Source organism: Ahaetulla prasina, chromosome 3, assembly GCF_028640845.1.
Source record: "Ahaetulla prasina isolate Xishuangbanna chromosome 3, ASM2864084v1, whole genome shotgun sequence".
Taxonomy (NCBI): Eukaryota; Metazoa; Chordata; class Lepidosauria; order Squamata; family Colubridae; genus Ahaetulla; species Ahaetulla prasina.
In genome coordinates, this window is record NC_080541.1 from 227778075 (window position 1) to 227850163 (window position 72089).

Here is a 72089-nt window from a genome sequence, read left to right on the forward strand (position 1 = left end):
GTGCCCCTTAGATGGGTGGACTTCAACTCCCAGAATTCCCCAGCCATCCATGCAATATGCCCACTTGAAGATAGCTGGACTTCAACTCCCAGAATTCCTCAGCGAGCCAGTCATGGTTCTACACATCAGCAAGTTCCCAAGGGAGAGAAACAGTTTGTGCCTACAAAGAAAAAAGTGTTTGCACATAATAGTCTCTGCATCCAGTTCAACAAGTTGCCCTTCATTTTCCAAACAAAAGGCAGAAGAATTGGATTCCTCCTCTTATGTCTGTATATGTGATGGACACATAAGAGCATCCAGATATTTTATTTACAAAATAAAATTACTTGCCAATTTGAGCGAGGTAAATTGCAATTTTAAATGTGTGAACCTGCAAGCAGCAAGTTGTGTATGTATATTTGTCTGTGTCTGTGTCGTGTCCCTCTCCTCCGCTGACGGCCGGGTCAGGGAAATCCGAATCAGGCGTGCCTCTGCAGCTCTGCCCAAAGTCCTAGCAAAGTCCTCAGAGCAGGCAGGAGACCAGAAAGTGACTTCAGCAAGATAAGTTCGACTTTGCCTGACTCAGAGACTGCCAGAAAGCAGATCCTTTATATAGGCCATGGGGTGTGGCTCCATGACTCAGCACTCATTAAGGCCTGCCCCTCCCTTCCTTGCGTTGCCTCCGCCTATCCAATCTTCTGATGCGAGGGTCACTCCAATCAGCTGTTGATAATAAACCCTCCTCAGGCTCACATGCTGTGGAGGAGGGGGAGGGGTCTAGCTGCTCCGTTTGCCTGGGCATGGAGTCAGGGCTGGGGCCGGGACGTGCTCCTTCTTCTGCAGTTTGTCTGGGCATGGAGCCAGGACTGGGGCCGGGAGGCATACATTCCTCCGTGTTCGGGAGCAGATAAGAAGGCCCCGGCTGCTCTGAGGGCGGGCAAGACACAATAGTCTGTCTGACAATTCCTAATGCACAGGCTCAGGTGTTTTTAAAAGACAGCTGTACTCCAAAAAGGTGAAGGAAGGAAGGAAGGAAGGAAGGTAGAAGAGAGAGGGAGGGAGGGAAAGAGGGAGGGAAGGAAGGAAGAAAGGGAGGGAGGGAGGTAGAAGAGGGAGGGAGGGAAGGAAGGAAGATAGAAGTGGGAGGGAGGGAAAGAGTGAGGGAAGGAAGGAAGAAAGGGAGGAGGAGAGAGGAGGAAGGAGGAAGGAAGGAAGATAGAAGTGGGAGGAGGAAGGAAGGAAGGAAGGAAGGAAGGAAGGAAGAAGGAAGGAAGGAAGGAAGGAAGATAGAAGAGGAGGGAGGAAGGAAGGAGGAAGGAAGGAAGGAAGGAAGGAAGGAGGAGGAAGGAGGGAGGAGAGAGGGGAGAGGAAGGAGGAGGAAGATGGAGGGAGGAGGAAATTCTGGGAGGGAGGAAGGAGGAGGAAGATGGAGGGAGGAGGAAGTTCAGGAGGAGGAAGAGGAAGGGAGAGAGGAGGAAAATGGAGGAGGAGGAAATTCAGGAGGAGAGAGAGGAAGGGATGGGAATGAGAAGGAGGAGGATGGGAATGAGAAGGGAGGAGGAGGAAAATGGAGGAGGAGGAGGAAATTCAGGAGGGAGAGAGAGGAAGGATGGGAATGAGAAGGAAGGAAGGAGGGAAGATGGAGGAGGAAGTTTAGGAGGAGGAAGTTCAGGAGGAAGGGAGAGAGAGAGGGGGGAGAGGAAAGGAGGGAGGGAAGATGGAGGGAGGGAGGAAATTCAGGGAGGGAGAGAGAGGAAGGAAGGGATGGGAATGAGAAAGAAGGGAGGAGGAAGGAAGGAAGGAGGGAGGAGGAGGATGGAATGAGAAGGGAGAGAGGGAGGGAGGGATGGGAATGAGAAGGGAGAGAGGGAGGGAAAATGGAGGGAGGGAGGAAATTCAGGGAGGGAGGGAGAGGAAGGAAGGGATGGGAATGAGAAAGAAGGGAGGGAGGGATGGGAATGAGAAGGGAGGGAGGGAGGAAAGATGGAGGGAGGAAGTTTAGGGAGGGAGGAAGTTCAGGAGGAAGGGAGAGAGAGAGGGGAGAGGAAAGGAGGGAGGAAGATGGAGGAGGAGGAAATTCAGGAGGGAGAGAGAGGAGGAAGGAAGGATGGGAATGAGAAAGAAGGGAGGAAGGGATGGAATGAGAAGGGAGAGAGGAGGAGGAGGATGGGAATGAGAAGGGAGAGAGGGAGGGAAAATGGAGGGAGGGAGGAAATTCAGGGAGGGAGGGAGAGGAAGGAAGGGATGGGAATGAGAAAGAAGGGAGGGAGGGATGGGAATGAGAAGGGAGGGAGGGAGGAAAGATGGAGGGAGGAAGTTTAGGGAGGGAGGAAGTTCAGGGAGGGAGGGAAAGAGGAAGGAAGGAAGGGATGGGAATGAGAAATAAAGAAGGAAAGCTTTATCTAATTCAGAATAAAGGGGCCCTCAAAACAAATCTCTCCCAGGTTGAGCAATTTCTGTACAGCATCTCTATTTTATTACATCTAATTAATATCTTGCACTGGTATCTCTCCAAACCACTCACTTTATTTGAATAGATGACTCAGCTCACATTAAGCCTTCATAGCAGCTATGTAGAATAACGTTTGCCAGATTCACCCTAGATGCGTTGCATTACATATCCCGTCATTCTCGAATAGCTCGGCCAACGCAGGCTGGAAAATCATATCTGAGTGAGCCAGTTTGGGGCATTTGAGAAGAACCCTAGTGTTTAAACCATTTCATTGCCATTTTTTCATTTTGACCAAAGCCTCTTTCAAACGCAGGGAGAAATTTGATGCTCTGAATCAGAGGTCTCCAACCTTGGTCCCTTTAAGACTTGTGGACTTCAACTCCCAGAGTCCCTCAGCCAGCTAAAGGGACCAAGGTTGGAGACCCCTGCTCTGAATAGCAAAAGGCAACGCAAATACCTCTGAGAGGTCTCAGAAGAATAGCCATTGGTCTGGTCTTCCCCATTTACCCCTGGGTAGTGGACCCTGCGTGGCCTGAGATTTTGATAAAACAGGTAGCAGAGTAGCAGAGTTGGAAAGGGACCTTGGAGGTCTTCTAGTCCAACCTATTGCTCAAGGAAGAGACCCTACACCATCCTGGATAAATGGTTGTCCAATCAAATGGCACGTAAATGCAAGGCAAGAAGCGGATGGATGGAAACTGATCAAGGAGGGAAGCAACCAAGAACTAAGGAGGAATTTCCTGACAGTGAGAACAATTAATCAGTGGAACGACTTGCCACCAGAAGTTGTGAATGCTCCAACACTGGAAGTTTTTAAGAAGAGATTAGACAGCTAATTATCTGAAATAGTGTATGTAAGTGATGGCTAACCTTTTTTGCCATCATGTGCCAAAAGCACAGGGAGTTCTGAGGGGTTGTGCGTGCGCATGCCCACACCCATAATTCTATGCCCCCCACCCACTCCTGCACATGCCCGCATGACACACACCCTTGAGCTCCCCCCGCTTTTGGCACGCGATGGCACGGTGGACCCAGTAGGCCAGTTTTTCACTATCCCCAGGCTCTAGAGCCTTTCTGGGAGCCTGGGGAGGGCGAAAACAGCCTTCTCCACTCCCCTCGGATGCCCTCTGGAGGCCGGAAACAGCATGTATCCTGACTTCCGGTGGGTCCAGAATGCCCGAAAATCAGCTGGCTGGAGCTGAGCTCACATGCCCACCAATATGGCGGGTGGGGCTGGATGAAAGCAGTCTGCGCCTCTGGTGGCTCAGGCTGCTAAGACAGTCTGTTATTAACAGCAGCTGCTTGCAATTACTGCAGGTTCAAGCCCCACCAGGCCCAAGGTTGACTCAGCCTTCCATCTTTTATAAGGTAGGTAAAATGAGGACCCAGATTGTTGGGGGCAATAAGTTGACTTTGTATATAATATACAAATGGATGAAGACTATTGCTTGACATAGTGTAAGCCGCCCTGAGTCTTCGGAGAAGGGCGGGATATAAATGCAAATTTTAAAAAAAGAACGAATTAAGGAAAATAGAAGAGGTTGGAGGTAGTAACCTTGGGGGGAAAAAGACAATTTGGGAACCTAGGACAGCACCCTTGAATCTTGAAAGGATGGGATCTCGAAAGGAATCTTGAAAGGGTGGGATCATGAAATGATGCCTTTCTGGAAATTTCTGTGGAATCTTAAAAGGAAGGAATCTCGAGAGAACAAAATCTTGAAAGGAATTTTGAAAAGGATGGAGTCTCGAAAGAATCTTGAAAGGGTGACTTTCTGGAATCTTGGATAGTTTATTGAAGGGAAGGAATCTTGAAAGGAAGGAGTCTTGAAAGGAAGGAATCTAGAAAGGAAGGAATCTTGAAGGAATGAACTCTTGAAATAATCTTGAAAGGGTGACTTTCTGGAATCTTGGATAGTTTATTGAAGGGAAGGAATCTTGAAAGGAAGGAGTCTTGAAAGGAAGGAATCTAGAAAGGAAGGAATCTTGAAGGAATGAACTCTTGAAATAATCTTGAAAGGGTGACTTTCTGGAATCTTGGATAGATTATTGAAGGGAAGGAATCTTGAAAGGAAGGAGTCTTGAAAGGAAGGAACCTAGAAAGGAAGGAATCTTGAAAGAACGAAATCTTGAAAGAACGAAATCTTGAAATAATCTTGAAAGGATGATTTTCTGGAATCTTGGATAGATTAATGAAGGGAAGGAGTCTAGAAAGGAAGGAATCAAAAGGAAGGGATCTTGAAAGAATGAAATCTTGAAATAATCTTGAAAGGAATCTTGGATAGATTATTGAAGAGAAGGAATCTAGACAGGGTAGAATCTTGAAAGAAAGAGATCTTGAAAGAACGAAATCTTGAACGGAATTTTGAAAGGTTGGAATCTTGAAAGGACGCTTTCTGGAATCTTGGATGGACTCTTGAAAGGAAGGACTCTTGAAAGGAATCTTGAAAAGATATCTCCCCCACCCACCCAAAAGCGCGCAAAAGGTGTGTTTCTGGATGCAATTCAAGGTGTTGTGCTGCTTGTCATCTTTAAAGCCATCTTTGTGGTTTGGGATTAGATTACCTGAGGGACCAGCTTCTCCCAGCCATTTCTATCCATCCAGTCGGGCCCCAGGTTCGCTGTTGCTTTTCCTTCTGCAAAACAAAACCTCCGCCAAGGAGTGTCGTGTCCCACTCCTCCGCTGACGGCTGGGTCCGGGAAATCCAAATCAGGCGTGCCTCTGCAGCTCTGCCCAAAGTCCTAGCAAAGTCCTCAGAGCAGGCAGGAGACCAGTAAGTGACTTCAGCAAGATAAGTTTGACTTTTTGCCTGACTCAGAGACTGCCAGAAAGTAGCTCCTTTATATAGGCCCTGGGGTGTGGCTCCATGACTCAGCACTCATTAAGGCCTGCCCCTCCCTTCCCTCTGTAGCCTCCGCCTCTCCAATCTTCTGATGCGAGGGTCACTCCAATCAGCTGTTCTTGGGAGTAAACCCTCCTCAGGCTCACCTGCTGTGGAGGAGGGGGAGGGGTCTAGCTGCTCCGTTTGCCTGGGCATGGAGTCAGGGCTGGGGCAGGGAGATGCTCCTTCTTCTGCAGTTTGTGTGGGCATGGAGCCAGGACTGGGACCGGGAGGCATACATTCCTCAGTGTGCGGGAGCAGGTAAGAAGGCCCCGGCTGCTCTGAGGGCGGGCAAGACACAACAAGGAGCGCCTGGCAGGGCTGACCAAATGGAGATATAATAATAATAATAATAATAATAATATCAGAGTTGGAAGGGACCTTGGAGGTCTTCTAGTCCAACCCCCTGCCCAGGCAGGAAACCCTACACCATTTTATGGCTATCCAACATTTTCTTTAAAATTTCCAGTGTTGGAGCATTCATAACATAACATAACATAACATAACATAACATAACATAACATAACATAACATAACATAACATAACATAACATAACATAACATAACATAACAACAGAATTGGAAGGGACCTTGGAGGCCTTCTAGTCCAACCCCCTGCCTAAGCAGGAACCCTACACCATCTCAGTCAGATGGTTATCCAACATTTTCTTAAAAATTTCCAGTGTTGGAGCATTCACAACTTCTGCAGGCAAGTCGTTCCACTTATTGATTGTTCTGACTGTCAAGAAATTTCTCCTTAATTCTAAGTTGCTTCTCTCCTTGATTAGTTTCCACCCATTGCTTCTTGTTCTACCCTCAGGTGTTTTGGAGAATAGTTTGACTTCCTCTTCTTTGTGGCAACCCCTGAGATATTGGAAGACTGCTATCATGTCTCCCCTGGTCCTTCTTTTCATTAAACTAGACATACCCAGCCAGATGACCCAGAGCTCAGTCAGTCCCCCTGCTGCCCCCTAGCAGCCATCTGGACTCTGCCACGCCGGTAATTACATTGCTGGAGCGTCATACGGGCGATGCCAGCTCTCTGCCAGGAAAACGTCACCCGGCACTGAGCATCTGACTTTTCATGGCAGAGGCACCAGCTGCTCCGGGCTTTTTCCTCTCCTCTTCTGCTGACGCGGCTTCGAAGCCGCTGCTGCCTTTCCACTCGGCTGAACTGCCCTGACCTCATTCCTCAGTCTGCAGGATGGGATCCAGACTGCCAAGTCCGATGCCCAGCAGGGAGATTCCCATGAGTCAAGCAACCCGCAGAAACAGCCATAAAATGAACAGGGTACAATATGGAATGAGGCCAGGGACGGACTGGCTGGCTGGCTGTCTGGCTGGAGAAGGGAGCCCAAGTGAGAATCACAGAGTTGGAAGGGACCTTGGAGGTCTTCTAGTCCAACTCCCTGCACAAGCAGGAGACTCGTGATGGCAGATCTATGGCACACGTGTCAGAGGTGACATACAGAGCCCTCTTTGTGGGCACACACGCCATCACCAGCTGCTCTTTTGGTTTCCAGTGCATCAGCCAGCTGGTCTTCACGGGCACCGGGAAACCGGCCTGGAAACAGCTCCCAAAATGACCTGAAAACAACCTAAAAATGCCCCAAAACTGCCAAAAAACAGGCATATGTGCGCCAGCCAGCTGATCTGCAAGTTTCCAGCGCTGGGCTTGGGCACTCAGTGCTAAAAAGATTCGCCACCACTGCTCTATACCAGGGGTCTCCAACCTTGGCAACTTTAAGACTTGTGGACTTCAACTCCCAGAATCCCTCAGCCAGCTTTGTGAGGTGGGTTGGTCTGAAAGAGAGGGAGTGGCCCAAAGGCACCCAGCTGGCTTTCATGTCTAAGGCGGAACTAGAACTCACTGTCTCCTCGTGATTGGCCCAAAATCACCCAGCTGGCTTTCATGCCTAGGGCGGGACTAGAGCTCACCATCTCCTGGTGATTGGCCCAAAGTCACCCAGCCCGCTTTTGTTAGCCATAAAAGCCAACTGGTTAATTTTGGGACAATCCCCAGGAGATGATGAGTTCTAGTTCTGCCCTAGCCATGAAAGCCAGCTGGTAGCGGAAATTTTGAGTAGTTTGGAGAACCGGCAAATACCACCTCTGGCTGGCCCCAGAATGGGGTAGGTATGGAGATTTTGCAGCATCCAGGATTGGGGAGGCAATGGGGATTTTGCAGTATCCTTCCCCCAGGAGTGGGGAGAAAATGGGGATGTTGCAGTATCCTTCCCCTGGAGTGGGGAGGGAATGGAGATTTTGCAGTATCCTTCCCCTGGAGTAGGGAGGGAATGGGGATTTTGCAGTATCCTTCCCCCAGGAGTGGGGAGGGAATGGGGATTTTGCAATATCCTTCCCCTGGAGTAGGGAGGGAATGGGAATTTTGCAGTATCCTTCCCCCAGGAGTGGGGAGGGAATGGGGATTTTGCAATATCCTTCCCCTGGAGTAGGGAGGGAATGGGGATTTTGCAGTATTCTTCCCCCAGGAGTGGGGAGGGAATGGGGATTTTGCAGTATCCCTCCCGTGGAGTATGCCACACCCACCAAGCCACGCCCACAGAACCGGTGGTAAAAAAAATTGGATTTCACCACTGTCCACTCTACTCTTATTTCAGTCTTCCTAATTTGCATAACGAACGTCTCTTGATACGGGCATTTCTTAACAATTAGCCACAAAATAAACTATAGTATAATAAGATTGTAATACACTCGGAGTTGGGTGACGTCATTCAGGCCCCGCCCGCCCCGTTCGAATATTACAGCCCGAGGCTCCTCCTCCTCCTCCTGCCCCTCCCTCCTTCCTTTCATCCGGCCTCTTTCTCTCGACTCGCCTCAGCAATCATCTGCGCGTGCGCGTCGGGTCTCGGCAATATATTAAATCCAGCGCGGGGAGGCGCTCTTTGGCTTTTTAGAAACACGCATGCGCTCTTCGCTTGCGCTTTTGGGCGGGAAGATTCCGGAGGTGAGAGCTGGCTTGTAAAACGCCTGAGGAGAATTTTTTTTATGCTTAAAAGTCTATACAACTAATTAAATCCTGCTTGTTTGTTTGTTTGTTTTTCCCCCTCGCGTGCAAGTGACTTTCTCTGCCTTTTTGCTCCCTGAAGGACAGGATTTCGAAACGATTCACCTCAGCAAGTGCCTTTGCTTCCTTCGTTAATCCGATTTTTACCGCCGAGAGAGGAAATAATTGGGCAAATAAGGGAAGGAAGGAAGGGGGAAAAAAACAAAAAACCCCAAAACCGTCCCTCAGGCTTCCTTCCGCAGCTTTTCTATCTTCTTCCCTGGCTGAGGATGATGGGATATGGAGTCCCCTGGGGGAAGTTAATCTGGGTGGATTCCTCTCCCGAAATACACACATCCCGTGTTCTAATTTTTTTTTTTTTTTTTGGTAGAGCTTATTTTACTTTCTCGTCTTTCCTCACAAGCTGATCCCTTTTTTTTATGTGCCTCCATCACCAGAGATTGATTTTATAGTATAAAATTTATAAAACTGCCCAAAGAGTTGCTGTCCTGTGAGATGGCTGACAAATTTATAATTATAAAAATTATAAAAAAAAAGTCATCCTAGGGCTGGAAGGGACCTCAGAGGTCTTTATTATTATTTTTATTATTAAATTTCTATACCGCCCTTCTCCCGAAGGACTCAGGAGCCTTATTTAAAACACATAAATACACAGTATAAATCCCAAATTTAAAATACATTTAAAACGAAATATTTAATAGGCCTAATTAACTAAAACGGTCATAGACCGATATTTTATTTATTTATTTATTTATTTATTTATTTTATTTTGTCACAACAATATATGTAGGAATCATACAAAAGATTATATAGTATATAAACATATATGGGTAAATATAAGGAGGTATAAGCATATATATAGAAAGAAGAAAAGAAAAACAATAGGACAGGAACGGTAGGCACGTTTGTGCGCTTATGCACGCCCCTTATGGTCCTCAAAACCCTTAACATTTAAAATTATAAATAAATTAATACATTAAAATTGAATTAAAATTAAGTTAAAACACTTAGGCTAGTCTTCTAGTCTGACCCCCTGCCTCAAGGCAGGAATCTTTATTCCACCTGAAAACGAATGGTGGGACCGATCTTTCCTTGAAAACTTCCAACAAATGAACAGCTCATTTGTTAACCGTGTTTATACATAAGGAATGTTCTTTAGTTAGAATTATGGAATCTTAGTGGCTAGAAGGGAGCCTGGAGGTCTTCCAGTCCAGGGGTCACCAACTTTTCGGACCTCAGGGACCACTTTATTTATTTATTTATTTATTTGATTTCTATACCGCCCTTCTCCCAAAGGACTCAGGGCGGTTTCCAGCCAGATAAAACACAGTTATACATATAATATAAAATTAAAAATATATTTAAAAAACTAATTCAATTTGGCCAAATGTAAAACTTAAAAACAAAAATAAAACTATGATATACCCCAATTAAAATTACTAATGATTTCAAGCCAGCCCTAAATTCGTAATTTTAAATCCCGCGGACCACTAATATCATTTACTAATGACCAGCTGGGTAGGCGTGGCTAGGTGGTCATGTGACTGGGTGGACGTGGCCAATTTGATGTCACTCACGTTGACGGGCACCTCGCCAGCTTCTACTCGCCCCTCCCCTCCCAGTGACTCCTCACCTCTCCGCCTGGGCTCCTTAGGGCCCCAACAGGAAGCAGTTGTTGGAGCCTAAGCAGCCACCACGAGAAAGAGTTGGCAAAACAGCTCAGTTCAAATTGCGTCTGACCGAGAAGGAGGCTCAGCAGAAACACCTCATTGAGGACTCCGAACAAGCAGAGGGAAGACCTGCGGGAGTGCAAGGCCAGGTACCGGTGCCTGGAGGCTCAGCGGGCTCAGATGGTCAGCCAGTGCAAGGCCACGATACAGTCCCACTGGAACAAGGCCCTTTGGCTCTTTGCCACCAGCGGCGCTTCGCCCAAAGCCCTGCACCAGGAGGCTGACCCCAAGTTGGATTTTCTGCCCCCACTCCGACCCGCAATAAAAGACCCGGAAGTGGGGGAGACTCTGCAAAACACAAGCGTTCATTGCACGTATCCTGCCCAGGGGTCGTAGTTTCGGGACACCTGATTTAGTGCAACATAAAAAATGCAAATGATTTTTCTGCCGAGCACCAAAATTTTTGCGCAGCATGGCAAAGGAGGAGATGGTTAGATAGTGCCATGAATAAACATGAATTTAAACAAATGCCAGGAGACAGTGGAGGACAAGGGAGCCTGCCATGCTATGGTCCATGGGGTTGCAAGAGTTGGACACGACTTGGCGACCAAACAACAACTCACAAGGAGCAACTGTCCAGAGTAGAAATGGGCAATTTCATGATATCTCCTATTTCCAGAGAGAATTTGCTAGCCAAAATTCACCTATATCCACTGCAATGCTGTCTCCACTCCTCTGGGGATATCTAGTTTGCCTTGAAGCCTCACCAGAAGCTCACTGGAGGTTGTGGTCTTTTATGCAAATATATTTAAATTATTAACAAGGACCACAGACGAAGGAACAGGCCTGGTCTTTAAAAGACGTAATGGTGCTCCTATTCTGAAACCATCCCTTGATTCAGCCATCTTAAACAACTATCAACTAAGCTCCAACTTTTCCTGTTGAAAAGTGCTGGAGAAGCTTAATATGTTCAGAAATATGTGTCTTCTCTGGAAATTTCTTTAACTCTTTTCTTCTTTTTATCTTACCCCAAATAGGTAGCTCTTCGTTTTGAGTTTACTTGTATGTTATATAAAGTGACCTCATGAAAGCTTTGCTTGCATCCCAAACTATTCTTACATCTGTATCTTTAAGATTATTTTTTTTAAAAAACCTCTCCCAGAAGTCTCATCTTGTATTTCATTTCTTGTGTGTATTTTCTTCATGGTTTCTAAAAACAAATGTTTGCACACCATAATATGTTTGATTATTGTAGTTACTTACTTAAAGCCACATGAATAAAATTGGACTCACATTTCAAATAAACTGAAATTCATTGAGAAAACAACAATTTTCTTATTTTTGCGACAGAAGCAAGGAAAACATTGTTTCAATATATTCACTTTGCCAAAACTAATTATGTTTTTCAGTAACAATATTATTAGTTTGATTTGGAAACTGTTTCAATACATAAATGTTGCACGAAGACAGATTCATTATAACAATATAGATTATGTATCCTAAATGCAAGTAGCCAATAGTACTTTAAGCAGTTACCTAGACTGTACACAAGTCATGCATTTGATTAAAAGAACTTGAAGCATGAAAACATGAAAATACAAGTGAAAGGGTTTCCTCTTTTTTTGCAAATCATTTATTTCAAATTAAGATTGCCATTTTTTTATTTTAGCTTTGAAAAATTACAAAAAACCGATGTGTTCAACATTTAAAATATTTTCTTCCCTCTAGCTTGCCAAGTAAAGGAACAGATTTCTGGCAAAATGTTCTACATGCATCTGCTTATAAATAAGCGTGGGCCTTTGTCCAAGATATGGCTGGCTGCTCACTGGGATAAGAAAGTCACAAAGGCTCATATATTTGAATGCAATTTAGAAGCTACCATTGAAAAAATGCTCTCCCCTAAGGTATGGCTCTCATAAAATGTCACCAAAAGTAATGTCTCCTATTTTTATTCAGCACTGGGTGTGGCATTGTAAATGAAGTTCTATAGCAAGACCTTGAAGATCTGGATATGTTTAGTCTTTCAGAAAAAACAAAACTAAAAAGGATTGTTACACCAAAGAAAGTCAAGAACTCTTTATCACCTCAGTATGTAAGATATAGAATAATGTTTTTAAGTTACAGGAAGGCAGATTCTAGCTTACGATCAAGAAACAGTTCCTAACAATAGGAGCAGTTCTGTGGTAGAACCAATTATCCAGAGAGATATTTTCACTAGATATATATCCAGAGCAGACAGCCAACTGTTAGGGATGTGTTAAATTGGATTCCTGTACTAAAGAGCTTGGACTCATTGGTCTAAATTACCCCTTTCAGCCTCTGCAAATGGAGTCATTTTTAATTATTTCATTTTTATCCTGCCTTTATAAGTAATTCAAGGCAGCAAACATTCCTAATACTCCTATTTTCCCCACAACAACAACCCTGTGAGGTGGACTGAGAGTAATTGCCCTAAAGGTCACTCATCTGGTTTTCATGCCTAAAGCAAGACTAGAATTCACTGTCTTTTGATAATTGGCCCAAAGTCACCCAGCCAGCTTTCATGCCTAAGGTGGGGCTAGAACTCACTTTCCCTTGGTGATTGGCCCAAAGTCACCCAGCTGTCTTTCATGCCTAAAGTGGGACTAGAACTCCAAGTCTCCTGGTGAATGGCCCAAAATCATTCATTCATGCCTAAGCACAACAAGATTAACCCAGTATTTTCCAAAAGTGATGCCCTCTCTTCCCATTGGGATACCATTAGCTACTCTCTTGGACTGGTTTTAAGAAAAATGAGAACCAGGAAAATTCTATTGTGATCTTTCCCATAAATAATACCAACTTTCCCTCCCCCAGTTTAAAATTGCTCTTCGTACCTTGGGACACCTTTTGCTAGGAGTGGTGAGGATTTATCACAGAAAAACCAAGTATCTTTTGACAGACTGCAGTGAAGCCTTACTTAAAATGCAATCAACTTTTCAACCAGGTATGATTTTCCGCTACTTATTATTAACAAGCAGCTTATTAATGGTAAAAAAGGGCTTTAATTTTTGAAAACAAAACAAGTGGTTCACAAGGATTTGGGATTCATAAGATACTTGAAAGGCAGTCTCAAGATCAGAATCAGAATAAAGCTGGAACGGACCTTGGAGGTCTTCTAGTCTAACCCCCTGCTCAAGCAGGAGACTCTATACCAGTGGCAGTCAACCTGGTCCCTACCGCCCCCTAGTGGGCATTCCAGCTTTCATGGTGGGCGGTAGGGGTTTTGTCCGATACTGAAACACTTTCCTTTTTTTTAATTTAATTGACTTTAAAAAAAATCCATAGCATTATTTAAAAACATTTTCATTAGGTTTTCATAAAATTCTCCGTGACAATTTAAATTTCTGAAAATATACTATTTGTATCGCCCGCGCATAAGTTTAGTTCACATTACATAAGTGAAACTAAATGGCGCTATAGTGTGACCGAAAAACAAAAGAGCCTCATCCCAGAATAGCTCACACATCTCCCCTTACACCACCCAGCTGTAACAGACAAGCAGAGCTGGTAGCCAGTGCCCCCCCCCAAACCCAATCCATGATGTGCGAGAGGCATGTGCAGACAATGATACATGGCACATTACTGTAGAACCGGTGGGCGGTTAGAAAATTTTACTACTAACAGAGATACAAAAGTGGGTGGTAGGTATAAAAAGGTTGACTACCCCTGCTGTATATCATTTCAGACAAGTAGTGGATCATCATAAACTACTTCATTTAGAGATTGCAATTCTAAAAACCAAAGTAGAAGTAATTTCCAAAATCTACAATGGAGCGTATTTCTGAATATAATTGCCCTAGCAGCAGAATATTTTTGTAATTGTAATGGTCTTATTCAATTGACAAATGAAGTAATATTTTCTACCATATAATTAATGACTACAAGGTAAAAATTAAAAAAAATGTTAATACATTTGCTGGATGCCTTCAAATACCTGTCTATTTTTATCTTGCAGGATATATAAAGCTACATCATCTCACAGTTAATCTTCCATTATGTATTTTTTTAGGGCTTGTTGACCTTCCAAAAGGAAATTCTGAGGCTAATTATGATGCCATCACACTGCCTGAAGAGTTTTATGATTTTGACACCCAACTTCCAGACACGAAGTAAATATTTTCCAACGTTTGCTTATTGCTAAGAATAGAGCAAGTGAAAAGGGAGTGAATTCCTTCTGAATTCCCTTTTCTCAGGGATGGTGAATCACTCAAAACTTTATAGCAATAGCACTTAGACTCACGGCTGATGGGCCAGATGTGCCATGCACTGGCCACGCCCACCCTCAATTTAGCGAAGGGGTAGAAGTTGCGATACATCATGTGACAATGTGTCATCGTGAGTTTGACATCTCAGACTTACATACTGCTTCACAGTGCTTTACAGCCCTCCCTAAGCTGTTTACAGAGTCAGCATATTTCCCCCCAACAATCTGGGTCCTCATTTTACCAACCTCGGAAGGACGGAAGGCTGAGTCGACCTTGAACCTGGTGAGATTTGAACTGTCAAATGCAGTCAGCAGAAGTAGCCTGCAGTACTGCACTTTAACCATTGCGCCATCATGGCTCTTGCCTGCTTCTGCATAATACATGTGGAGGAACAAAAACACAATCCTCTTTCTCTGCTACAGGTAGTCATTTAGTGTCCGCTCAATGTTACAATGGCATTGAAAAAAGTGGTAATTTTTCTCACAATCATTGCAACATCCCCATTTTCATGTGATCCAATATTTGGCAACTGACTCGTGATGGTTGCAGTTTCCTGGGGTCGTGTGATCACCTTTGCCATCTTCTTGCAAGCAAAGTCAATGGGGAAGCCAGATTCACTTAATAACAGTGTTACTAATTTAACTACTGCAGAGATTTGCTTAACGATTGTGGCAAGAAAGTTTGTAAAATAGGCCAAAATTCACTTAACAATTGTCTCAGCAACAAAAATTTGGGGCTCAATTGTGGTTGTATGTTGAGAACTACCTGTACTTCAGGTCCTTCCCCATTATAAATTTTATTTTTATGGTGATGAATTTGAACTACTGTGTCTCCTTGCCTGGAAAATCCACAATTTTATATAGTTATACTGTAGTTCATCTAAGAAGAGATTGGACAACCATTTCTGGCTATAGTTGTTAAGAGAGATGAAGACAGATGAATGTAGTAACTGAAGCAGCCCTTGTTTATTTATTTATTTATTTATTTATTTGATTTTTATACCGCCCTTCTCCCGAAGGACTCAGGGCGGTGTACAGGCAAGATAAAACAATACAATATACAGATTAAAATACCGTTTTAAAAAAACTTATTTAAATTAGCCTGAAATTAAGAATTTCCATACTAAAAAACCCCGTTTAAAAAATTGATAAAATTTCACATTAAATCTAATTCAAGCCAGCCCCGCGCGAATAAAGAGATGTGTCTTCAGTTCGCGACGAAATGTCTGAAGGTCAGGTAATTGACGTAAACCCGGGGGAAGCTCGTTCCAGAGTGTGGGCGCCCCCACAGAGAAGGCCCTTCCCCTGGGGGCCGCCAGCCGGCATTGTTTGGCGGACGGCACCCTGAGAAGTCCCTCTCTATGGGAGCGTATGGGTCGGTGGGAGGCATGTGGTAGCAGAAGGCGGTCCCGTAAGTACCCAGGTCCTAAGCCATGGAGCACTTTAAAGGTCATAACCAACACCTTAAAGTGCACTCGGAAGGCCACAGGCAGCCAGTGCAGCCTGCGCAGGATCAGTGTTACATGGGAGCTATGTGTAGCTCCCTCTATCACCCGCGCAGCTGCATTCTGGACTAACTGAAGCCTCCGAGCGCACTTCAAGGGGAGCCCCATGTAGAGAGCATTACAGTAATCCAAGCGAGAGGTAACGAGCGCATGAGTGACTGTGCATAAGGCATCCCGATCAAGGAAGGGGCGCAACTGCCGAACCAGGCGAACCTGGTGGAAGGCCCTCCTGGAGACGGCCGTCAAATGATCTTCAAACGACAGCCGATCATCCAGGAGGACACCTAAGTTGCGCACCCTATCCTTTGGGGCCAGTAACTCGCCACCAACAGCCAGCCGCGGCTGCAGCTGACTGAATCGGGGTGCCGGCATCCATTGTTGCTAAATCTGTGCTACTAACCATTTCTTAATTCCTTTATGCAGTAGTAAGTGATAGGCTGTAGAAGTGCAATTTAATTAGGGCCAAATATATTAAAATATTATACGGATACGTTTTGTGAATTAGGACGTTATGGTCCAGTTATGTAGCATTTCCTAAAACTCTTCAGTTCATTTTCTTCTTTTCCAATAGTGCCATTGAGGTCGCCCAACATTTTACACTGCACCAGAGCAAAATTGAGGACATCACATTGACAGAATTTTATGGGCTGAATGTTCTCAGTGGGGGCAATTTTGGTGAGGCTGCAACTCTTTTTCCCTCATAAATCAAAATACAAAGGGTTTTTATTTCATTTTCAAAAGTTGCATTCTGGGTTCAGTTTTTATAAGCAATTGATTTTAACTCACTGCAAAGTATTTATATTGCCGAGATATATAAACGTAGCTGAGTTATTCATATGTGTTTCTCACAGATGAAGAAATTGAAATTCCAAGGCATGCTAGCTTTTTCAGTGACAGTTTAATAAACAGCTCCGTCAGTCTCCTGGCTGATCACAGTTCTTCGAATTTAACTGGAGACAAAATTGCATTAGAGTATGATGGATTTGGAGATGAAGGAGCTGGAAGAGATATGATTGGTAGGTATAAACAAAATCCAGTCTAACTATAGCTGACCAATAGATTTTCTAAGATGTGCATAAGTTACCAAAAAGTTTAGCAACCTTGTTACGTTCTAGTAAAGTTTTTGCTTTTCTCTACATAGTCCTCGACTTAGACTGCAACTGAGCCCACATTTCTATTGCTAAGCAAGGCAGTTGGTAAATGACTTGTGCTCCATTTTACGTCCTTTTGCCATGGTTGTTAAGCGAATCACTGCAGATGTTAAGTGAGTCATGTGGTCGTTAAGTGAATCTGGCTTTCTCCCATTGATTTTGCTTGTCAGAAGCCGACTGGGAAGGTCGCAAACATTGACCACATGACCTGGGATGGTGCACCTGTCGTAAATACATGCCAGTTGCCAAGTGCCCAAATTTTGATCATGTGACCATGGGAATGCTGCCACAGTCATAAAGTAAAAGTGTGAGAACTGGTCATAAATTGCTTTTTTTCAGTGCCATTGTAACTTCAAACAGTTAATAAACAAATGGTTGTAAGTCGAGGAGACTACCTGTATAAAATATGGCACTATGTACATAAAAATAGGGTTTTTTAAAATATATATATATATATACTATAATTATTTTTTTAAGATGATGTTCTTGGAACTGACCAGAATGGCCTCCTTGCAATATTTGACATGGAAGAGGAACTTCCTTTACCCTCCAAAGATCCAGCTGATAACAGAAAAGGTGAGTTTACTTTAAACTGTTTTACTAGTGTGAATAATGCTTCTAAAAATTACTCCTAACTCTGTGATTGTCTGAATCGGCAGAACCTACTTTGGATCCAAACCAGGATGTATCTAACCATGAAACAAGACATCACCAACTTAATGAAACAACGTTATTGCGCAGTGAGGAAGACGGCTTTGTTCTTCCTCCTATTGTTGATCCAGGTTAGAATTGTTTGTTTCTGTCTGGAATAAAAATGCAATGTAGAAGTGATGACACACCCAGAAAAGCATTTCACTGGAAACATTTTTTTCAACAGAAGTGGTCATCTCTTCTTAGTCTTCTTTATTTTCTAAAAAAGGATTGTCCTTGTTACATTCATTTGTTTATTTATTCATAGGATTTGTCTACTGCCTGAAACCAAATTCTAAGCAGCTTACAGAAATTACAAAACACAGTTCAAAATAAAATATAATTAATTACAATAGTAAATCTAAATCTAATTCGCCAGTTTTCAGCTCCTAAAGTAAGCCAGCTGAAGAAACAGACTTACTGGGAATCTGTTCTTTGTTAGAGCATATCAGAACCTTGAAAACCTAACAGACATTCTCTCTCCTTCACCAACCCCTAACACCTTATACCAAAGTGTCTGTGGAGATTCTCAGTCATCCAGGTCATGGTTGTCCCTAAGGTGCTTTTCTGGTTATTCTTTGGAGACGTTTCGCTCCTAATCCAAGAAGCTTCTTCAGTTCTGACTGGATGGTGGGGGATGGAAGGATACAGACCCCTCACATCCTGGACATAAACTGTTTCAACTCCTACCCTCAAAACGACGCTATAGAGCACTGCACACCAGAACAACTAGACACAAGGACAGTTTTTTCCCAAACGCCATCACTCTGCTAAACAAATAATTCCCTCAGCACTGTCAAACTATTTACTAAATCTGCACTACTATTAATCTTCTCATCGTTCCCATCACCCATCTCCTTCCACTTATGACTGTATGACTGTAACCTTGTTGCTTGTATCCTTACAATTTATATTGATACTGATTGTTTCCTGATTGCTTATTTGTAGCCTATGACTATCATTAAGTGATGTACCTTATGATTCTTGATGAACGTATCTTTTCTTTTATGTACACTGAGAGCGTATGCACCAAAGACAAATTCCTTGTGTGTCCAATCACACTTGGCCAATAAAAAATTATATTCTATTCTATTGAAAGGACCATGTTGTAGACTGGAGATAGATGATGTCATATTCCCCACCCCACCCCCGTTGAGGGAGGGCTGTTCAATTTGGACACAGATGGCCTCTTTGACCCCTCTTTCAAACCAACAGTCCTCTCTGTCCAAAATGTGGACTTTTGCTGTCTTCAAAAGAGGGACCTTTGTCTTTTAAATGCAGATGGACTGCTGAATCTTCTACTACATAAAAGAATGCAATTGTCCAGATTTATGTCCATAAATCCTTCCATTTCCTCCCCCACCCATCCAGTCAGAGCTGAAGAAGCTTCTTGGATGAGAAGTGAAACCTCTTCAAAAAGAAAAACAAGAAAGTCCAGTTGCCTCTGGAAAAAAAAAGCACCTTTGGGACCTTAGAGCAAAGAGAAATAAGGCAGAGCACTCTTGAGTTTCTTTCCTACTCCCTCTTCTCTTTAACAGCTCAGTGAAAATATTTGCAGATCTCTCGCATCCTGGACATAAACTGTTTCAACTCCTACCCTCAAAACGACGCTATAGAGCACTGCACACCAGAACAACTAGACACAAGGACAGTTTTTTCCCAAACGCCATCACTCTGCTAAACAAATAATTCCCTCAGCACTGTCAAACTATTTACTAAATCTGCACTACTATTAATCTTCTCATCGTTCCCATCACCAATCTCTTTCCACTTATGACTATATGACTGTAACCTTGTTGCTTGTATCCTTACGATTTATATTGATACTGATTGTTTCCTGATTGCTTATTTGTACCCTATGACTATCATTAAGTGATGTACCTTATGATTCTTGACGAACGTATCTTTTCTTTTATGTACACTGAGAGCGTATGCACCAAAGACAAATTCCTTGTGTGTCCAATCACACTTGGCCAATAAAAAATTCTATTCTATTCTATTGAAAGGACCATGTTGTAGACTGGAGATAGATGATGTCATATTCCCCACCCCACCCCACCCCCGTTGAGGGAGGGCTGTTCAATTTGGACACAGATGGCCTCTTTGACCCCTCTTTCAAACCAACAGTCCTCTCTGTCCAAAATGTGGACTTTTGCTGTCTTCAAAAGAGCGACCTTTGTCTTTTAAATGCAGATGGACTGCTGAATCTTCTACTACATAAAAGAATGCAATTGTCCAGATTTATGTCCATAAATCCTTCCATTTCCTCCCCCATCCATCCAATCAGAGCTGAAGAAGCTTCTTGGATGAGAAGCGAAACCTCTTCAAAAAGAAAAACAAGAAAGTCCAGTTGCCTCTGAAAAAAAAAAGCACCTTTGGGACCTTAGAGCAAAGAGAAATAAGGCAGAGCACTCTTGAGTTTCTTTCCTACTCCCTCTTCCCTTTAACAGCGCAGTGAAAATATTTGCAGATCTCTCGCATCCTGGACATAAACTGTTTCAACTCCTACCCTCAAAACGACACTATAGAGCACTGCACACCAGAACAACTAGACACAAGAACAGTTTTTTCCCGAAGGCCATCACTCTGCTAAACAAATAATTCCCTCAACACTGTCAGACTATTTACTGAATCTGCACTACTATTAATCGTTTCATAGTTCCCATCACCAATCTCTTTCCACTTATGACTGTATGACTATAACTTGTTGCTGGCAATCCTTATGATTTATATTGATATATTGACCATCAATTGTGTTGTAAATGTTGTACCTTGATGAACGTATCTTTTCTTTTATGTACACTGAGAGCATATGCACCAAGACAAATTCCTTGTGTGTCCAATCACACTTGTCCAATAAAATTCTATTCTATTCCTATTCAGTTGGTGTTTATGTAATGGGTGTTGAATTCCTGCTACAGGTAGGTAGTCTATCTATAGGTAGCCCTCTAATTACGACGACAATTTAGCCCAAACTTTTCCTTGCTAAGTTGCAGTTAAGTGAGTCACATGGTTGTTAAGTGAATCTGGCTTCCCCTTTGGCTTTGCTGGTCAGAAGGTCGCAAAAGGGGATCACCCGATGCCAGGACATCACAATTGTCATAAATATGAGTCAATTGCCAAGCAGCTGAATTTTGATCACGAGGCCATGGGGATGCTGCAAAGGTCATGTAAAAAATGGTCATAAATCAACTTTCACTGCCATTTTAATTTTGAAGGCCATCACTCTGCTAAACAAATAATTCCATCAACACTGTCAAACTATTTACTGAATCTGCACTACTATTAATCGTCTCATAGTTCCCATCACCAATCTCTTTCCACTTATGACTGTATGACTATAACTTGTTGCTGGCAATCCTTATGATTTATATTGATATATTGACCATCAATTGTGTTGTAAATGTTGTACCTTGATGAAGGTATCTTTTCTTTTATGTACACTGAGAGCATATGCACCAAGACAAATCCCTTGTGTGTCCAATCACACTTGGCCAATAAAATTCTATTCTATTCTAAATTAATGATTGTAAATGGAGGATAACCTGTCTATACCGGTACTCCTCTACACTAATTTAAATGCTACCAGCTGGACTTGCCCACTCAGGTAGGTTCAGAACACTATAGCACCTTGCCCCAACTCCCAACCTTCGTAGGAAACCCAAAAGGATATTCTGTTGAGTAACTGGAAATGGAAGGAGGATAAAAATAGTCTCACCATCTCCATTTAAGCTCAACCCCAAGTCTTTCATGAGAGTGACCAGTGTGGTTTACCTCAGAAGTCCCCAAAACTCCTGGTGCTGTGGACTGGCACCAGGCCGCAGTGTGCCAGAAACCAGGCTGCGCAAACAAGCGACGCCCCATCTATGGGATGCAGGCAGTGCACGAAACACAACCCCTCCAGTCTGCAGAAAAACCTCTCTCCAGGAAACTGGTCCCCAAAAGCTTGGGGGCCATTGGTTTAACCTCATGACCAGATCTGAACCTACCAGAGAGGTCTAGATCAGTGCCCACCCCTCAACCACTTTTGGGGGAGGGAGTTTTGTATTTTAACTTTATCTTGGAACAAAATAAATATATGTATTTGTATGGAAAAACCAAGGTGGAAGGTTCTTTGCACAATGCCAACATTTTATTAGCCCTGCAAAGATAAATATGGATTAATACAATCTGATTATTATCTGCTTAGCACTCCCTGGTTAGCATGTAACATGTCCTTTGTGTACGTCTCTTGTATGTAGCTCTCCTAAAGAAACAAAGAAGTAAAAAGAAAAGGAAGTTACTTGTTGACACGGTGAAGCAGCTCAGCAAAGCTACCATGCAAAAGCAGCTTACAAGTTACGAGGATACACTAACTAGCTTGCATATCGCACCTCCAACCAGGAAGCTGATGGTTTTAGAAGAGTTGGGCAGCGTAGACAAACTTCTGACCAGACCCACCCAGCCTTTCTTAAGTGAAGATCTGCAGAAGGTAACAATTTAGGGCCTTATATGCTATTTTCATTATTGCTGTATAACACAAAGCAGGCATATGTAAGCCTTCACCATCCTAGATGGTTTCATAGATTTAAATGATGGGTAGAGGGCAGGTGAAGACCAAGTGAAGAGTTTCTCATTATGGCTATTTGGGTTTTTTTGTGCCTTCAGCACTATTTTTGATCTCCTGGTAAGTTCCTGAACTAATTCCTGCAGGGTTTTGGAAACGTTTCTCCAACATAGTCTGCCATTGCCGCCTTCCTAGGGCTGAGAGAAAAGGATTGGCCCAAGATCACCCAGGTGGCTTTATGTTTAAGGCAGGACTAGAACTCAGAGTCACCCAGTTTTAAGCCTGATGCCTTAACCGTTACATCAAACTGACTCTTCAGTTACAGGGGAGTCAAAATTAAGAGTGAGTTCTTAAGGGTTACTTACGGGATTTCCTGGACATTTAATTAGATACTGTGGAAAAATGATACAGGCATTTACTTTTATACACCACCGTTTTTATTTCCTTGAAGTATTGCCAAATATTGGGCCTCTGCTTAGAAATTTACAGTATGTCTAATTCAGGGATCTCCAAACATGGCAATTTTAAGACTTGTGGACTGGGGAATTGTATCATTTCTTTCTTTCTTTCCTTCCTTCCTTCTTTCCTTCCTTCCTTCCTTCCTCTCTTTCTCTCAATCTCACTCTTTTTCATTCTCCCTCCCTCCCTCCCTTCCTTTGCCTTTTTGGATTAGAGCCATTTTTAAAAAACATCTGAGACTGTGTGTTAGACATACAAATATACACACACAATTTGCTGCTTGCAGGTTCACATGTTTAAAATTGTAGTTTACATAGCTCAAATTGGCTGGGGAATTCTGGGAGTTGAAATCCACAAGTCTTAAAGTTGCCACGGTTGGAGACCCCTGATGTAATTGATGAATACTAAGAGTGAAAGTTAGTGTTTAATGATCGGAATTGGTGAGATTGTCCTTTGCTGGAAGAGCAATTAAAGCCTCAATAGATGTGAATTTTTTTCTGCCTGGTTTAACTTTATACATATCAAATATGACTGTTAGATGTATATCCTGGCTTTTATTCAGGAGTTCAAGGCGGTATATTCTGCTCTCTTCTCCCATTTTTCTCTAAGATAGCATCCTGATACAGGTTTAACTAAGAGCAATGATTGGCCCAAAATCACCCAGGGACCTTCCATGGCTGAGGGTGGTACACTGTACTATTAAAATGCAGATAGTCCTCAATATATGACCAAAATTGAGTCCAAAATTTCTGTTGCTAAGCAAGGCAGTTCTTATGAATTTTGACCCCATTTTACGACCTTTTTTGCCACAGCTATTAAGTCAGTCACATGGTTGTTAAGTGAATCTGGCATCCCCATTGACTTTGCTTGTCACAAAATGTGATCACATGACTCCGGGACATTGCAACCGTCACAAATATGAGTCAGTTGCCAAGTGTCTGAATTTTTATTATCTAACCTTGGGGCTCCTGTAACATAAGTATGAAAAATGTTCATCAGTTAATTTTTTCAGTGCCCTTGTAATTTCAAATGGTCACTAAGTGAACTGTTGTAAGTCGAGGTCTACCTGTATAGTCCTTTTTCCAAATGATATCATGCCAGGAAATGATTGGCTATTTTTTTCCTTCCTGTTTTAGTATAGTCCTGGCACTTGACATGCTTTTTCCAGCGTAGTCAATGGTTATAGTCCAGCAGCAACTATAATGAAACCTAATTGATAGATTCCCGGGGCAAAACTATTTCTAAATTGATCCAGCTGAACAGAGGGATCACTTTGTAGAGTAATAAAGAGCTTCTTGGAAAGATTAAAAAACAGATTGCAGTTTACGTGAAGGCTCACATTTGAAATAGCTTGACAGCTATATACCTAGACATATTTAATTATGAATTAAACATTGCTCGGTAGCCATAGAAAGCTTTCTGTAGCAACAAAAAGCTTAAGCAATGTAAGATTTATCAAATTACCTTGAGTTAATTTGTGGGTTTTTTTGCAGCTGTTTGCTAAATGTGTCGAGACTCGGAAAAAAAAATGGCAACAAAAGACTGAAGAAAGAAGCAAACAACAAACTGCCCCAGGCAGGAATCTAGATTTTTTTCCCCCTTACAATTCTTTAATATCATTACAGGTAGTCCTCGACTTATGACTCTAATTGAGTCCAAAATTTCCATTGCTAAACAAGACATTTGTTAAGTGCTCCATTATATAATCTTTCTTGTTAAGCGAATCACTTCAGTTGTTAACTTAGTAACACAGCTGTTAAGTGAATCTGGCTTCCCCACTAACTTTGCTTGTCAGAAGGTTGCAAAAGTGGGTCACATGAGCTGGGACATTGCTCCTGTCATAAATAGGAGTCGGTTGCCAAGTATTTGAATTTTGATCATGTGACTCTGGGGATGCTGCAATGGTTGTAAATGTCATAATGCGATTGTAATTTCAAACAGTCACTGAATGAATGGTTGTAAGTCGAGGACTTCCTGTAATTGCCTATCTTTTCTTTGAGATCTTAAAGTAGTTTTCCAGTGTTCCCCTGAATGTTACATTCACAACAAACTGCGTGGTTGATTGGGCTGAGAGAGAAACATTTATCCAAAATCGTCCAGTGACCTCGATCACTGAAGCAGGACTTGAACCCAAATCTGCCCAGTCCAGATACAACTTCTAGAATATATGGCTTCCATCTGCATTCTCACCTCTGCTCTCCTCACGTCAGGGGTAAAATGCACTTACCTTTGCTACCGGATTGGAAATGTCAGCGTGTGCACGCGATCGCTACGCTCATGCGCACCTCTTCTGCACATGTGCAGAGGGTAAAAACAGGGCTATGAAGCACTGTGAAGTCTAAATACTTCATAAGTCTAAATGCTATGGCTATCTACCTGTGTCTTATCTCTATCTCTGTGTCTCTCACTGTTTCTTTCCCTCTCTCTCCCTCCCTCCCTCCCTCCCTCCCAGAATGCAGCATTGCAGGCTAATTCTGCACACAGCCTGAAGTTCGATCCTAACCATTCAAGGTTGACTCAGCCTTCCATCCTTCTGAGGGGGGTAAAATGAGGACCAGGATTGTTGGCAGCAAGAGGCTTAGAGAGAGTTGCGAAGCATTGTGAAGTGGTATATAAGCCTTAAGCGATAGTGCTATTACCCTCTTTCCTCTCTCTCTCTCTGTCTCTCTCCCCCTTCCCCCTCCCTCCCTCCCTCCCTCTCTCATCATGTGACCATTTTTGCAGTTGTTAAGCAACCACAGCAGTCATAAGTGCAAGCCCATTGTTTGCTGTGGGCTCGGTTTTGCCAAAAGATGGAAGCAAGCACCAGTTTTCCACAAAGGTATCATAAAATGTTGTTGAGTGACCGCAGGATATTGCAAACAGTCATAAATGTGGCTGTGCTTCCAAGCTTCCAAAGTTGGTCACATGACCATGAGGAGGCGGGGCAACCATCAGAATTTTGGATTCGGTCATAAGTTCTCATTTTCAGATAGATTGCAACTTCAGACGCTAAGTGATCTGTCTTAAATCGAGGACTACCTGTAGCAAGGGTTACATCTTTATGTTATTTCAAAGAATTAAGTCCATTGTTAAGAAAAAATAAAGCTTATATTTTTTTAAAAAAAAATATTTTCAACCTTTTCTTCAGTTTAGATCAGTTTGAAGAGCATCTAAAGGAACACAGGAATTTTTGTTGTTGTTAGTTGCGAAGTCGTGTCCGACCCATCGCGACCCCATGGACAACATTCCTCCAGGCCTTCCTGTCCTCTACCATCCTCTGGAGTCCATTTAAACTCATGCCTGCTGCTTCAGTGACTCCATCCAGCCACTCCATCCATCCCCTTCTTCTGCTTTTGCCCTCCAACTTTCCCATCATTCGGCTCTTCTCCAGTGAGTCCTCCCTTCTCATTAGGTGGCCAAAGTATTTGAGTTTCATCTTCAGGATCTGACCTTCTAAAGAGCAGTCAGGGTTGATCTCCTCTAGAACTGACTTGTTTGTTCTAAATAAATATATATATATTTGTTTGTTTGTTCTAAATAAATAAATATTCACAGGAATATTTATTTTATTTATTTATTTATTTTGTCACAATAGTATATGTAAGCGTAAGCATGAAATAACTATACGATATATAAGCATATGTATAAAAAAGAAAAACTATACGAATTGGATACAATCAAAGGGAACATTAGGACAGGAACGGTAGGCACGTTGGTGCTCTTATGCATGCCTCTTGCAGACCTCTTAGGAATGGGGTGAGGTCAATAGTAGAGTTTTTGGTTGAAAATTTGGGGATTTTGGGAAGAGACCACAGAGTCAGGTAGTGCATTCCAGGCATTAATAACTCTGTTACTGAAGTCATATTTTCTGCAGTCAAGATTGGAGCGGTTCACATTAAGCTTAAATCTATTGTGTGCTCGTGTAATGTTGCGATTGAAGCTGAAGTAGTCTTCAACAGGAAGGATATTGTAACAGATTATTCTATGAGTTAAATTCAGGTCATATCGAAGGCGGCGGAGTTCCAAATTTTCTAAACCCAGGATTTCTAGTCTGGTGGCATAAGGTATTTTGTTGCATTCAGAGGAGTGGAGAACTCTTATATAATCAAATCTGCCAAACTAATGTGAATAAAATAACCCAAAGTGGCTAGGGTGATCATGTTTACCTAAAGAATATAAAATTACAACTGAGGATAATTTTGAAAGATGGAAGAACTTTTTTTTACAAAAAAGTATCTTGAAGTGGTACCAGGGGAAGCAGGGAGCTGGGTTATTGGTAACATTGTGTTAGTTGTTAAATTTAGGTCCTCCACATTTTTCTTTACATTTTTACTGCATTTGTTTTACATTTTTTCTCTATTTAGTAAAGATGATGGGAATAAAGACTTCATAAGTGGCACCTCATTGTTTCGTGAAAAAAAATTCTTAAACATTTGACTAGAATATGGTGAACTGCAATTTGGACACATTGGAAATTTCAAAATTTAAATAGTATAAACTGAGATTATATGCAAATGAATATTTATTGGTAATGGCAATTAATTGGTAAGTACATTGGATAAGAATTAACTACTTTCTCTTATTATCAATATAGAACTATCAATAGCAGAAAGTTTAAATATACAGCAGAACAAAATTTATCCCCAAAAAGAATCTGTGTTACAAAGTAGCAGAAATGAAAGGGATGACAGTACAGTTTTTATAACTATGGTAAGTCAGAACAAATTAAGCTTTAATATGTTTAGGCACTAGGTGTATTTCCATCAAAATGGGTAAACTGGACTTCTTACAAAGTTGACAAATTACAGTTTAATCCTCCTAAAACTTCTAAAATGTTAATAGTTAACATCACAGAAGTCTAAAATTCCATCACACTCTTGAACAGGAATGAGACGGATATATTTTTGACTTTCCAAATTTCATTCCTATCTGGGTCCTATTTATTCCTATTTGGTTAGTATTTTTACAAATATTAGCCAAATCCTTCTCTACTTAACTTTTAGAAATCACAAGCTTATCTGGTACTATCACTTAATTGAGTAGTTATTTATATTTAATTATTAAAGTATCTATTTCTAGCTTTTCCCATATCAAAGTATAGTTCATGATGACTTAACAGCATTAAAATTCGTAACAAGTTTGAGCAAACAGTTAAAATGTAAATTTGGTAAAGAGACAGTTCATAAATGTTATGGGCTACATAATTTCATTCACAAATGCCCAAATAAATGGGATTTATTGCCTCCAGGAATGATTATATGGCTTTTCCAGCCCCGTTTTATCATGATGTTAATCCTCTGGTTGGATTAAAAGATAAAGTTTGATCTCAAATTATCCAGTGAGGTGATAAGCTATCCAGTTGAATAGGGATTTTATAGCTTCAGTTCAACATTCTCAGTATACTGAAGGGGGGGGTGAAGAATCTCAGGAAAAAAAAAGAAGTCATAATAGTCTGTGTTTCTAATTAAGAATTGCCTGAAACAGAATTGTTTGCAATAGGGTAGGTTGTCACTTGCACCTTCCCTTATTTTCTCATTATTTCTTCTTCTTTGTGAAATATAAAATTCAACACAGAAATACAGACTCCATTTTAATCATTCATTTTCACACAGGAGCAGAACAGAACTGATGCAGATCCATTCTCTCCCCCCCTCTTCCTTTAATTCCAGGAATCAGTTAACGAAGTGTCTGCTTTGTCCGATGACCTTTTACCATCTTCAGTACAACAAGAATCCGAAAACGAGAAAGCTGTCTTGGGAAATGTAATGTTTACAATCATCTAAACTTCACTACCGAATAGTGACCATGTAGCACTTGTGGGACAATCTGAATCTGGACAATGGGCCCTTTTCTGAATGGGGAAAAAAAAATTTCAAAGATCTTTCCGTTCCAGCTAGTCCTCGATTTACAGCCGTTCATTCAGTGGCCATTGGAAGCAAAGACAACACTAGATGAATGGTGGTTAAGATCGTTCCTTGGAGTTCTGGCCATCCCAGCACACACACACACACACACACACATACATACCCCGCAGACGCATGATTGTGATCTGGATATTTGGCAACCCGTTTCCAGAACCGATCGCCAAGCACCCCAGTGATCACAAGATCACAACTTGCAACTTTGCATGCAGGCTTCCCCAGAAACTCAAAAGGCAAGGCCAGGAGGGAAGATCAGAAATCACTGGGGTAAGCCTCCCCCACCCACATACCTCTCCCTAGCCCTTCTTTCCGTCCGTCACTAAGTTTAGCACTCCATGCACTCCCGGTTGCTATTGTCAATCCCACCGTTAGGCAATGCAACTTCCTGATCACTTCCCACAACCAAAGTCAGTGGGGAAGCTAATAGGGAGTTGCATGACTCAGGCCCACAGGACAGGTGACTGCTGCTAGATGGGGGAGAAAGTGAGGGGAGGGACAGAGGATGGGGAAGGATGTGCGGGAGTGCACAAGAGAGGTGCAGGGTGTGTGTGAAAGGTGCTGCATAGTAAGGTAAGGGGTTAAGGGGTTAAGGGTTGGGAAGGGAGCATAGTGGTACATAAGGGTCACCATGTGGGTCAGGGAGCGTGCATGAGGAATGCAGCATAGAGAGGGTGGCCGAGAGGTGCCATGGGGTAAACTCAATTTTCATCCATTAGGAAAAGTGTCTTTTGGAGGTATGTTTTTTTTGGAGAGTTGTATGTTTCTAATGCTTTCTTTGAATTAGTTTTTTTGCACACTGGGGGATAGTGGAATAGTAAATTTTAATTTTGTACTTTTGATTTGAATTTGATGTGCATTATTCTTTGCTCATTGTGCGTTGCAATTTATTTCATTTTTTAAAAAGCCCTTTAAAAATAATCAGATAGAGCTTCAAAAAATTAGATAACTCCTCTGATAGTTCTATGTTTCATGGACAGTTTTACTGATACATTTCATCAACTTTATTAAAGCAGAGCAAATTTAGTTATGTGGTTTGGTTTGCCAAATCAATTATGTAGAACAAATGTTCATAGTGAAATTTCCTAGAGAGGATGATAACTAGAAGACAAGGCTTGGGAAGTCATATATGAGCTATGTCTATTCTTTATTTTTTATGCTGCCTTTTATCTTCATTCAGGTGAATTTTATCAATAAGTAATTGTTTTGATCTGCGATACAGGGATCCCAGACAAGTAATTTGGACAATGAAGAACAAAGAAGAAGTAAAAGAACATTAAAGCTATTAAATACTTTCCGGGTAAGATATTATCAAACATAATAAACCTTTCTTCATGTTATTTTATCACTGAAATGGCCTGATAACTCCAATTTAAAAGGATGTGAAACTTTTTTTAAAATATATATTTAATAATAATAATAACAACAGCAACAACAGAGTTGGGAGGGACCTTGGAGGCCTTCTAGTCCAACCCCCTGCCCAGGCAGGAAACCCTACACCATCTCAGACAGATGGTTATCCAACATCGTCTTAAACATTTTCAGTGCTGGGGCATTTACAACTTCTGCAGGCAAGTTGTTTATATATTTATAAATTTGTTTATAAATTTATAATAATAACATATAGAAAACAATAAGAATGAAGGAAAAACTCTTAATATACTATGGTGATTAAAGCAAATTAAATGTGAATTGGGAAAAGGCAGAAACAATGACAGAAAAGACTATATAACATTCATGGACATATTAATATAAATACATTCGATATCTAAGCACATGATTAAATCTAAGACTATCTAAAACAACATTGCTTCATCTTCTCATTTTAGACCATGAAGAATTTTTCAGAAAAAAAAACAGATCCTGCATACCCTGAATCTGTTCCTTGAAATCAAAGGGATGTTTGTCATATTTGCCATTCTATTTCTGTAAAATTATCCTCTTTGCTGTGCTCCAGGCTCAAGCCAAAGCTCTTCATGAAAGGGCAGATCGCGTGTTTTAGCAATATAATCCAACCTCATGTTAAGCCGGTCTTTATCATTTTACCCAGGCTGTAATTCTAGCCAGCTCTTATTCCTAAACTGCCAGTGACTCATCCTTATCCTTTTTCTGAACCAAAAATCAAGAGGGCAAAAAGAATAGTTTATCCTTATACCAGCTGACTTGCACTACCCTTTCCCCAACATTCAGTTGAAATGATTTGCGGATCTCTTCAGATATTCATACAAGTGGTCCTCGACTTACGGCCACAATTGAGCCCAAAATTTCCGTTGCAAAGCCAGACAAGTTGTTAAGTGAGTTTTGCTCCATTTTCCGACCTTCCTTGCCACCGTTGTTAAGAGAATCGCTGCAGCTGTTAAGTTAGTAACAAGGGCGTTCAGTGAATCTGGCTTCCCCATTGCCTTTCTTGTCAGAAAGTCACAAAAGGTGATCACGTGACTCTGGGACCCTGCAGATGTCATAAATAATATATTCCATTGGGAAGTATCTGAATTTTGATCAACTGACTATAGGGAGGCTGCAACAATCATGCAAAATGGTCATTAAATCACTTCTTTCAGTGCCGTTGTAACTTCGAATGTGACGGTTCAAATTTACAAAGGTACCAAAAAAGTGACTGATGATTGTTCTCCACACTTAATGATCGTTGCAGCCTCCTCATGGTCAACCGACTCACATTTATGACGGTTGCTGTGTCCCGGCATGATGGGATCACTGTTTTGTGTCCTTTTGACGAGCAAAGTCAATGTGGAAGTCAGATTCACTTCACAACCGTGTTGCTAACTTGACAACTAACTGCAGGGATTCACTTAACAATAGTAGCAAGAAAGGCCATACAAAGGGGCAAAAGTCACTTAACAACTGTCTGGCTTAGTAGCAGAAATTTTGGGCTCAATTGTGGTCGTAAGTCTAACACTACCTGCATATAAGAAGCCCCATAAGCTACTTAAATGCAATTAGGACAAAAATGTTAAGACGTTAAGCTTTACAAATTAAAACATTCCATTGGATAGCAAACTGGACCAACAATAAACAGGATGGCGATGGATCATCTAATCTATTATCCCTCTCCAGAATGAATGAGTGACCCCTCCAAACCAATTGGCAGAGCCAGGTCTTCAGGCCCTTCCGTAAGGGCAAGGGAGTGGAAGCAGATTTAGCAGTGGATTGCCCCTTGAGGCTACATGCCTGACAACCTAGGACTTTGTTTCCAATTCTGCACATTTGTTCTTCCAACTTAGACTCTCTCCTATCTTGGTCCGTATGAACCGCCAAAGGCAGACAGCCTCTCTCATAAAGCTGCTTTGTGGTCCGTTCCAGATAAGAATTAGCCTCCGCTCAAAATACAAGAGGGACGCAGTGGCTCAGTGGCTAAAATGCTGAGCTTGTCGATCGAAAGGTTGGTAGTTCAGCCGTTCGAATCCCTAGCACCACGTAACGGAGTGAGCTCCCGTTACTTGTCCCAGCTTCTGCCAACCTAGCAGTTTCGAAAGCATGTAAAAATGCAAGTAGAAAAAATAGGGACCACCTTTGGTGGGACAGGAACTGCATTCCGTGCGCCTTTGGCGTTTAGTCATGCCAGCCACATGACCACGGAGACATCTTTGGGCAGCGCTGGCTGTTCGGCTTTAGAATAGAATAGAATAGAATAGAATAGAATAGAATAGAATAGAATAGAATAGAATTTTTTTTTTTTTTTTTTTTTTTTATCCAAAAAGTTTTTATTGGTCAAAAAAGGTTTATACAAATACATATCAGGTATGGTAAATTTTCATTTTTCTTATACAAGATAAGAATTTTACTCAAAATTTTAAACACATACAACAGCCATATGGCAAGCAGGTGATACGAAGTAGCTAAGTTTATCAATCTTACATACGCAATAAAGAAGGGTCAAGAATAATCAGAATATCATACAAAGGAGAATAAGGAAAACCAACACAATACCAAATATCATTGTCACTTCCTAGTTTTGGATCTCAGAACTCTGGGTTCAGCCTGACCCAACTCCAGGGCCTCAACAGCGGCAGCCGCCTCCTCCCCATGGTCTATAACCTCCCCTTCTTCAACTCCTGGGTCATCTAATTCCAGGAGGGCTTTGTGTTCCTCCACGTAGGCCGCAGCCTCCGCAATTGTACTAATTTTTTTCGTAATGCCCTCCCGGAAAATCATCAATCCCTCTGGCATCAGCCATCTGAAGCCTACTCCCTTCTGGTACAATTTGCTTGACAAAAAGTAATTAATAGAATAGAATTTTTATTGGCCAAGTGTGATTGGACACACAAGGAATTTGTCTTTGGTGTATATGCTCTCAGTGTACATAAAAGAAAAGATACGTTCATCAAGGTACAACATTTACAACACAATTGATGGTCAATATATCAATATAAATCATAAGGATTGCCAGCAACAAAGTTACAGTCATACAGTCATAAGTGGAAAGAGATGGGTGATGGGAACTATGAGAAGTTTAATAGTAGTGCAGATTTAGTAAATAGTAATGCAGTATACAGGTCCTCAATGGAAGGCAGGTTGGTAGCAATTATTTTTTCTGCAGTTCTAATTATCTTCTGAAGTCTGTGTCTTTCTTGTTGGGTTGCAGAACCGAACCAGACAGTTATAGAGGTGCAAATGACAGACTCAATAATTCCTCTGTAGAACTGGATCAGCAGCTCCTTGGGCAGTTTGAGCTTACTGAGTTGGCGCAGAAAGAACATTCTTTGTTGTCCTTTTTTAATGATGTTTTTGATGTTAGCTGTCCATTTGAGATCTTGCGATATGATAGAACCTAGAAATTTAAAGGTTTCTACTGTTGATACTGTGTTGTCTAGTATTGTGAGAGGTGGAAGTATTAAAACGGAGATGAGCACCGCCCCCTAGAGTCTGGAACGACTAGCACTTATGTATGAGGGGAACCTTTACATTTACATAATACATCCATCTCAGTTATTTATTTATTTCGTTCTCTCCCGCAGCACTTTGAACAACAAGGAGCAAAATCGTTCAGCTTTCTCTCCCTTTGCAAGGACCAAAACAAGAAAGAAGTGGCAGAGAACTTCTACAGCTTGCTGGTTCTCCAGAAACAACAAACGATTGAGCTGGCCCAGTCAGCTCCTTACGCTGACATTATAGTGACCGCGGGACCCAGGTTTCATACTCTCTGAAGGCCAGAGAAGGCCCCTCGAAACACAGATTGGAAACCAAGTGCTCCCTTTAAGCAAAATTCACCTCCCTTCTCTGAGTCAAGTAGAAACAACTAGCAATGATTAAGCTGTAAGTAGCAGCCAAGCCGCAAGCTGAAATTTAAGAAAAAGATGGTTTTTAACTAGTATTAAAAGTTACACGGTCTACTTGTTTCTTCACGTTAATTTTGCTTATTTTTGGTTCTTTGTGCTTATTTACCAAGCTGCCTTCTTTCAGGCATTCCCTGGAAGGGCTAGTTACGGAGCAAGGATGCTGTCTCCAAAGTTCCACTTTTTCAAGCCAAAAATAATATAGGTGGGACGCCAGTTCTTCCCTTCTCTTCCTCTTGGACCTTATCTGAATCTCCTGGCTGGCTCTTTTCTTCTTATCTAACAAGGATGAAATGATAAAATAAAATAATTTGCCCAGCAGAAAGCATCAGAGGGAGTAACAATATGACGAACTAATGTGGAAAGGTTTTTAAGCTGTGTCTAATTACGATATTTATCCATGCTGGTTTAAACTGTGGATTTTACTGTATGTTATTTTGTTCTTGAAAACTTTGGACTATAATGTGGTCTTAATTTAATTTATTAAATGTCTGAAACACCACAGAGAAGCACAGTGTTTTTTCATAAAAGGTTAATTTGGTCATTATAAGAACTGCAGGACAAGTTTCAACTGCTGCTGTATCCATGCCTAATTCTGTCCAGCCTCCCTTTAAAGACTCCAAGGGATGAAGAGTCTGCAACATCCTAAGGCAATCTGTTCTACTGTTGAACAGCTGACGTATTAGAAAGATGGAAAGGATCTGTCTCAAAAATCAGATCACACTGGCCCTGTTTTCATATCTAATTTGGAATGACCCAAAGTTACAAAATCTAGATTAACTTGACTCCACATAAGAAGATCAGCCCTGAAATGAAATGTCCAAAAGGAAAATTTACAAATTCCACTGAAGCGTCTTGAACTAAAACACTTTGTGGAGATTCTCAGTCATCCAGATCGTGGTCGTCCCAAAGGTGCTTGTTCAAAAGGCAATTCGACTTTGTTTTTTCCTTGAAGATGTTTCGCTTCTCATCCAAGAAGCTTCTTTGATTGGTGGAGGATGGAAGGATTTATACTCCTTGCCAACACCTGGTCACTTGCATTCTCTCTGAGAGTGGTTGAGGCCACTTGGAGGTTTATCTGTGACACCATCTCTCTCCTGTTTACAACATGATCCTTTCAGCAGTTCCAAGAAGGCTCCACACCCGTTTGCACCACTCAGGTGACCCTGAGGACACAGATAAACCTCCAAGTGTCCTCAAGGACTCTCAGAGAGAGTACTAACGACCAGATGACTGCAAGGAATATAAAGCCTTCCATCCTCCACCATTCAGTCGGAACTGAAGAAGCTTCTTGGATGAGAAGTGAAACGTCTTCAAGGGAAAAAAAAAACAAAGTCCAGTTGCCCTCTGAAAAAGCATCTTTGGGACAAAATGTTTGCATGCACACATACCACCAAACTTAACCTATAGAATCGCTTCCTTTGGGGGGAAAGAATATAGAATAATCCAGGAGCAACCCATATGCCCCACTGGCAGCCCTGAAGATCCAAAATAAAAGATGTCTTCCAGGAAAACCTACATCTACTCCAAAGAGATGCTATTTGCTTTAGTTACCATGCTGATAATTTTTTAACGTGCCTAAGCTTTTGATAATGCAGAATCCGTTCAATAAACCAAAGCAAAACAGAATAGCCTGGTTTAATCGGCCTTTGTAGCTGGCCTACATAGACCAACATTAATTAAAAAAAGAAAAACAAAGATCCTTCTCTCTCCCAATTCAGCTCTTCTTTCTCTAACAAACTGCCGATGCTCTTAAGATTTTGGATGTATTGCTCAAAGATGCAGCACAACCGGTTTTTCTTTCCAGCAATATTTTACTGAAACTCTTGGAATATAGTTCTTAGGAGACTATTAAAGGAAAAATGCACCCTTTTTTCCAGATTAAACTTACTCGCCTCCATTCGGCAGCACAGAAAGCTGTTTTAAAGCGAAATGCGTGAGCTGTCCAGTTATCTCAATTTTGCCCGAGGGATATCCTGCCATGGTACCACTCAGCTCAGAAGCTTTATTGTGATCCAGCATTCATCCCTGCCTCCTTCTCTTTTTCATCTCCATTTTTAAGAAGAAGCAGGCATGCCGAGAAGCAAGATACCCATCTCAGCAAATGCCTAAATTTCCAGGTTGGTCTTAGGACTCCACTGAGACCCATCAACGTCATCCTGGTGAAATAAAATCACCAGCCTCATTATTGGAATGTGGGCTCACAGGCCCCGTTAAAGCAGCCAATTTAAAAGGAACCACCGCAGATTTCAACATTCCCAAGTGTGCCCCATTAAACGGCATCTTACCAGCTGCGGTTTCCCGACTTTGCAGGAGAAATTTCCGAGCTGTTTTTGTGAGCTTCCAGGCATAACCCGTAAACGCTTTTATTTCAGTATCGTTTTTTTGCAATATGTAAATGCAGAATTTTTTAGTGGGGAGAATGGCAGGAGAATGGAGCATTTCAGCTGGCTGTTGGAGAGCAATCCAAGGAGGAGGAGGAAGGCCCTGCCGTGAAGTGCTAATACCACTTTATAAGGCCTTGGTAAGGCCACACTTGGAATACTGCATCCAGTTTTGGTCGCCACGATGTAAAAAAGATGCTGAGACTCTAGAAAGATTGCAGAGAAGAGCAACAAAGAGGATTAGGGGACTGGAGGCTAAAACATATGAAGAACGGTTGCAGGAACTGGGCGTGTCTAGTTTAAGGAAAAGAAGGACTAGGGGAGACATGATAGCTGTGTCCCAATATCTCAGGGGTTGCCACAAAGAAGAGGGAGTCAAGCTATTCTCCAAAGCACCTGAGGGTAGAACAAGAAGCAACGGGTGGAAACTATTCAAGGAGAGAAGCAACTTAAAACTAAGGAGAAATTTCCTGATAAAACAATTAACCAGTGGAACAACTTGCCTGCAGACGTTTTAAATGCTCCAACACTGGAAGTTTTAAAGAAGAGATTGGACAGCCAGCAGGAGGCTGGACTAGAAGACCTCCGAGGTCCCTTCCAACTCTGTTATTCTATTCTATTCTTCCTGCTGAGATCCAGTCTCAAAAGTTGGAGGCAAGTAAATAGCAGAGGGACTCTCCTGTCATGGCATCCTCACAGTGAGGTGATAAATATTTGAGTCCCAAAGGTGCCTTTTTTCAAGAGGCAACTGGACTTTTCTGGTTTTTCTTTGAAGACATTTCGCTTCTCATCCAAGAAGCTTCTTCTGCTCTGATTGGATGCGAGGGAATGGAAATCTGCCAGGAATATTCCCCACCTTCCAGTCAGAGCTGTAGAAGCTTCTTGGATGAGAAGCGAAATGTCTTCAAAGAAAAACCAGAAAAGTCCAGTTGCCACTTGAAAAAAGCACCTTTGGGACAACCATGACTTGGATGACAGAGAATCTTCATAGACATTTTAAAAAATTGGGTGTATTTATGATAGTTGCAGTATCCCAGGGGTCACATGATCACCATTTGCAACTTCCCAGCTGGCTTCTTCTGATAAGCAAATTCAACAGGAGAAGCTGGATTTGCTTAACGACCATGTGATTCACTTAACGACTGCAGCGATTTACTTAACTGTGGCAAAAAAGGGTTGTAAAATTGAGTGTGACTCATTTAACATCCTACTTGCTTAGCAACATTAATTGTGGTCCCAATTGTCATAAGTCAAGGACTACCTGTATACTGAGACATTCCACTTAGCCATCCTTGATAGCCTTGTTTCATCCTTCATTAGCCATTAGGCCTCTGGTGGCTCAGCAGACTAAGTCTGTCTGTTATTAACAGCAGCTGCTTGCAATTACTGCAGGTTCAAGTCCCACCAGGCCCAAGGTTGACTCAGCCTTCCATCCTTTATAAGGTAGGTAAAATGAGGACCCAGATTGTTGGGGGCAATAAAAGTTGACTTTGTATATAATATACAAATGGATGAAGACTATTGCTTAACACAGTGTAAGCCGCCCTGAGTCTTCGGAGAAGGGTGGGATATAAATTCAAATTAAAAAAAATTAAAAAAAAATATCCACTAATATTTGATTAGCTTTTATTTTTCTTCCAAAGAGCATGATGACAGCGTAATAATAAATGAGTAAAGGAAAGGAGAGAATTCACACTGTGTTGAGGCTGAGAGAAAGCTATCTTATAAAACATTTAAGAGGAGAATATTATTACTGCTAAGCAGGTGATGTAAACCTCCAGGGAATAGCACACAATGAGGAAAAAGACCTTCCTGAATTTAGAAATGGAAGCATTAGAGAACCATAGAATGAAACTCTTTTCACCAAACTACTAGGTAAACGTACAGAAAAACAAGAATTGGAAGGGACCTTGGAGGTCTTCTAGTCCAATCCATTGTTTAGAGCAGGAGATCTTATATCATCCTGGTTGTCCAATCTCTTCTTAAAAACTTCCAGTGTTGGAACATGCACAACTTCTGGAGGTCAGTTGTTCCACTGATTAATTGCTCTCACTGTCAGGAAATTTCTCCTTAGTTCTAAGTTGCTTCTCTCCTTGATTAGTTTCCATCCATTGCTTCTTGTCCTGCCTTCAGGTGCTTTGGAGAATAGACAGACCTCTTCTTCTTTGTGGCAGCCCTTCAAATATTGGAAGACTGCTATCATGTCACCTCTAGTCCTTCTTTTCATTAAACTGTTGATAGTCGCAAAGTCATGTCCAGCCTATAGTGACCCCATGGACAACGTTCCTCCAGGCCTTCCTGTCCTGTACCATCCTCTGGAGTCTATTTAAACTCATGCCGACTGCTTCAGTGACTCCATCCAGCCACCTCGTTCTCTGCCATCCCTTTCTTCTTTTGCCCTCTATCTTTCCCAGCATTGGGCTCTTCTCCAGTGAGTCCTTCCTTCTCATTAGGTGGCCAAAGTATTTGAGTTTCCTCTTCAGGATCTGACCTTCTAAGGAGCAGTGAGGGTTGATCTCCTCTAGGACTGACTGGTTGGATCGCCTTGCAGTCCAAGGGACTCGCAGGAGTCTTCTCCAGCACCAGGGTTCAAAGGCCTCCATTTTTTGGCGCTCAACCTTCCTTATGGTCCAACTTTCCCAGCCAGACATTCCAACTGGGAAAACCATTAAACTAGACAGACCAAATTCCTGCAACCGTTCATCATATGTTTTAGCTATCATGCGGTTTCCAAAATAACATCATATTTTATTTATTTTATTTTATTAAATTTATAAGGCACCCAACTCTGTGCCAGTTCTGGCAATTTATAAATGTGAATGAAGAAATAAACTTTGTTTTCCCATTTGCAGGGTCTCCCGTATGAGGGTACTTCTTTCCCCTTTTCCTTCTCTCTCCTTCTTCTTTCTTCTTTCTCCTTCTCTTTCTCTCTCCTTCTCTTTCCCCTTCTCCTCTCCTTCTTACTCCTTCTCTCTCCTTCCCTTTCTCTTTCTCCTTCTAATTCTTTCTCCTTCTTCTTTCTCCTTTTCCTTCTTTTCTCTTCTCCTTCTCTCTCCTTCTCTCTCCTTCTTTCTCCTTTTCTTTCTTCTTCTCCTTCTTTCCCCTTCTCCTCCTCCTCTCCTTCTTTCTTCTCCTTTCTTCTTTCTCCTTCTCTCTCCTTCCCCTTCTCTTTCTCCTTCTAATTCTTTCTCCTTCCCCTTCTCTCTCTCTTTCCCATTTGCAGGGTCTCCCGTACTACAAAGTCTAAGATCTCCAAGTCTAGCTCCTTCACTACAGGGAACTGTTGACGAATGTAGGTAGTCCTCGACTTACGACCACAGTTGAACCCAAAATTTCTGTTTCTGAGCCAAAAAGTTGTTAAGTGAGTTTTGCCCCATTTTTCAACCTTTCTTGTCACAGTTGTTAAGTGAATCACTTCAGTCGTTAATCATGGATGTTGAGTAAATCTGGCTTCCCCATTGTCTTTACTTGTCACAAGGTCACATGACCCCAGAACACTGCAAGAATCATAAATGCATTCCATTGCCACGTATCTTAATTTTGACCATGCGACCATGGGGCTGTTGCAACCGTGGGGAAGAATGATCGTAAGTCAATTTTTTCAGTGCCTTTGTAACCTTGAACAGTCATTACTGAATGGTTGTAAGTCGAGAACTACCTTTATTTGAAGAAGCAGTGATATTCTGAACATTTCATGACCCAGCTAGGTAACATCATCCGTGCTAGAAGTGAATGGAATTTGTGTATTGGAGTTGGAGAAGGACTGTGGACTCTTTAATGGTTTCTGCATTTGGTTGATTTTTTGCAGACGTTTCATGACCCAACTAACTAACCACATCAGTGCTAGAACAAAATGTGGTTTGCAGAATGGAGAAGGAGGAGGACTGTGAGGTCCTTGGTGCTCTTTGGGACATGTTTTCTGCAATATCATGGTTTGTTTTATTATAAATGATCTCTTAACAGGGTTTCCCATTCTCATTCAAACCCTATATTTTACTAAAATTTACTAAATTTTATCTTTCTATCCATCTATCATCCATCCATCTATCTATCTATCTACTTACCTACCTACTTACCTACCTAGCTATGATAGGTAGATTTAGATTGACTGTTTCCTAATATGATTTGATTGCTTATTCGTACCCCATGACTATCATTAAGTGTTGTACCTTCTGATTCTTGATGAATGTATCTTGTCTTTTTATGTACACTAAAGACAAATTCCCTGTGTGTCCAATCACACTTGGCCAATAAGGAAGAAAGAAGAATACCTACCTATCTATCTACCTCTGTATCCATTCATCTATCAAATTTATATGCTGCCCAACAAGCAGTTGGAGGTGACTCTGGGCAGCTTACAATATAATAAAAAAAAGTAGAGATATAAAAGAATAGAATAAAATAGAATAGAATTTTTATTGGCCAAGTGTGACACAAGGAATTTGTCTTGGTGCATATGCTCTCAGTTATAAAAATAATATATATATTATATATATATATAATTATATTATATAAATAATATATAAACAGTTATAAAAAAAATAATTACAATAACAAAAGGTTAATACAGACTGAATAGTGTATGTATGTATATGTGTGTGTGTATGTGTATAATTTTTATATATAAATCTCATACTGTGTGTATAATAAAATCTATTTATCTATCTATCTATCTATCTATCTATCTATCTATCTATCTATCTATCTATCTATCTATCTATCTATCTATCTATCTATATAGATATCTATATATCTATATATATATACATACATCTACATATATATATATGTAGATCTTTGGTTATTCGGGTTTTCTCCCGCGTAAAATTGGAAGTGTCTTGGCGACGTTTCGACGAAGTCTCATTCGTCATCTTCAGGCTTCAGCTTCGTGCTTCTGGGAGCAATGTGTGACTGCAGCTGTTTCTTCCTTTTTAACTGCTAGTGGGGGTTTGAACTGATTGGGTGGGAGCTTGGCTGTGCTCTAATTGGATGGGGGTTTTCTGTGCTCTGATTGGCTGGGGTGTGTCCTGTGTTGGTGGGGGCTTGGTTGTGCTCAGATTAGTCTGAGCTGCAGGGGATTTGAGCTGATGAGCTGCACAGCTGTTGTCCGACTTCGTGTTCGCGGTCGTGCCACATCTTCACAGTGGGTGTCAGTCTGCTGCATGTATGGATTGGAGGGGTTTGAAATGGTTAATGTTGCAGCTGCAGTCTGGCTTCTGGTCCTTGGTCGTGCTTCATGATCAGTGTGGGTTTGGATCTGCTTTCTGGGTGGTTGTGGGGTGGTGACATCCTGTGTGGACCTCGTGAGTGTGGGTCTGGTGTCATTCCTCGTGTTAGGGACTCGTTTGTCAATAAGGGCGGGTTTCCAAATGGCTGGTAGGCGGAGGTGTCATCTCGTTTGTTCATGCTGTGTGGCGTTTTCTATCTCAATGGCTTCTCTGATTATTCTGTTGTTAAAGTGTTCAGTTTTGGCGATAGTTCTGGTCTTTTTAAAGTTAATATCATGTCCTGTGACTTTAAAGTGTTGGACCAGGGAAGAAGTTGGTTCCTCTTTTTTGAATGAGTTCTTGTGTTCTTCAATGCGTGCACTTATTCTTCTGTTGGTTTGTCCAATGTATGTGGTGGGGCAGGCGGTGCATGGGATTTCATATACTCCTTGATTTTCTAACTCAATTTTGTCTTTGGGGTTTCTTAGGATGGTGGATATTTTTCTGTTTGTGCAGAATGCTGTCTTGATGTTGTGTTTGTGGAGGATCTTGCTGATTCTGTCTGTGGTGCCTTTTATATATGGGAGGAGGGCTGTGCCGTTTTCTTGTTCTCTGTCTTGGATTTTAGTGGGGGGTTCTTTTTGGATTAGCTTGGTAATCTTATTTGTTTGGAATCCATTGGATGTTAGTACATTAGTGAGAGTGTCTAGTTCGGGTTTTAGGTGTTGTTCATCAGCTAAGCATTTTGTTCTGGAGATTTTGTTTGGGTCTGCTTTCTGGGTGGATGTGCAGTGGTGACATCCTGTGTGGACCTTGTGAGTGTGGGTCTGGTGTCCTTCCTCGTGTTACGTCGCCAAGACATTTCCAATTTTACACGGGAGAAAACCCGAACAACCAAAGACCTATATACAAACACCCGTGAAAACCTCAGAAAACATATATATATATATATATATATATATATATATATACATACATAGTATATCTATATATATATATAGACATAGTATACCTCCCACCTATGTCTATATATATATATATATAGACATAGTATATGTAAGCTTTTAAAAGTTTTTTAGCTTTGCCTATTTTAATTTTTTTTAAATGTTTAAAATTATTCATTGTTCATATTCCAATCCTCCTTACGGTGGTCTGTGATCCTAATAATGATTTGATTGATATGACCAAGTAAATTACTTGCTTGGCTCTGCAGGGAAGCAGCCAGGACAAGTCGGAAGGTGCAGCTGTTTCGAGAGTCAAACCCAATTGCCAGCTGTCTTTCTAAGACAATTCATTACCTCGCTGTTGTTTTCCATTAGACGATATCAAGATAAAACGTCTTTGACCTTCTGCTCAACCCATCTTGCCTTATGAAATATCACTTCCAATTATTTCCCATCAACCCCACCACTCACCCGATTTCCAAGGAATTGAAATAAAGCATTACGTCATTCTAATGAACGCTTTGGACAAAGAAAACAGATAGAGGAAGGCAGAAATATCCTAAGAAACAGAAATACAGGCAGTCCTTGAATTATGACTGCCATTGAGCTGGTGAGCTGCACAGCTGTTGTCCGACTTCGTGTTCGCGGTCGTGCCACATCTTCACAGTGGGTGTCAGTCTGCTGCATGTATGGATTGGAGGGGTTTGAAATGGTTAATGTTGCAGCTGCAGTCTGGCTTCTGGTCCTTGGTCGTGCTTCATGATCAGTGTGGGTTTGGATCTGCTTTCTGGGTGGATGTGTGGTGGTGACATCCTGTGTGGACCTCGTGAGTGTGGGTCTGGTGTCATTCCTCTTGTTAGGGACACGTTTGTCAATAAGGGCAGGTTTCCAAATGGCTGGTAGGCGGGAGGTATCATCTCGTTTGTTCATGCTGTGTGGCGTTTTCTATCTCAATGGCTTCTCTGATTATTCTGTTGTTAAAGTGTTCAGTTTTGGCGATAGTTCTGGTCTTTTAAAGTCAATATCATGTCCTGTGACTTTAAAGTGTTGGACCAGGGAAGAAGTTGGTTCCTCTTTTGAATGAGTTCTTGTGTTCTTCAATGCGTGCACTTATTCTTCTGTTGGTTTGTCCAATGTATGTGGTGGGGCAGGCGGTGCATGGGATTTCATATACTCCTTGATTTTCTAACTCAATTTTGTCTTTGGGGTTTCTTAGGATGGTGGATATTTTTCTGTTTGTGCAGAATGCTGTCTTGATGTTGTGTTTGTGGAGGATCTTGCTGATTCTGTCTGTGGTGCCTTTTATATATGGGAGGAGGGCTGTGCCGTTTTCTTGTTCTCTGTCTTGGATTTTAGTGGGGGGTTCTTTTTGGATTAGCTTGGTAATCTTATTTGTTTGGAATCCATTGGATGTTAGTACATTAGTGAGAGTGTCTAGTTCGGGTTTTAGGTGTTGTTCATCAGCTAAGCATTTTGTTCTGGAGATTTTGTTTGGGTCTGCTTTCTGGGTGGATGTGCAGTGGTGACATCCTGTGTGGACCTTGTGAGTGTGGGTCTGGTGGCCTTCCTCGTGTTACGTCGCCAAGACATTTCCAATTTTACACGGGAGAAAACCCGAACAACTAAAGACCTATATACAAACACGCGTAAAAACCTCAAAAAACATATATATATATATATATATATATATATATATATATATATATATATATATATATATATATATAGACATAGTATACCTCCCACCTATGTCTATATATATATATATATATAGACATAGTATATGTAAGCTTTTAAAAATGTTTTTTAGCTTTGCCTATTTTAATTTTTTTTAAATGTTTAAAATTATTCATTGTTCATATTCCAATCCTCCTTATGGTGGTCTGTGATCCTAATAATGATTTGATTGATATGACCAAGTAAATTACTTGCTTGGCTCTGCAGGGAAGCAGCCAGGACAAGTCAGAAGGTGCAGCTGTTTCGAGAGTCAAACCCAATTGCCAGCTGTCTTTCTAAGACAATTCATTACCTCGCTGTTGTTTTCCATTAGACGATATCAAGATAAAACGTCTTTGACCTTCTGCTCAACCCATCTTGCCTTATGAAATATCACTTCCAATTATTTCCCATCAACCCCACCACTCACCCGATTTCCAAGGAATTGAAATAAAGCATTACGTCATTCTAATGAACGCTTTGGACAAAGAAAACAGATAGAGGAAGGCAGAAATATCCTCAGAAACAGAAATACAGGCAGTCCTTGAATTATGACTGCCATTGAGCCCAAAATTTCTGTTGCTAAGTGAGACATTTGTTAAAATGTTCTTCGGGAGAAGGGCGGTATAAAATCAAATAAATGAAATGAAATGAAGTGAGTTTCGCCCCTTTTTTATGACCTTGCCACAATTTTTAAGTGAATCACTGCAGTTGTTAAGTTAGCACGGTCGTTAAGCGAATCTAGCTTCTCCATTGACTGCTTGCTGGAAGGTCACAAAAGGGGATCACGTGGTCCCAGGATGCTACAGTTGTCATAAGTATGAGTCAGTTGCCAAGAATGTGAATTTTGATCACATGACCATGGGGATGCTGCAATGGTCAAAAATGTGAAAAATGATCATTCGTCACTTTTTTCCAGGCTATTGTAACTTCAAACGGTCACTAAATGAACTTTTGTAAATTGAAGACTACCTGTACCTTTTAAAAGATCGATCTCCATTGAGACTGTATTCAGTCCAAAAATTGCTTTGGATTTTTAACGTGACAGTGCAGGAGGAAATGTGAGCTACATAGGATAAATCATTATTAACTATAAAATTAGATTTGTTTGCATAATGCTAACTGCTTCTCTTTTTATCTCTTTATAATCTGTAAGCCACTCAGAATCAATTTATAAAGGAGCATATAAATTTAATTAATAAATATTTTTAATGTGATGGGACTATTTATCACAGAAAAGCAAGTAAGATTTTAATGTGAATGCTTTGTTTGAATGTAAAGTGAAAGTGAAAAGGATGGCGTATAAATTTAATTGACCATTAAAATAATGCATTTTTAGATATAGAAATTGAATCAAATTCAGCTTTTGCATGAAGCTGTGTTTGCCTCTCTCGCCCAACATTCCCTTAATCCTTGGTCAAAAAAAGTATTTAATTAAATTAATACTAAAGCTATTAAATTCTTTATCAGTTGTGCCCAATCAATACATTCATAAATATCTCATTTGCTAGTACTCTCACATAAATTCATTTTCAATATCAGATGTGGATCAAAGGCCTGAAAATAATCTGTCACATGCCCTCATCACAGAATAACGGAATAACAGAGTTGGAAGGGACCTTGGAGGTCTTCTAGTCCAACCCCTTGCTCAGTCAGGAAACCCTATACCATTTCAGACGAACCTCTTCTGCCTATCCCAGGTCCTTGGGAAAGACTCGGTGGGTGGACAAAAATGCCAAATCAATTCTTTTTTTTCTTTTTTATATCGAGTTTTTTATTTTATATTACATATACATATCAGTGGAGGAACACTGTGACACCTGGGTGTCATGCATTTCAATACAAATAAAATAATATTATTAATCACAGTTATCACATTCATCCAGCTTATATATTTCTAACAGTAATACACATTTATATCAAATTATAATCTTTCATTATTTCATAGCGTTTAAACATACATAATACTACCGCTGTTCAATTTCTAAACCTCTCTTATCATTACACTTAACATATCTTATAAAAATGTGTATACTAATATTCCCCCTTTCTCTTATTTCTGTCTTTATTCTAACTTTCATTCATGTGACCATTATATTAAAAGATGTTCCCTTTGTATTACAATACTACCCGCCATTATTTCATTGTTCAATATTTAAATATGCAATTCTAATACCAATCACAATATTATACCAAATCAAGAGGTGAAATCCAGCAGTTTTGGCAGGTTCTGGAGAACCGGGAGCGGAAATTTTGAGTAGTTTGGAGAACCAGCAAATACCACCTCTGGCATGTCCCAGAGTGGGGTGGGAATGGAGATTTTGCAGTATCCTCCCCCTGCCACGCCCACCAAGCCAAACCACTCCCACAGAACCGGTAGTAAAAAAAAATTGGATTTCACCACTGTGCCAAATCCATTCTAAACACCTACGCAACCCTCCAAAATAATAATAATTTACTAAACATATATGCTGCCCCAACTCTCAAAAACTCTGGACAGCTCCTAATCAACCCCACCAAAAAAACCTGACAATAAAACATTTTTTTAAAAAATAAGGAAAATAGACGGGAATTGCAATGCAATGATCCCGTTCACGAAGAGGAAACAAGCCCCATTTTTATTTTTTGCCAGTGGCTTGAACACCTGCAATCACAGACCTGCAGAAATGAACTTTTTTTTTTACACGCGCGCACACTCTCACTGATGCAAAACCCTTTGCGAGGCTGAGAACGGAAGTGAGCAGCGGGACCCATTTAAAGGTACAGCAGAGGTGAGAAATCCGATCCAGTTGGGATCCCTTTGGAACCGGCTTTGCGGACGGCGGTCTCTTTAAGAAGGAGCCACGGAGCCAAAGTACGCAGCTGCCTGGGCAAAGCCACCCTCCTCCTCCTCCTCCTCCTCCTCCTCCCCACCCTTCTGGGCCCCAGACAGCTAGAAGACCTGATCTCGGCTGCCTCTCCCCCGAGCCCCCCCTCCCTCCCCTAAAGCTCAGCACCATGGATGGGGACAGCAGAGGAGGTGAGGATATCATGTTGGTCCTTTGATTAAGGATGCTCTTGGATGATAAGGGGAGGAAGCGGGGTTGGGGGGGGGAGTGGAGGATACACCTGAAGGGCGGGGGGGGGGGGAACCAGGAAGAGCATCCTTCATCCCTCCACCAGCTGCATCCGTCTCTCTCTCTCTCTCTCTCTCTCTCTTTCTCTCTTTCTTTCTATCTCTTTCATCCCTGCCTTTCCTCTTGTCTTCCTCCGCTGGCTGGCTGGCTGTCGACAGGGCGCTGACCGAGCTGGCAAGCATCGGCCCGCCTCCTATGAGCACTGCAGTGGGGTTGCACGCTGCCCCCCCCCCACACACACACACATACACACCTCTCTCTCTTCCTCTTGTCTCCCCAGCTTTCTGAGTGGTCCCCAAGCCAAGATCTGTTTCGGGGCACCGTCCATGCCATCTCTTCTCCAGCTGGCCTCTCTCAGGTGAGTACCACCACCCGTCATCATCGCCACCGGCGCAGCGGTCCTGAGAGGGAAGGGGTTAAAATTGCATGGTGGGGGGGAGAAGTTGGGAGTTGTGCAAATGTGCAAAGGCCTGGGTTTGGTCGATTTGGGGGTGTGGGGGATTCGGCTGACAGGGATCCCAGCCCGGAGGGCGTCAGCGTGACTCATGCCTTCCTCCGGCCTTTTGGAGGAAAAAAAAAAACCCATAAAGGTGATCCATGAAAGGCAGACGGTTTGCTTGCAAAAATCCCCCTCCCCCAAAAAAATATGGATTTTTGCAAGCAGGAAAACTGGCTCTGTTGGATGGGAGGTGGGTGGGTGGGTGGGATTTTTGCAGGGTCGTGCACGGATCTCTGGATCAGGAAAATAAATGAATTGTTAAACCTTTCCCTGGTTAGAAAGGTGGATGGATGGCTGAGACATCTTTATCATCCTTGCACAGAACATCCAGAGATATCTTGGTTTAGCTTACAAGGTTCGTAAACAGACCACGATGCAGGGCCGAGCAGGGTTTCAAACAGGCCAGAGCTGCTCCTAAAATTTTTTTTGCTGAAAAATGCATTTTGAGGTCATTGATGCAGTCTCTTAAAATGAGGGCGAACCACCGAAATTTGTCCTTCTGGCCTTAATTTCCCTTTTCTCCATTCAAGGTCATTAGTAGAGGTTCTCCTAGCTTTAGAATAACCTGGCTTAGTTCTGGTTTAAAGGGGCGTGAAACGGATTTGTTTAAAAAGCGACAACTTTGTTGGGAGTTGGTGTGGCATTTTTAAAAAATTATTTTTTTCTCCGATCTTCCCCTGTCTTGGACACCCCAAAAATCTTTCAGTCTTAGGCCTGACTTTTGCATCATGTTCTCAGCAGTTCCCCAGGCTTGTTCAGGCATAGGATGGGAGGAATAATAGCCTTCTGCCTCTCCAGAACAGTGATTTATAAAGGCGGATTTATTTTCTTCCTTTAATTTTGTCTTTTGTCACCCTCTTAAGCACTGTTCCCAGCTGAGCAGGCCCTCCTTGGATGCAAAGGTGGCATTTTGTCTGCTGTAAACAACCAAATCCTGCATCTTATGACTTTCTGAGTCATCAGTAGGTCCTAACATCCCTGAAGAGGTTAGAATAGATTCTTTCAAATGTAATTAACACTAGGACCACCTTGTTATGTAGGAGGTTTCCTTCCCACAACCTTGTCAAAGGATGCAAGTTTGAGGGGGTTTCTGATGATACCGTAGTTGTACCATAAGTGATCACATGAGAATAACACAATAACGGAGTTGGAAGGGAGTTTAGAGGTCTTCTAATGCAACCTCCTGCTCAAGCAGGAGACCTTACAGAATTACAGAATAACAAGTGTTGGAAGGGAGGTTAGAGGTCTTCTAGTCCAACCCCCTGCTCAAGCAAGAGACCCTTACAGAATTAGAGTTGGAAGGGCCTCTGTGGCTCAGGCTGCTAATGCAGTCTGTTATTAACAGCAACTACCTGCAATTACTGCAGGTTCTAGTCCCACCAGGCCCAAGGTTGACTCAGCCTTATAAGGTAGGTAAAATGAGGACCCAGATTGTTGGGGGCAATAAGTTGACTTTGCATATAAATATACAAATAGAATGAAGACTATTGCTAACATAGTGTAAGCCGCCCTGAGTCTTCAGAGAAGGGCGGGATATAAATGCAAATTTAAAAAAAAAGCAGGAGACCCTTACAGAATTAGAGTTGGAAGGGCCCTTGGAGGTCTTCTAGTCCAACCCCCTGCTCAAGCAGGAGATCATTACAGAATTAGAGAATAACAGAGTTGGGAGGGAGGGAGGGAGAAAGGGAGAAGGAAAGAAAATAAGGGAGGGAGGGAGGGAGAGAGGAATGGTGCTTCTAAACACAACATTATTTGTTGGTCCTTGGTGCTCTCTAAGCTTGGTTGTTTTCTTGCAAGCATTTCATGACCCAGCTGGGTAACATCATCAGTGCTAGAAGAGAGCGGAGGTTAACTTCTGTTTATATACAAGTGGTTTGCCCTGCCAGTGTTTTTGGAAATATCTTTTTTTTTCCCTAGTTCCTTCATTAGGATACTGTTTCCTCCTTGATTATTTGTCTGGTATTAATCCATGCTTATCTGGGTTTCTCTTTATGTGGAGCCCTTGGAAACTCTCTGAGCTCGGCCGTTTTCTTGCAGACTTATTTAATTTGTCATAACAGTATACATAAACATTGTCATAAGTAAAAAACATATCATGAATATATATATATATATATATAAGTAAAGAATATACATTAGCTATATTAATTTGATATAATAAAGGGAACAATAGGACAGGAACGGTAGGCACTTTTGTGCTCTTATGCATGCCCCTTATAGTTTATTTATTTATTTTTTTTTTTTATTTTATTTTGTCACAACAATATATGTAGGTATCATACAAAAAGATTATATAGTAAATAAACACATATATTAGTAAATATAAGGAGGTATAAGCATATATATAGGAAGAAGAAAAGAAAAACAATAGGACAGGAACGGTAGGCACGTTTGTGCGCTTATGCACGCCCCTTATGGTCCTCGTAGGAATGGGGTGAGGTCAATAGTAGACAGCTTTTGGTTGAAGATTTTGGGATTTTGAGTAGAGACTATGGAGTCAGGTAATGAGTTCCAAGCATTAACAACTCTGTCATATTTTCTGCAATCAAGTTTGATTGCATCTTGCAGTTACTGTTAATGATATTCCCTCATTGGGTCATGAAATGTCTGCAAGAAAACCACCAAGCTTAGAGACACCCCCCCCCACAGTTCAATCCTGAGCTACAAAATATTCTCTCCTATTGGTACAGCGCTACTTGCACTGTGAGTCACACAAGCACATTTTTTGCTAGCAAGCGGCCCCTTGTCAGACCAAGACTGGATTACTGTGACGCAGTGGAGGCTCAGCAAAACTTGGAAGAAAGGCATCAATTCTCTAAAGATCTCATCCAATCACCGTGTTTGGGCTTGTGAAAATGTTCACAATTATCCGGATGGTTCAAAAATCAAAGTGACACAATGACTCCCTGGCAACCCCAGTCAAGAATTCAACCCCCTGGTTAAACTTTCTGCTTATCAAACACATTACTTAAGTGTGAAAAACAGTCTTAAGGTCATTTTTTTTCAAAGCTGTTATAACTTGGAACGGTCATTGAATGAACTGTTGTAAGTCAAGGACTACCTGTATAAGATTTTTGGCAGCTGGTCTTCTCTTCCCATTTCTGCTACCATTGTCGGAAAATGTTATTGGAATGCAACTCAGGCTGACCGACTGTTGCAAGGATCAAAATCCTCCTAAGAGACCCATATAATAATAATAATAATAATAATAATAATAATAATAACAACAACAACAACAACAACAACAACAACAACAACAACAACAGAATTGGAAGGGACCTTGGAGGTCTTCTAGTCCAACCCCCTGCCTAGGCAGGAACCCTACACCATCTCAGTCAGATGGTTATCCAACATTTTCTTAAAAACTTCCAGTGTTGGAGCATTCACAACTTCTGCAGGCAAGTCGTTCCACTTATTAATTGTTCTAACTGTCAGGAAATTTCTCCTTAGTTCTAGGTTGCTTCTCTCCTTGATTAGTTTCCACCCATTGCTTCTTGTCCTGCCTTCAGGGGCTTTAGAGAATAGTTTGACTCCCTCTTCTTTGTGGCAACCCCTGAGATATTGGAAGACTGCTATCATGTCTCCCCTAGTCCTTCTTTTCATTAAACTAGGCATCTTGCTATTTTCATTTCGTTCCATAAAATGAGTAGAAGCTGCGGGCATTTGGATGCTCCTTCATTATACCTCGTGCTGAAACCCTTTTTTCAAACCAAAACTGTCATCATAGAGGGAATCCGTTGACAGGTAGCAGATAGAATATAGTCAAAATTAAATGCTGTCTCCGACTGAAATAAAAACACCCAGACCTCCAAGGCTCCATGCCTGAATCTGAGCCATGTGCAAATACAGGAGCAAAATAAAGCTGGAATTTTCTGCCTCCTTCCTACAGTGTCCGTTGTAGGTTTCGATGGAGATTCTCAGTCATCCAGATCATATTTGTCCCAAAGGTGCTTTTTCAAGAGGCAACTGGACTTTCTGGTTTTTCTCAAAACGACGCTATAGAGCACTGCACACCAGAACAACTAGACACAAGAACAGTTTTTTCCCGAAGGCCATCACTCTGCTAAACAAATAATTCCCTCAACACTGTCAGACTATTTACTGAATCTGCACTACTATTAATCGTTTCATAGTTCCCATCACCAATCTCTTTCCACTTATGACTGTATGACTATAACTTGTTGCTGGCAATCCTTATGATTTATATGATATATTGACCATCAATTGTGTTGTAAATGTTGTACCTTGATGAACGTATCTTTTCTTTTATGTACACTGAGAGCATATGCACCAAGACAAATTCCTTGTGTGTCCAATCACACTTGGCCAATAAAATTCTATTCTATTCTCTGAAGACGCATCTGTACATTGGGAAAACAAAACAGCCACTTCACAGATGCATGGCGCAACATAGGAGAACCAACCCATCAGGACAAGATTCAGCAGTCCATCTGCCTTTAAAAGATAAAGGCCGCTCTTTTGGAGACACCAAATTCCACATTTTGGATAGAGAGGACCACTGGTTTGGATCAACGTGGCTATCTATGTCAAAATTGAACAGCTCTCTCTCTCAACAGAAGGGGAGGGATACGACATCATCTATCTCCAGTCTACAACACAATCCTTTCAGCTGTTCCAAGAAGGCTCCACACCCATTTGCACCACACAGGTGACCCTGAGGACACAGAAGACCCTCCCAAGTGACTTAATGACCCTCTAAAAGGATGCAAATGTCCAGCTGTCTGCAAGGAATATAAATCCTTCCATTCCCCACCATCCGGTCAGAGCAGAAGGGCAGAACGGAAGAAGCTTCTCGGAGGAGAAGCAAAAGGTCTTCAAAGAAAAACCAGAAAGTTCAGCTGCCTCTTGAATTAAAAGCACTTTTGTAAATTGAATTGGACAAAGAGCAGCTTGTTTTTTTAAAAAAAGTGGGTCGCACTGAGCTTTCTCCTTGACATCCTTTTCCAGATTTTTAATTTTGAAAAAGCCATGCCGTTCCACGCGAGCCCAACTTGTAAAGTTCAAAGTCACGTCATCTCTGTTTTATGGATTTGATGCCTCTGGAAATTATCGTTGAGATTTCCCGAAGTTGTAGAAGTTGCCTGGGTCAGTAGGTTGGAGGGCAAACATAACCAAGTTGCTCTTGATTCGTGCTGAATCGTGGGTTGTTTTTCCAGCATGTCAGTAAATCTGATATTTGGGACCTTGGACCTTCTGCTTGTCCTTCACAAAGTGCTTGAGATAAGATCCAGGGACATCCGGATCTACCATGTCAGAATTGCCTGTCAGTCTTTCTAAACAAAAAAATTCAAGATGATATAATAAGGTGTCCTGCCATGGGCAGGGGGTTGGACTAGGACCTTTAAGGTCACTTCCAGCCCTTGGATTCGTTTCGATGCACTGCGATTCTATTTCTTATTTTTCTATTCTATTCTATTCTATTCTATTCTATTCTATTCTATTCATTTCCTGTTCTATTCTATTCTATTCTATTCTATTCTATTCTATTCTATTCTATTCTATTCTGCATTCTATTCTATTCTATTCTATTCTATTCTATTCTATTCTATTCTATTCTATTCATTTCCTGCTCTGTTCTATTCTATTCTATTCTATTCTATTCATTTCATTTCATTTCATTTCATTTCATTTCCTGTTCTATTCTATTCTATTCTATTCCATTCCATTCTGCATTCTATTCTATTCTATTCTATTCTATTCTATTCTATTCTATTCTATTCTATTCTATTCATTTCCTGTTCTATTCTATTCTATTCTGTTCTGTTCTGTTCTATTCTATTCTATTCTATTCTATTCTATTCTGCATTCTATTCTATTCTATTCTATTCATTTCCTGTTCTGTTCTGCTCTGTTCTATTCTATTCTATTCTATTCTATTCTATTCTATTCTATTCTATTCATTTCATTTCATTTCATTTCCTGTTCTATTCTATTCTATTCTATTCTATTCTATTCTATTCTATTCTATTCTATTCTATTCCATTCCATTCTGCATTCTATTCTATTCTATTCTATTCTATTCTATTCTAATTCCATTCCATTCCATTCCATTCCATTCCATTCTATTCTACTCTATTCTAATTCCATTCTGCATTCTATTCTATTCTATTCTATTCTATTCTAATTCCATTCCATTCCATTCCATTCCATTCCATTCTATTCTATTCTATTCTACTCTATTCTAATTCCATTCCATTCCATTCCATTCCATTCCATTCCCTTCTATTCTATTCTATTCTATTCTATTCTATTCTATTCTATTCTATTCTAATTCCATTCCATTCCATTCCATTCCATTCCATTCCATTCTATTCTATTCTATTCTATTCTATTCTATTCTATTCTATTCCATTCCATTCCATTCCATTCCATTCCATTCTATTCTATTCTATTCTATTCTATTCTATTCTATTCTATTCTAATTCCATTCCATTCCATTCTATTCTGCATTCTATTGTATTCTGCCCGAATCCCCAAAATTCAATGCAAGCACCCCAGCGCATGCGCCCCCCCCATATGCACGTGCGCGCGCCCCCAGGCACCCTCATGCACGGGCTGGGGCGACGGCTGGCCTGACCACAGAGAGGGCTCTGTGTGCCACCTGTGGCCACCTCACGGCACTAAGGTATCCTGGATTCAGCTCTCTTGCTTTCAGGTGTCCTGGTTTTGGTCTGGCCTAGATGAATCAGGCTCCAGGCTGGTGACTTTGGACCAATCACTAAGAGATGTTGAATTTTAGTCCTGCCTAAGGTATGAAAACCAGTGGTGGGATTCAGCCAGTTCGCACCTATTCGGGAGAACCAGTTGTTAACTTTCTAAGCAGTTTGGAGAACCGGTTGTTGGAACAAGTCTTATTTTGTTTTTTTTCCCCACTTTAGAGGGCTAATCCTGTAAGGAACTGAAACATTCTGGTGTTGTTTCTAGCCTAATCTTTATCGCCCTGCTTACAGAAACTGCCTCTCTAGTTAACCCTTATTACATTGTAACAGCTAAGGCGAAGCGCCCATCGACGTGAGTGATGTTGAGTTGGCCATGTCCACACGGTCACATGACCACTGAGCCATGCCTACCCAGCTGGTCATTAGGGCAGAGAACCGGTTGTTAAATTATTTGAATCCCACCACTGATGAAAGCCAATTCAGTTTCTGTGAGCCAATCTCCAGGAGACAGTGAGTTCTAATCCCACCTTATATATGAAAGCCGGCTGGGTCTCCAGATAGAATTCATCCCAGAACTATTCCTTGTAAAGATAAACAAACGAAAATATGACAAAAGAATAATATATATCAGGGGTCTCCAACGTTGGTCCCTTTAAGATTTGTGGACTTCAACTCCCAGAGTTCCTCAGCCAGCTTTGAAGACCCCTGATATATATTATCTTACATATAATAACCGCGGCAAGATTAGAATAGAATAGAATAGAATTTATTGGCCAAGTGTGATTGGACACACAAGGAATTTGTCTTGGTGCATATGCTCTCAGTGTACATAAAAGAAAAGATACGTTCATCAAGGTACAACATTTACAACACAAATGATGGTCAATATATCAATATAAATCATAGGATTGCCAGCAACAAAGTTACAGTCATACAGTCATAAGTGGAAAGAGATTGGTGATGGGAACTATAAGAAGATTAATAGTAGTGCAGATTTAGTAAATAGTTTGACAGTGTTGAGGAAATTATTTGTTTAGCAGAGTGATGGCCTTTGGGAAAAAACTGTTCTTGTGTCTAGTTGTTCTGTTGTGCAGTGCTCTATAGCTCGTTTTGAGGGTAGGAGTTGAAACATTTTATGTCCTGGATGTGAGGGATCTGCAAATATTTTCACGGCCCTCTTCTTGATTCGTGCAGTATACAGGTCCTCAATGGAAGGCAGGTTGGTAGCCATTATTTTTTCTGCAGTTCTAATTATCCTCTGAAGTCTGTGTCTTTCTTGTTGGGTTGCAGAACCGAACCAGACAGTTATAGAGGTGCAAATGACAGACTCAATAATTCCTCTGTAGAACTGAATCAGCAGCTCCTTGGGCAGTTTGAGCTTACTGAGTTGGTGCAGAAAGAACATTCTTTGTTGTCCTTTTTTGATGATGTTTTTGATGTTAGCTGTCCATTTTAGATCTTGCGATATGATAGAACCTAGAAATTTAAAGGTTTCTACTGTTGATACTGTGTTGTCTAGTATTGTGAGAGGTGGAAGTATGGAAGGGTTTCTCCTAAAGTCTACCACCATTTCTACGGTTTTGAGCGTGTTCAGTTCCAGATTATTTTGGTTGCACCACAAGGGTAGTCGTTTGACCTCTTGTCTTAGCTTTCGCGCAACCCTGGAGAAATGCAAACATAGCTTCCAAAGGTTTAATAATTAAAAAAACATTCCACTGTGCAGAAATGGATAAGCTTACAAAATGACAAATAGGTTCAGAATATTATGCAATATGGGAGAAATTGGACTGAGAACAGAAAAATGAAAAAGAAACAGACAAAATAGATAGGGAATCAAAATGTACAGTAAAATTTGTATGGAATGTATTTGGATTGGAATGTTATGCTATGTAAATGGTCACAGTTATGCTTAAGATGTAAGTAAGATTTGTTTATTTGTAAAAACTCAATAAAAATTAAAAAATTAAAAAAGCCGGCTGGGTGACTTTGGGCCACTCACCGGGAGACGGTGAGTTCTAATCCGGTCTTAGGCGTGAAAGGCAGCTAGGTGACTTTGGGCTAGTCTCTCTCTCTCTCTCTCTCTCTCTAAGCCCAGCCCACCTCACGGGGTTGTTGTTATGGAGAAAATAGGAGGAAGAAGGAATATTAGGCAAAACACTCACTGTCCCAAATTGCTTTTTAAAGCAATAAAGGTGGGGTTGAAATTGAATAATAAATGGGAAGCATGCCAAGAATGGCAAATGGTATTTGGTGTTACTTCGGAGCAGAGCCCAGCTGTGGTTTGTGCAAATGGTCTCCTGCTGCAGAGACTTCATCTTCAGTCGACGGCCTTTTGGCAAGGTTTCCTAATTGCTCCCTTACACATTACATAAGGGCTTCTCTGCCACCCATCGTAGTCATTTTCCTTTCCTCTCTCACACACACATGCAGATCCTCCCCTGAGGATTAGAGGCCTTGTGGTGAATTTCCTCTGGCTTGGATCAGCCTAGCTTAGAGGCACAGGTGCCTGCATCGTTTCTGAATTTTTATATGTAGATCAGCCCATCTTTCAATCACTTCGTTTATTTGATTTTTATCCCACCTGGATGATTGTTTATAAACAACTCAAAGTGGCGAACATATCTTCCTCTTCCTGTTTTCCCCACAACGGCAACCCTGTGAAGTAGGCTGGGTTGAGAGAGGGAATGGCCCAAAGTCACCCAGGCGCTTTTCATGCCTAAGGCGGGGCTTAAACTCGCTATCTCCTGGTGATTGGCCCAAAGTCACCCAGCTGGCTTTCATGCCTAAGGCGGGACTAGAACTCACCGTCTCCCAGTGATTGGCCCAAAGTCTCCCAGTTGGCTTTCATAGCTAAGGCAGGACTATAAGTCACAGTCTCCTGGTTATTGGCCTAGAGCAGGGGTGATGTTCTGTTTCCCACCCCCAATACTCCCAACAAAGAGTCAGTCAAAGGCCTCCTCTTCTAATTTATTTACATAGATAAATGTCCTGGCCACGTCTACCCACGGGCCTGCCAAGTCTCTGGGGATAACTAGGAAATTATAGATAAGGCCAGAGTTACTCACGAATATATTCTTCCCTCCATTGATACAGTTTGCCCGCGCAAATTCACTGCTTTGTCCAAGACAAAAAGCCAGGAAGTTCCGCCTACTGCTTTTATAGCCTCTGTAGATGTCACTGCATGACTCATCATTCTTTGGCTTTGTCCCAACGCCTCCTCTGCTGCGCGCGCCGGTCACGTCTGCGCAGTCTTACATCAAGCCAAAACTGTTCTTGGGGCATTGCCAAATCAGAAGAAGGCCTGGGAGAATCAGGCCTTGCTGGCCCCTCCCCCTCCCTTTGGGTGGGTGCCAGGGAGGGAGAGGCCCCAGGAGAAGCAGGCCTTGCCAGGTCTTCTCCCTCACTTTCTGAATCATCCGAGTCCAGGAGTCTGAGTCCAGGAACCTGGGTCACAACAGGTGGGTTCTACTTACATCTGCTACTGGTTCGCAACAGGAGCTTCTGCGCATGTGCAGATCGTTCATGATGATGTCTGGATGGATGGGCGGAATCTCCCACTGCCGTTACTACTGGTTTGCAAGAAACGGGCCAATCTGGGAGCAACCCACCATTGGCCTAGAGTCACCCAACCAACTTCCATGCCTAAAGCAGGACTAGAATTCACCGTCTCCTGGTGATCGGCCCAAAGTCAACCAATTGGCTTTTGTGCAAAAGGCAGAACTAGAACTCACTGTCTCCTGGTGATTGGCCCAAAGTCACCCAGTTGGCTTTCATGTCCTTGTGCCCTAACCAACAGACCAATTGGCCTTCATCCATCTTTGTTCTTATTTTCATATGTTACTTTGATCACCCTGTTGGTTCATTTATTTATTTATTTATTTATTTGTCACAACAATATATGTACGCATCATACAAAAAGATTATATAGTATATAAACATATATATGAGTAAATATTAGGAGGTATAAGCATATATATGTATAGGAAGAAGAAAAGAAAAACAATAGGACAGGAACAGTAGGCACGTTTGTGCGCTTATGCACGCCCCTTATGGTCCTCTTAGGAATGGGGTGAGGTCAATAGTAGAAAGTTTTTGGTTAAAGCTTTTAGGATTATGGGAAGAGACCACAGAGTCAGGTAAAGTATTCCAAGCACTGATGATTCTGTTACAGAAGTCATATTTTCTGCAATCTAGATTAAAGCGGTTGACATTAAGTTTAAATCTATTGGTTGCTCTTGTATTATTGCAATTAAAGCTGAAGTAGTCTTTGACAGGAAGGACATTACAATAGATGATTCTGTGAGTTAAACTTAGGTCTTGTCGAAGGCGACGGAGTTCCAAGTTTTCTAAGCCTAGGATTTCAAGTCTGGTGGGATAAGGTATTTTGTTGTTTTCAGAGGAATGGAGAACTCTTCTTGTAAAATATTTCTGGACACGTTCAATTGTATTGATGTCAGAGATGTGGTGAGGGTTCCAAACAGGTGAGCTGTATTCTAGAATTGGTCTAGCAAATGTTTTATATGCTCTGGTTAGTAGTGTGGTGTTTTTGGAAAAGAAGCTACGCAAGATTAGGTTTACAACTCTTAGAGCCTTTTTTGCTATGTAGTTGCAGTGGGCTTTGGCACTTAGATCATTTGATATGAAAACTCCAAGGTCCTTAACGGGGTGAGGGTCATCTGTAAGGTAATGTCCATCTAGTATGTACTTAGTTTTTGGGTTCTTTTTTCCTATATGTAAGACTGAGCATTTGCTGGTTGAGATTTGGAGTTGCCAAGTTTGAGACCAAGCATTTAGATGATCAAGGTCTTTTTGAATGATAGATGTATTGTCTGTGGTGTTAAATAGTTTGACATCGTCAGCAAAGAGAACACAATTACTTGAGATATGGTCACAAAGATCATTAATGTATAGTATGAAGAGTGTTGGTCCAAGGACGCTGCCTTGAGGATGTTCAGTTCATCCTCAAAATGTTCAGTTTGTTGTGTGTGATGAGGGCTCATTCTTTCTCTGACGTAGCTCTTCCAAGTCACGATTCCTTCTTCATCTTGTAAGCATATCCTATAATTCCCCCCTCCCTAATTATATACCTTTCATCGTTGAAGAGCATCTTGTTCCTCTTAGCTCAATCTGCCAGCCTATGCAGAGTAGTTCACAATCACGTTCTCCCATCCTGGATGCAATCCCATCAAATGCACCAGTTTTGTATCATTATCTTATCTTTTCTTTTTGCAATTATTAGATTTTTAAATAAAAGAGATGAAAACTAAAAGGGAGGGAGGCAGGGAGGGAGGGACGGAAGAAGGAAGGAAGGAAGGAAGGAAGGAAGGAAGGAAGGAAGGAAGGAAGGAAGGAATCATTCAGTGTAGAAGGAAGGAAAAAAAACTGATTTTCAGGGAAGGAAGGAAGGAAAGTTTTAATGTAGAAGGAAGGAAAAAATACTGATTTTGAGGGAAGGAAGGAGGGAAGGAAGGAAGGAAGGAATCATTCAGTGTAGAAGGAAGGAAAAAAAACTGATTTTCAGGGAAGGAAGAAAGGAAAGTTTTAATGTAGAAGGAAGGAAAAAATACTGATTTTGAGGGAAGGAAGGAGGGAAGGAAGGAAGGAAGAAGGAAGGAAGAAGGAAGAAGGAAGGAAGGAAGGAGGGAAGGAAGGAAGAAGGAAGGAGGGAAGGAAGGAGGGAAGGAAGGAAGGAAGAAGGAAGGAAGGAAGAAGGAAGGAAGGAAGGAAGGAGGGAAGGAAGGAAGGAAGAAGGAAGAAGGAAGGAAGGAAGAAGGAAGGAAGGAAGAAGAAGGAAGGAAGGAAGGAAGGAGGGAGGAGGGAGGAGGGAGGAAGGAAGGAGGGAAGGAAGGAAGGAATCATTCAGTGTAGAAGGAAGGAAAAAAAAGAATCCGGAAATTCAGTTTTGGAATAATGTCAAGGTTCCAGAAAAACCCTCTTCTGCGTAAAAGAAACTCGGAGGCATTTCTTTTCCAGAGTTCTTTACTAGCATGAGGAGACTGGCACACAATGAGTGAAATTCCAAAACTGAATTTCCGGATTCTTTTCCCCAGTTATACAAACCCCAAGAGTCCCACCCCCCTGACCCCTTTGATGGTCACATGGTCCCACATTCTCCCAGTTCATTCGAATATCTTCTTGCCACTCTTCCTGCAGATTTGAACACCATCCGACCTTGACCGTCTGAAGAATGTTACCATACCCCTCAGCCCCCCTTCTTCCCCTCAGGGGAAAAATGTGGCAGCGTCTGGAAACCTAAAGTCTAATATGGTTTCCAGGCCTGACAGGAGGTAAAATGAGGACCCAGATTGTTGGGGGGGCAATAAGTTGACTTTGTAAATATACAAATAGAATGAGACTATTGCCTTACACATTGTAAGCCGCCCTGAGTCTTTGGAGAAGGGCGGATATAAATGTAAATATAAATGTAAATTTAAAAAAAAAATTCAGCCTTCCGCCCTTCCGAGGTGGGTAAAATGAGGACCCAGATTGTTGGGGGCAAGAGGCTGCTTAGAGAGGGCTGGAAAGCACTGAGAAGCAGTATATAAATCTAAGAGCTATTGCTATTCCTTCCTTCCTTCCTTCCTTCCTTCCTTCCTTCCTTCCTTCCTTCCTTCCTTCCTTCCAACCTCCTTCCTTCCATCCAATCTCCATCCCTCCCTCCCTCCTTTTTTCCTTCCTTCCTTCCTTCCATCCATCCATCCAACCAACCAACCAACCTCCCTCTCCTTCCTTCCTTCCTTCCAACCTCCTTCCTTCCATCCAATCTCCCTCTCCGTCCGTCCCTCCCTCCTTTTTTCCTTCCTTCCTTCCTTCCAACCTCCTTCCCCTTCCTTCCTTCCAACCTCCTTCCCCTCCCTCCCTCCATTCCTTCCTTCCTTCCATCCATCCAACCTCCCTCCCCTTCCTTCCTTCCTTCCTTCCTTCCTTCCATCCATCCATCCATCCAACCTCCCTCCCCTTCCTTCCTTCCTTCCTTCCTTCCTTCCTTCCATCCATCCATCCATTCATCCAACCTCCCTCTCCATCCTTCCCTCTCTCCTCCTATCCTTCCTTCCTTTCAAATGCAGGCTAACTCTGCCCGCTGCCAGGAGTTCGATCCTGATTGGCTCAAGATTGACTCAGCCTTCCATCCTTCAGAGGTGGGTAAAAAGAGGGATGAGACAGGAGGCTGAAGAAAGATCAAGCAGGGGTTTTATAACTCCAACAGAAAGAACAAAATTTTTGTCACTGTTGTTCAGTCGCTAAGTTGTATCCAACTCTTGCAACCTCATGAACCGCAGCACACCAAGCTTCCTTGTTGACCATTGTCTCCCGGAGTTTGCCAAAATTCATGGCCACTATTCATGGCTCCTCTGCCATCCCCTTCTCCTTTTGCCTGCCATCTTTCCCAACTTCGGGGGTCTTTTCCAAGGAATCCCTGCAACATGCCGGTAGTCGTCGACTTACGACCACCATTTCTGTTGTTAAGTGAGACATTACTTTGCCGGTTTCCACTTCGCTTATGACATTTCATGCCCGTTGCGGCGTTTAATTGCTGCGGTTGATAAAAGGGGATCACGTGACCCCAGGACGCTGCGACCGTCATAAATACGAGTCCGCTGCCAAGTGTCTGAGTTTTGATCAGGTGACCCTGGGGATGTTGCAAAGGTCGTAAGTGCGAAGCACGGTCATAAGTCACTTTTTCTCAGGGCCATCGTAACTTCGAACGGTTCCTAAATAGCAAGAGCACTTAGACTTATATAGCGCTTCATAGTGCTTTTACAGCCCTCTCTTAAGTGGTTTACAGAGTCCGCCTCTGGCCCCCAACAATCTGGGTCCTCATTTTACCCACCTCGGAAGGATGGAAGGCTGAGTCAACCTTGAGCCTGTCGGTCAGGTTCGAACTCCTGGCAGTTGGCAGAGTTAGCCGAAATATTGCATTCTAACCACTGGGAGGAAGGAAGGAAGGAAGGAAGGAAGGAAGGAAGGAAGGAAGGAAGGAAGGAAGGAAGGAAGGAAGGAAGGAAGGAAGAGAGGGAGGTTAAGGAAGGAAGGAAGGAAGGAAGGAAGGAAGGAAGGTAGGAAGGAAGGACCAATTTCCACTAAAAAACATAAATCACTGATGTTGCAAACAGTCAAAAAGTTGCTGAGTCTCCACAACACAATCATTAGAGAGTGGGGGAAAGTCCCTAGTTCCTATGTCATAAGTCGAGGACTATCCGTAACCCCGTTGAATAAAAATGGGCCCAGGCTAGATTCCAGTGGCATCCTTCTGGTTATCACTCTCCAATTCAACATAAATGCATTCGGTCACTTTCCGAATGTGGTTAGACAACAAGCTGTGGGCTTATCTTGTGCCTTCCCATCCAAACCACGCTTTTAACAGCGCGCCGATGAGAACGTCCTTCGGGAAAACGCTCAACGTTTTTGCTAAAATTAAAGCCCATCTCCACTTAAGTAGTCATCTTGTCAAAGAAGGAAGAGGAGATTTGACTCAGATCGCCTATTTTGGAGAATCATGCTGATTCTTTTTTTATTTTTTTATTTTGTCATAACATTATATACAGGAACATATATTGAAAGGAAACAACAGGACAGGAACGGTAGGCACTTTTGTGCGCTTATGCACGCCCCTTATAGTCCTCTTAGGAATGGGGTGAGGTCAATGGTAGACAGTTTTTGGTTAAAGCTTTTAGGAGTTGGAGAAGAGACCACAGAGTCAGGTAGTGTATTCCAAGCGTTAACAACTCTGTTACAGAAGTCATATTTTCTGCAATCAAGTTTGAAGCGGTTGACATTAAGTTTGAATCTATTGTTTGCTCTTGTACTATTGCTATTGAAGCTGAAGAAGTCCTTAACAGGAAGGACATTGCAATAGATGACTCTCCGCCATCTAGACTCTCTCTCTATATATATAATATATATATATATATATATTATATATATAATATAATATAGACTCTCTGTCATCTAGCCATCATTGAGGGCTAGCGGTGAACTCATGCATTCATAGCCTTGACAAACATTTAGTGGGCTGCTCCCCCCACCCGCCCAGCCAGCAGGACGTCCAAATCAGCCCTTATGGTCCAAGGAAATAGCTGCCTTCGAGATATATTACATTTTTATATGCTTTTTTTATTCTTACATCCTGCATAAGGCATCATAGAATAGAATAGAATAGAATTTTATTGGCCAAGTGTGATTGGACACACAAGGAATTTATCTTGGTGCATATGCTCTCAGTGTACATAAAAGAAAAGATACCTTCATCAAGGTACAACATTTACAACACAATTGATGGTCAATATATCAATATAAATCATAAGGATTGCCAGCAACAAAGTTACAGTCATACAGTCATAAGTGGAAAGAGATTGGCGATGGGAACTATGAAACAATTAATAGTAGTGCAGATTCAGTAAACAGTCTGACAGTGTTGAGGGAATTATTTGTTTAGCAGAGTGATGGCCTTCGGGGAAAAACTGTTCTTGTGTCTAGTTGTTCTGGTGTGCAGGGCTCTATAGCGTCGTTTTGAGGGTAGGAGTTGAAACAGTTTATGTCCAGGATGCGAGTGATCTGCAAATATTTTCACGGCCCTCTTTTTGACTCGTGCAGTATACAGGTCCTCAATGGAAGGCAGGTTGGTAGCAATTATTTTTTCTGCAGTTCTAATTATCCTCTGAAGTCTGTGTCTTTCTTGTTGGGTTGCAGAACCGAACCAGACAGTTATAGAGGTGCAAATGACAGACTCAATAATTCCTCTGTAGAATTGGATCAGCAGCTCCTTGGGCAGTTTGAGCTTACTGAGTTGGCGCAGAAAGAACATTCTTTGTTGTCCTTTTTTAATGATGTTTTTGATGTTAGCTGTCCATTTTAGATCTTGCGATATGGTAGAACCCAGAAATTTGAAGGTTTCTACTGTTGATACTGTGTTGTCTAGTATTGTGAGAGGTGGAAGTATAGGTGAGGCTGGAGACCAGGGTAGTGACAACAGCTCTTTAATATAGGGTGAACCCAGCAACAGGCTGGGGAAAAACCTCTCCTTTTATACAGTTCTGCTGGAGGCTTCGTCCAATCAACAGCGTGCTGATTTCCGCTCAAATATTTAAAGGCACAACTGTTAATACATAACACTCCTCCCTCCCAGAAAACACTTGGTCTTATTTACATATTTATTTACATGTTATTTTTCGGCGTAGTCACGCAAATAACCTGTCTCCTAGTTCTTTCTGACCTCGCGGTTCAGTTCTGGGTGGTGTTTGAGCTGGTCGGAGGGCTGTTTTCTCCTCCCAGCTCTTTCTCTGGGCCATCGGGCTCTGGATTATTGGCCGACTCTTTTCTTGGCCATCCGGCCTTGGATTAATTTTGGAATTTTCCTGCTGCTTCCCTCGGGACCTGATGGCGTCGCTGGAACTCTGGGACCTCAGCTAAGTCTTGCGCCTCCCGGGTCATTGTCAGCTGTGGATTCAAAGTGGTATTGGTCATTACCTGTCTCTGTTGGTTTGGTTTGGTCAGTTATTCGTTTCCTTAACTGATCTATGTGGCGCCTCCACACTCGGTTGTCTGGTAGCTCTACCACGTCGATTTTGGCCCTGTTACTTTTGTTACTTGTCCTGCGACCCAACTGGGCCGTCCCCATAGTTTCGGGCCCACACCGGTCGCCTATGCTCATTTCCTTGTTTTTCTAGCTCCCCTTGTAACCCTCGGGTGTGTAATGGGGTTCAAGCGAGTCAAGTGGGCACGGAGTTTCCGTCCCATTAGCAATTCGGCTGGGCTTTTCCAGTGGCTGTGCTTGGGGTTCTGTGCTGGGCCAGGAAAAAGTCTATTTTGTTTGCCAGTCACCTGGCTTGAGCCTGGACAATGCCTCCTTAGCGCTCCGGACGGGCGCTCTGCAAGGCCATTCGGCGCGGGGTGGAAAGGTGCAGAGAGGGCATGTCGGATGCCTTCCTCTGCCAGGTACTCTTCAAACTGGGCTGCCGTGGTGGGGCCCATTGTCGGACACCAGAGTGTCCGGCAACCCGTGAGTTGCGAATAGGTGGCGCGGGTTGCGATTACTGCTTGGCTGTGGTGGACTTCATAAGTATGATCTCTAACCATTTGGAAAATGCGTCCACCACCACTAGGAAGCGTTTGGCCGTGAAAGGGCCAGCAAAGTCAATGTGGATTCTTGACCAAGGCCCTTGGGGCTTTTCCCATTCTCTGACTGGGGCTGTTGGGGTAGCGGTCTGGACTCTTGGCAAGCTTGGCATTTCCCTACCCTCTCAGCAATCTCTGCGTCCATGAGTGGCCACCATACATAGCTTCTAGCTAACCCCTTCATCCTTACGATGCCTGGGTGACCCTCGTGGAGGAGGTCCAATACCTTGCCCTTAACTTAACAGGAATTATTACACGATCACCCCATAACAGGCACCCCTTGAGCCGAGAGCTCATCACGTTTCTTGACAAATTCTTTGAACCGTTCGCCCGGCGGCCACCTCTCTGTACCCAACCGGTACAGTCCTTAACACAATGTCGGTATGATGCCGAGCCACTTCCTTTGATGTGACTGGGCCAGAGTCAACGAGTCAATAAGGAGGATGGGTGTCCCGGAGTGGGGTCTTGATCGCCCCTGGCAGTGGGCATCGGCTCAATGCGCCTGCATGCCCCACTTCTTTCCCGGTCGATGCTGCAGCTTGTATGAGTAAGCGGCTAAAATATAGTCCATCGAGTCAACGTGGCGAAAGTGCCACAGGCGTTGGCGATCGCCAGCCAGTAATCCCAGTAACGGTCTGTGGTCAGTCACGATTTCAAAATTCCGCCCAAAGACATACTCATGGAATTTTTGACCCCTGATACAATGGCTAATGCTTCTTTGTCTAATTGGCTGTAGTTCCTCTCTGGGAGGACATCGTTCTAGAGTAGAACGCTATAGGGGCTTCTGTGCCGTTTGAAGTCTATGAGTACAGCCCCACCCATAAGGGGACGCATAAACCAGCACTAGGGGTAGTGAGTCGTGATATTGGATGAGCAGGCTATCACTTGAGAGCAGGTTCTTTACTGCTTCAAAAGCCCTATTTTCTGACTTTCCCAAGACCAAACAGTATTTTTCCCTAAGAGCCTATGCAGCGGTTCCATAGCAGTTGCTTTGTTCTTTAAAAGACGCGTAAAAATTAACCAATCCCAGGAATGCCTGCAGCTCTGCTTTGTTTTTGGGCGCTGGAGCCTTCCTAATTGCCTTAACTTGCTCTCAGTAGGGTGAATTCCTTTCTTGTCTATCCGGTAGCCCAAGAAATCGAGATTCGACCCCTATCTGCATTTATTTGTCTTGACTTTTAATCCGGCTGTCCGGAAAATGCTCAAGACCTTTCTTAACCGCTCCCCAATTCCTCCATGTTTTCCCTGAAATTAGGACATCATCAAGTAGGAACTACCCTGGGAGCCCTTGCAGTAGTCGTTCCATCAGGTTTTGGAACAGCCCTGGTGCCACACTAACCCCAAATTGCAATCGGGTGCACTTGAATGCCCCCTGTGCGTCTGTCGTTTGGGCTTGCTGTCGGCGTCTACTGGCAGTTGTTGGTAGGCTTGGGCCAAGTCTAACTTTGCAAAGACTTGCCCTTGCCCCAAGTGCAATAATGTTGCACGGGGAGTAGCGCTTTTCTGTAAGGCTTTGTTAAGCGTCGCCTTGTAGTCAGCGCAAATTCTAATTGACCCGTCCGATTTGATGGGGTGACGATTGGCGTCTCCCACTTTGCGTCGACTGGCAAAATCCCTGATTTATGAGCTTGTCCAGCTCCTTATCAATTTTGGTTTTAGGGCAAAGGACTCTCCTCGCCTTAAGCCTAATGGGGCTACCTGGGGTCTAAGTTGAAGGAAATAGGGGTCCCCTTGTACTTGCCCAGGCAGTCCTTGAAGACATCTTGAACTCGTTAAAGAGAATGTCTTTCAAATTGCAGTCACTTCTGTAGATGCCAGTCACTCCCATGCCCAGGGCACGAAACCAGTCTAGTCCCAACAGACTGGGCAGAGTTCCTTCGGCGATCGTGATGGGCAGGGTCTTTTGTGAGGGCCGTACTCTCGGAGGTGGTCCCTCGAACAGGGATGCGATTCCCTGGTAGTCGTGGACTCGTGGCGCTGTGCTTGCAGATGGCGCCGACGGACGGCAGCGACTTCGCCAGGGTCCCAGGACATGATGGTGATCGCTGATCCGTGTCCACCAAGCCTGCACCGTACTCCCTCGATCTTGGGCTTTGTGAAAATCTTCTTTTCCACTTTGGTTGAGGCGCCTATAATGACAGTCGTTTGGTTAGACTTGGCGCCTTTCTTGTTTGAACCAATCGCGGGCCGCCTTTCCGGTTCCGCGTTTTGATTGGCGATTTGACTTTTTGGGGAAGGTTGGGCGCTCTGCAAACCTGAGCTAAGTGTCCTTTCTTCCCACACCGCCGGCATGTTGCGTCTTTAAACCTGCAGCGTTGGCGCTGATGCTGCCCTCCACAGCTTCCGCTTTTCGTCCACGGTCCTCAGTGTCGCGTTTCTCGGTCCGGCAGACCCCTTCCTCATCACGCCTCACCTTCGGATTCGGACTGAATCTCCTCCTGGTGTACTGGCGTTGGCTTTGCGCTCGCCTTGGATTGAAGAGGCTTTTGCAGAGTCTCTGCTGCTTAAGTAGACATTTCATGTGCTCTGGCCTCGTCCAGGCGGTGGCTAGTGTCAGGTTGCTCCTGGCTAGCAGTCGTCGCCGTAGGCGGATGTCCTTGACCCCTCGGATGAGTTGCTCGAGTAGCACTTCGTCTAAGTCTCGGTATCCGCGGTCCTTGGGCGCTCTTCTTGCGGCGTAGTCACCGATGGACTCACCCTCCATCTGTCTCGTTCTCAATTCAAACCGCTGCCGTATTTGGGCGGCGTCGGGCGAAATGGTTCTTCAGCAAAGTCTGCAGAGTCGGCCACGATACCGATTGTATCGGCGTTGGCTCTGCCAGGGCTTCCAATCTCGATTACCTCCGGCCCGCAATGGCTTAGGAAGTAAGCCCTGCGGTTATCAGGGATCCTGTAGTTCGTTGGCTTCTAGAAAGCTTTCAAAGCGGGTCATATGTTCCCATTTCTCCTTGCCGGGTTGTGCGGTGCGGGTGGCGTGTTGCCATTTCCGTTTCTGCCCTGAGTTTGCTGGGTTCGGGACTAGCGTGCTTCAGCTCGGTTCTGGTTCTCCTTAGCCTCGAGATCCCACCTTCGTCGCCAATGTTAAGTTCGGGAAGTAACGAGGCTGGAGACCAGGGTAGTGACAACAGCTCTTTAATATAGGGTGAACCCAGCAACAGGCTGGGGGAAAAACCTCTCCTTTTATACAGTTCTGCTGGAGGCTTCGTCCAATCAGCAACGTGCTGATTTCCCGCTCAAATATTTAAAGGCACAACTGTTAATACATAACATTATTTATATATGTGTGAGAAAAACTCTTGATATTCTTGCAAAAGTAACTATCAAACTCTTCTGTTTTTCTGCTATTTTGTAATTGTTCGGTTAAAAGGCTGTTTAGCTTCAGGAGTTGCAACGTGAACGGTTATCAATATAATTACCTTAAAGAAAGCACAATTAATCCGTGTGGTTGTTGTTTTTTTATCGGAGTGCCATAGTTACAATACAGGCAGTCCTTGATTTACAACCATTTGTTTCACGGAAAGTAACAATGACACTGGAAAAAAAAAGTGAGTTGTGGCCGTTTTTCACAGTTACGACCGTTGCAGCATCCCCATGCTCAGGAAAATGCAGATGACTCGTTGTTATGACGGTTGTAGTGTCCCGGGGTCACATGATCCCCTTTTGTGACCTTATGACAAGCAAAGCCAGATTCACTTAACAACTGGGTTACTAACTTAACCACTGCAGTTGATTCACTTAATAACGGTGGCAAGAAAGGTCATAAAATGTGGGGGGGTGAGAAATCACTTAACAATTGTCTCGCTTATCAACGGAAATTTGGGCTCAATTCTGGTCCTAAATCAAGTACACACGTTCTTCACAATGTATTTGCAAAAATATTTGTTTTTAGTAAGTTGTGAACCTGCTTATAAATACCAGCCTGCGGTGGCACCAGGTAATCTTTTGATGTTTCTGTCATTGTCTGCACAGGTTGCCACAGTCGTGGGCTTCCTTCTGAAAATTTTGCAGGCCTTTGAGACTCTGTTTATGCCTCAGAGTTGGAGACAGAAAGTTGGAGATTTTGTTAGGTCTGCTGCTGGAATTTTGTGGCAGAATCAGATAAGCAGATAAAACCCCAGAACTATCGTAACTTAGACATGAGATTCATTCATTCATTCATTCATTCATTCAATAGAAGAGAGCATTTGTAGCTCAGGATTGAACTGTGGGGTCCTTGGTGTTTGTTCTCTGAGCTTGATGGTTTCTTGCAGATGTTTCATGACCCAACTAGAGAACATCATCAATGCCAGAAGGGAGGAGGAGGAAGAGGAGGAGAAGCAGGAAGAGAAGGAGGAGGAGGAGGAGGAGGAGGAGGACTGTGGGGCCCTTGGTGTTCGCTGAGCTTGATGGTTTCTTGCAGATGTTTCATGACCCAACTAGAGAACATCATCAATGCCAGAAGGGAGGAGGAGGAGGAGGAGGAGGAGGAGGAGGAGGAGGAGGAGGAGGAGGAGGAGGAGGAGGAGGAGGAGGAGGAGGAGGAGGTGGAGGAGGACTGTGGGGTCCTTGGTGCTCTCTGAGCTTGATGGTTTCTTGCAGATGTTTCATGACCCAACTAGGGAACATCATCAGTGCTAAAAGGGAGTGGGGGGGAGGATGAGGAGGACTGTGAGGTCCTTGGTGCTCCAGAGCTTGGTGGTTTTCTGGCAGACATTTCATGACCCAACTGGGTAACATCATCAGTGCTAGAAGGGAGTGAGTGTTGCTCCCTTTTTATACAGTACTGACTTGTCCTATCAGGTGTTGTTGTGAGTTTTTTATTCTTGGTGGTTCTTTGATTAGGCTGTTGTATACTGTTAGAATATTTGTTTGAGTTGTATTTCCTTGATTAGGGTATTTTATTTGTATAGTTCTCCTCCTCCCTCCTCTTCTTCTTCTTCCTCCTTCTCCTTCTCCCTCTTCTTCTTCTTCCTTCTACTCCTCCTCCTCCTCTTCCTCTTCACAAACCCCTCTCCCTTCTAGCAGTAATGAGCTCAAAGAGCACCAAAGATCCCACGTCCATCCATCCATCCATCCATCCATCCATCCATCCATCCATCCATCCATCCATCCATCGAGCCAATTTATTAAGCCATCCAATTTATATGGCAGCCCATCTCAAAAGCATAACCTCGGTGACTAACAATGGAGAGATACAGGATTAAAACAAAGCATTATAAACAGATCATATTCAGCAGCCAAAATAAAAGCTCAAGACCAACGCAACATTTAACGCAACCACAATACAGGGCTCAACCGCATACATTTTTAAGAAACATTTTTAAGAAAATGTTGGATAACCATCTGACTGAGATGGTGTAGGGTTTCCTGCCTGGGCAGGGGGTTGGACTAGAAGGCCTCCAAGGTCCCTTCCAACTCTGTTGTTATATTATATTATTATATTACATGTAAAACCCAAAACTTCTATTTAGATGCAAATAGGATGCAAATATATATAACAATTTTGGTTACAAGAGTTGCTAAGATGGCTATATAAGACTAAAGGATTAAATAGAAGAATTTAAAAGCAAAGACAACTGTCGATACAGAAAGTTGTAAAAATATTATATAATGCTGTTACTTATGTTTTGTATTTTACCGTTTGGCGTATGTGTGTGTTTTCTTTCTTTCTTTTTTTCTTTTTTCTCCTTTTTTCATCTTTGTCTTTTTCTGTTACGTCTTTGGTTTTAAGAGTGTAAAATATGCTACGTATTTTACTAAGCTCTGCATATTTTACTTTACTCTGCTACAATGTTCTACCTGTCAATGACTACTTCAGCTTCAACCACAACAATACAGGAGCAAATAATAGATACAAACTTAAAGTGAACCGCTCCAAACTCGATTGCAGAAAATATGACTTCAGTAACAGAGTTGTCAATGCTTGGAATGCACTACCTGACTCTGTGGTCTCATCCCAAAACCCCCAAAACTTTAACCTAAGACTGTCTACTGTTGACCTCACCCCATTCCTAAGAGGTCTGTAAGGGGTGTGCATAAGAGCACCAGCATGCCTACCATCCCTATCCTAATGTTCCCTTTAGTTGTATTCATTTTATGTATTCACTTCATGCTTATACTTATATATATTATCTAATATGTACTCGACAAAATAAATAAATAAAATAAAATAAATAAATATTCAATAAAAATTATTTAAAACAAAAACAAAACCCAAGGCTTCTGTATCGATGTCCCAAGACAGTTGAGTTGAATACAAAGAATAAGCTTCTTGATATTTAGCCATACTGGAAGCAAATGTCTCTTGGCATTAATCTTCTATCCTGTTTCTCTTTATACTCTGGTGAGTTTGTTTCCATGCTCCAGCTAAAGACAGAGTTTTGTGTAGACTGAAAGAATATCAGAATGCAGAATAATAGAGTTGGAAGGGACCTCGGAGGTCTTCTAGTCCAACCCCCTGCTCAAGCAAGAAATTCAGACAAATGGTTGTCCAATCTCTTCTTAAAAACTTCCAGTGTTTGGAACACCCACAATTTCTGGAGGCAAGTAATTCCACTGATTAATTGTTCTCACTGTCAGGAAATTCCTCCTTAGTTCCAGGTTGTTTCTCTCCTTGATTAGTTTCCACCCGTTGCTTCGTGTCTTGCTTTCTGGTGCTTCGGAAAATAGGT

General features: G+C 42.3%; 1 protein-coding gene across 1 annotated transcript; it reads left to right on the forward strand.

The window, feature by feature from the left end:
• The first annotated feature begins 7333 nt into the window (after positions 1-7333).
• On the forward strand, positions 7334-34221 carry RAD21L1 (RAD21 cohesin complex component like 1). The gene is made up of 12 exons (XM_058174636.1): positions 7334-7442; positions 11737-11912; positions 12844-12973; positions 14039-14138; positions 16310-16413; positions 16590-16754; positions 17367-17465; positions 17549-17671; positions 21821-22050; positions 28236-28328; positions 29707-29784; positions 33461-34221. The coding sequence occupies exons 2-12, from the start codon at positions 11769-11771 to the stop codon at positions 33647-33649; spliced, it is 1455 nt and encodes a 484-aa protein (XP_058030619.1). The 5' UTR covers positions 7334-7442; positions 11737-11768; the 3' UTR covers positions 33650-34221.
• Positions 34222-72089: the final 37868 nt, after the last annotated feature.

Bases quoted from the DNA above. Each gene is read 5' to 3' on its own strand.
- RAD21L1 (XM_058174636.1), top strand. From the start codon at position 11,769: ATGTTCTACATGCATCTGCTTATAAATAAGCGTGGGCCTTTGTCCAAG. The intron at 14,139-16,309 runs GTAAATATTTTC...CTTTTCCAATAG, and splicing joins ACCCAACTTCCAGACACGAA to TGCCATTGAGGTCGCCCAAC. The intron at 28,329-29,706 runs GTAATGTTTACA...TCTGCGATACAG, and splicing joins AGAAAGCTGTCTTGGGAAAT to GGATCCCAGACAAGTAATTT.